Raw genomic sequence first — 60948 nt, forward strand, 5'->3', positions numbered from 1 at the left:
AGGCTTTGCTCCTGCTCTCCTCTGCCCGCCCGAAGGTGCTCAGCACCACTGGGCAGCTCCGGGGACAAAGCCAGGCAGGCACGGGCTCTTCGCAGCAGCAGCTCCCTGGCATTTAGGTGAATATTCACAAACATCTGTGAAAATCCTGATTAGGTCTTGCTCGGTTCACTGGGTGGAAAAAGGGGTGGAAATCGCTGTTTTATGTGATTCCCAGCCAAGCTGGCTGGCACTCCCCGACACCAGGGGGCTGGGGGTGCCGCCGCCTCCCCATCGCCCACCCCCGCTTTGTGACCCTGCAGGGATGCCCGTGCTGGGCCTTCAGGGTGCCCTGCAGGCATGAAGGGATGCCCTGCAGCCCTTCAAAGCCGATGTAAATCCCTGCTACTCCCCAGTTTGTTCCTCCCCTTCTCCAAAAGCTGGAGATTAAAGGCCAGGAGCAAAGCTTGTGCGTGGGCAGCAGCGCTCCGGCTGCATCGCCGCCCTCAGGTGTGCCCCGAAGCAGGGCAGTGGCTCAGCAGGGCCTTAAATCAGTGTGGTGGTGATGGGGACGGGCAGGGAGCTGGGCTGGGAGAGCTCTGCAATGGCTCTGGATCGCAGGGGGTGAGATCTTACAGCTTTCTGTCCCTCTCTGCAGAGCCGATCCCGTGCGCCGCAGCCCGGCCCAGGCACGCTTCCGAAAGCGTCCTCGCTACAGCATTTGGATGGCCGAGACTTCAGAGATCTTCTTCTGATGGTGATTTTTTTTCTCCTTAATTACTCCTTCCTCTCGCCTGTGCCTGGCTGCCTCGCAGGATGAGTCACAGGCTGAGAAACCTCCCGGCCGTGCACCTCTTGTCGCAGCTCTCTGTCCCCATCCCCGCGCACCCGCACCGTGCCACGGCCAGCACTTCGGGGACAGCCTGTGCCTGGGTCACCAGCCTGGGGCAGCGAGGGGAAAACACGCTGAGAAACGAGCCTGGAGCCGGCCAGGCTCCCGTGCTTCCCTCCTGCCAGCCTGGAAGAGGTGGGAACGGCAGCAAGGAGGGACGCAGACCTGCACCAGCCATCCCCCTGCATGCACTTGGCTGCAGCACGGTTGTTTCTTGGACTGGAGCAGCAGAGCTGCCGAAGCAGTGCCGCTGGGAGGGCAGGTTTTTGACCTGTTGGATGTGGCAGAGCATTTCTGAGCCGTCCCCAGGCTTCCTCCGCCAGGCAGGGAGGAGTTAAGGGGAGCGCAGGCCGCCTGGTGTTATTGCAGCGATGCGTGCGTCAGGTGCGCTGCGTCACCGGCTCCTCGCCTGCTTCCCCAGGCTGGGGCTGGAGCAGCCTCCCAGCCCTGCTGTGCTCCACGGATTTTGCTTGAACACTGGCCCCTGTGCCAGCTTTTTGCATGGCCAGGCTCCTGGAAACCCCACGGTGCCATCCCGCAGCCTCCCTTCTTGCACCAAAGGCTGGGGTGCTCATGGGGACCCCGCACCCTTCCCATAAAATCCATCTTTTTGTGCTCAGGTAGCAAGCCGCCAGCCACACGCAGGTTTTCCTGCAGGCACAGCACTTCCCCAGGCTGGGATGAGCCTTCAGAGCCACAATAGGTGTTTTTTTTTCCCCCCTTTTTCCTCTGAATCGCTCTTAAGAGCGTCCCGACCACAGGTGACTCACGCAGGGAGCCGCAGGGAAGCAGGGCTGTGCCAGCCCCCCACGGCCACGTTTCATTCTGGAAAATGAAAATGCTGCCCCCAGCAGCACCCACCCTGCACCCAAGGGTGCAGCTTCCCTGCTGCCAGCACCGCTGCAGGACACCCACACCCCTCCCGTGACAAGGGACTCAAAAAAAAAAAAAAACCAACATGGAAAAAGCAAAGGCATCCAGGTTTTTGCAATAATGATTTTTAATTCAGAAGTTGACAAATACAAAGTGCATCCTAAGCTGTTTCCAACAGGGTTTAGGGACACAGATTAGACCTGGACTCTCTTGCCAGGATTTGCTGTGCAAAGAAAACGGGGAGGAAACTGCTCCTGCCCCCAGCCCTGGGTGGCCAGGTGGCAGCAGAGCAGCTTCCAGCTGCTGTCCCGGGGCTGAGACCCTCACCACGGTGCGGAGAGCCCCCAAACCTCCATCCTCCGACCAGCAGCAGGACACACCACCACCCTCCACGCAGAGCATCCCCTCGGAGAGCACCAGAGGCACCCCGCCAGCCCCACTCCACAGCCACGCACCCATGGGTGCCCCTCCCGGCTGGTCCCCACGGATCCCATTTTTGGGGGGAGATTCCCCCCTGGGGAAGGGGGTGAGCGGCTGCCTCCGTGCCCACGAGTTGAGGGCGCCAGGTCCCAAACCAGGCGGATGAGACGCCGGCCCCGTCACGGGCTGCCCGCAGTCAGGTCCGTGGGCCAGTACTGGTCGTCCAGGTACTGGTCGCTGTCCGTACTGGGGTCTGTGGGGGGGCTGGGGGGCCGGGCGGGCTGGCTGCGGGCCAGCTCCGTCTCCCACTGCACCTCCACCAGGCGGTAGAGCTCCATGGCCGTCTGGGCGTCCTCCACCGACGAGTGGCCTCTGGAGCCCACCTGAGCCAAGGGGAGAAGTTGGTTAGAAGAAAGGGAGGGCGGAAATCCCACTGTTTGCGTGCTTGTAGGACCAGCGCTGGGGTTTTTTGGGGGTGGAAGAGGCTCGATGTCGAGGAGAGGTCTCTCTTCTCCTTCTGGAGGGCACGCGGGATGAGCACAGGGGGTCTCCATCTCCCAGACCCCACAAAGATGTGGGAAAAGAAACTCAGGAGCCCGAATGGGGACCCAAATGGGAGCCCCACCCCGCAGCGAGGTGTCCGCAGCTCACCTGGATCTTCTTGTGCAGCAGGTGCTTGGCCAGGCTCTTGAGCGAGGCGCTGGCCCTGAGGGGCAGCCCTGCCTTCTGGTTCAGCAGCGGGATCCGGCTGGTGTCTCGGGTCCTGTCTTTGGGGTGGACGTACTTCAGGGCCTGGAAGTCATTGTGGATGGCGTGTCCCACCACGATCTTGTCTTTCAAGATCTTCAGGATCTGGAAGCGTCACGGGGGGGTTAAACACACAAAACCTCAGTCAGGTATAAAATACAGGTATAAAATATAATTGGGATCGGTTCAGTTCCTTCACTTGGAGTGTTTTGGGATCCCAGAGCCGAGCAGTGCTGGGCCTGGTGAATCTTTCCTATAAATTAGACTGGTTTTGCTGTGCAAGTCCACATCACCCTTCCCCTCCCCTCTTAGCATGCACCACGACCACGCACCCTCCCCAAACTCATTTTTTGGCCACCGTAGGACCCCCCTATGGCTCACCTCGGCCTGGGCGGCCCTGAAGGGGATGGCGTTCCTCAGGTGCCCCTTGGTGACGCCGCTCCAGCGCGTGCGGTAGTCGACGACGGGCAGCTGGGGCCGCACGTACTTGTCGTAGATGACGTCCCCGTGGTAGCCCACCACGCTGCAGCGCGCCAGCTCGCTCTGCCGCCCCCGCGGGCCCGTGCCCACCATCTCGCAGTCGATGGCCACGTATTTGGTGGGGCGCAGGGGGGGCACCCCCGTGGGGGTGTCGGTGCCGGTGGCGTCCTCGGCGGTGCCATTTGGGGACGTGGCGGTGCCATTTAGGGACCTGGTGGTACCATTTAGGGTCTTGGCGGTGCCATTTGGGGATTTGGTGGGGCCATTTGGGGTCTTGGTGCTGCCATTTAGGGTCTTGGGCACCTTCCCGCAGCTCGGGGGGGTCTCGGGGAGCCCCCGGGGGGGTCTCAGCAGCCCCCTGTGCTCCAGCAGCGCCCGGCGCTCCAGGTAGCGCTGGTGCCTGCGGCTCCGCTTCTTGCTGCCGGGGGGGCCCTGGGCACCCTTGGGTGCGGGTGGGGGGGCTCTGGGGGGAGGCAGCGGCACCATCTGCCCCTTACCCGGAGGCATGCCTGTAGGGGGGGGGAAAAAGGGGGTGTCAGTGAGAGCCCAGCAGCCCCCCCACACCCCAAATCCCCCCTCCAATCCCCTACAGGCCGTGTGGGCAGGGGGTGGCGACCCTTGTGCCACCGCCCGAAGCCCCCAGCCCCATTACCGACCCCAATGTGCCCCCCCCAAAAAAAAAATGCCCCCCAAAAAAACAATTTGCCCCCCCCATAACAACCTGCCCCCCCCCCCCCAGGACCCTGCCTGCCCACTGCCCGGCCCCATACCCCATACCCCTGCCCCCCCCCCCATACCCGGCCCCATACCCGGCCCCATAGCCCCCCCCAGCCCCCCCCTCACCCACCGCCTCCCCACGTGTCCGGCCCGGAAGCCGCCGCGCTCACATGCCCGGGCAAGTCCTGCGCTGGCCACGCCCCGCTGCTCTCCCATTGGCTGAGAGGGAGGGGTGATTTGCATGCGGGGGGCGGGACCGGTGACGTCAGGCGCGCCGGGGCGGTGCTGCGGGCGCCCTGGGTGTAGGGTGACCTGGGTATAGGGGGACCCTGTTATAGGGCGACCCGGGTATAGGGCGACCCTGTTATAGGGTGACCCGGGTATGGGGTGTCCTGGGTGTAGGGTGACCTGGGTATGGGGCACCCCAGGTATGGGGCGGCCCGGATATAGGATGGCCCAGATATAGGGTGAGTTGGGTATAAGGGCACCCCAGGTATAGGGTGTCCCAGGTGTAAGGCTTCCTGCCTATAGGGTGATCCAGATAGGGGGTGTTCCAGTTATAGGGTGAACCAGGTATAGGGTATTCTGGCTATAGGGTATTCTGGCTATAGAATGCCTTGGCTATAGGGTGTCCTGGCTATAGGGCGTTCTGGCTATAGGGCACCCTGGCTATCAGTCATCCTGGCTATAGAATGCCTTGGGTATAGGGTGTCCTGGCTGTCAGGCATTCTGGCTATAGGGTGCCCTAGCTATAGGGCATCCTGGTTATCAGGCATCCTGGCTATAGAATGCCTTGGGTATAAGGTGCCCTAGCTATAGGGTGCCCCAGCTATAGGGTGGCCCAGGGATGAGGGGTCCCTGGCTGTAGGGTGTCCCAGCTATAGGATGCCCTAGCTATGGGGTGCTGCAGGTATAGAGCACCTTGGCTACTGGGCGTCCCATATATAAGGTGCTCCAGCTGCAGGATGTCTTGGCTATAGGATATCCCAGCTGTAGGATGTCCTGGCTGTAGGATATCCCGGCTGTAGGATGTCCTGGCTGTAGGATATCCCAGCTATAGGATGTCCCAGCTGTAGGATGTCCTGGTTATAGGATATCCTGGCTGTAGGATGTCCTGGTTATAGGATGTCCTGGCTGTAGGATGTCCATCTCTGGCCGGGGCACGGTGGCACAGGGGGTTTCAGACCGTCCCCTCGTCGCTCCGCTCCGGAGGCTGACGGAAGCAACGCCCGAGGTGATCAGAAGCGAGGAGCGTTGGGCAGGGCCCCGGCCGCGTCCCCGTGCGCCTCCTCGCCGCAGCGGCCGTGCGCCCTAGGGCAGACTGTGACTTGTTGTGGGATGAGCCATACAACAACAAAATCACTAGTCTTCCACAGGGCGCCTGGCCTGATCCCATTGGGACCCACGCCGGCTTCTCCGTGATATAGGGACTCAGGATGTGTGTCCCCCATCCTTGCCCTCAGGAGCTTGCTGTGCCTGGTCAGGAGGAGATTCGAGTCACCCTACAAATTATGTTTTTCCTCCCCAAACCCTCGGGGCTGGGTGATGGAGGTGGCTGCTGGCACCTCCCCTGGATCCCTCTCTGCTCCAGCAGCTTCATTCCCAAACCCCACATTTCTCCTCCATGCCAGGCGCGAGGATGGAAGTGGGAAAAAAGTCAAAATGGCTTTAAAGGGGTCGACGCGAGGGCTGTGAGCTCCTCTCATCCCGCTAAGCTCCGAGCTCGGGGTCACCGGCAGGCACTCGGCACATCTCACGGCACAGAAGGGGGCTGCTTCTGCAGGGGGGGGAGAAACGAAAGGGCACCGAGGGGGTTGTGCTGGGAAAGAGGTGCAAAAAAAGACCGGCAAATACGGGGGCAAATATGGGGCACTGCAGGAATCGGGGTCAGGGCCTGCAAACAGCGTGCGGGTGCGAGGGAGGTGTTGGGTGGGAGCTTTGTGGGAGAAAGGCGAAGCAAAGCGAGGTGCCGCTATATGCAGTCGTCCTCAGCCCCATCCCCGTCCCCGTCCCCGTCCCCTGCCCCCTGTGGTGCTGCTCAGAGCGGGGACCCTGGGGAAGGGCGAGGAGCCCAGTCCCCGCGCTGGGAGGCGGCGGTGGCCAATTAGCGCGATCATGGTGACGAATGCGGATCAGTAATTCCAGGTAACGTCCCCTGAGCGCCGCGTTGAGGCAAACAAAGCCGCCCGGCCTGGCCAGGACCCCCGCCAGCAGCAGCAGCCCGTCCCTGCTGTGCCTCCGAAATGCCTCATTTCCTGCTGCCAGCCGCTCCGTCCCCATTAACCGCCCCGCGCAGCGCTGGCTGTACCCGTCCCTGCGCGGGGGGACGTCACCCCCTGCCCGTGGGGACGGCAGGTGGGGAAGAGGAGCTCGGGGTCAGGTGTCTCGGGGGAGGATGGGGTGATTGGGGTGGAAAAGGGGATAAGTTGGTACCCAGGAGGACCTCGTTGGGGGTCTCCGGAGGGTCTCGGGCAGCTGGGTGCCAAGGAAAGCTTTCCTCATCCCTGCTTTATGCCCTCGGTGCTGTGCATTTCCCGCACTGACTCGTGCAAATCCCCCAGGAGACCACGTCCCTCCTGGGAAGTCCCTCTCAGAAGGCACAAACCCACTGCCCTCCTCCTCCTCCTCCACCACCCCTCAGGCACCTCCTGTCCCCCGTGCCCGCACCCCAACCCCTCCATCCCATGCAGATTTCCTCCTCCGCCACATCCCAACGGGTGCCACTGCTTTGGGGACACCTCTGGGGACAAAGGAGCCCGGCTGGCCATACACAGGGACGGGCTGCCCGGGATGGGGACGCGAGGCAGACCCTCCTCATCCCAGGGCAGGAGGCAGAGGGATGCTCCCCCCCCTAACCCTGCTCCCGGCTTCCTGGCTCGCCCCCAGGAGAGCAGCGAGCAATTACGGCCACGCCGAGGCTTCAATTATCGCTCTGTCGCGGCCTGGCTTGACGAGACGTTTTATTGCCAAACTTATTAAAAGTGAAACGTGCCGTTCCTGCGCGGCAATTTCCTGCCGGCGGCGATAAGCCGGGCTGTGCCCGCCGCGCGGGGAGCGGCTGGGTGCACGCACGGCCCCGGCGGGGGCGGCGAGACGGAGAGAGGGCCCAGCTCGTGTTAATTGCCATGGTTAATGAGATCTATTTGGGGACTCGGTGCCGCCCCTGCACTCCTGGGGGGGCCTCTGGTGGCTTCCTGCTCCCAGTGCCAGCAGCGAGGACGGGGTCGGGTCCCCCCTTTTCCACCCTCCCAACTCTTCCTCCTCCTCCTTCCTCCCCCAAAACACCGAGTCCCACCCTGCTGGCTGTGCTCCCGGCTGGAAAAGCACCTGCCTGCTGTGAAACCTCCCATTTTCCTCTTGCTTTGCTCAAGGAGCTCCTCCTGGAGGGGGTACACAACACCAAAAATCACCCCCGTGTCACCCAGGGCAGCCTCAGCACCCCTGCTGTGTGCCCCCCAGCCCCTCTCCCTGCGGGCTGCCCTCCCTAAAAAAACCCTGGCAAACATCCTCTCCTTCTGCCAGAAACAAAATGTCCTCTCTAGGTGTGCTTTTTGCTTTAATTCCACCTTTCCAATACGCTCTGGACGGCAACTTCTCTTCAAAACGGAGCAGATCAAAACGGATTTACAAAAATCCCAATTTTTTTTTTTTTATTTTTATTTTTTATCACCCGGATGAAATCATTCATTGAATCCGACCTGGGTCCGCCTCACTTTTTTCCAATAACCACCTTGCCAGAAAGGCTCCTCCTGGCTCGGGGAGCAAAGCAAAGCGCAATCCAGGCTCCCCCATCCCCGGCTGCCACCGCTATGGCTTTGGGGATGTTTCACCCCAATTTTCTCCCCGTGCCGCCGTCCCCAGCCGGGGAGACCCCCCCGGATCCCCCGTCCTCGTCCCTGTCCCCATCCCCTTCCCTGCCACCCAGCTCAGCCTCTCGCTGGGTGAGCTCCCTCCGTCGCCAGCCCGGGCCCTCGTTAATTTGTCCTGCGGCGTGTGTCGTGGGCTGACGTGTAATTAGAGCTCCTGAAGCCTGTCTCATGCTGTAATTGCCGTGACAGGGGCCACAGCATATCCGCTTGTTAATTAGTAAACCACAATATCCCGGGGGCTCGTTGAGAGCTGCCTTAATTGTATTTCAGCTGGAACAGAGGGATAATTACCCTGCGCTAGCACTGCCACTTTTTAATTCTTCAATAAATAAATAAATAAACAAATGAAAGCCCCCAAATGGAGCTCCTCTTCCTCTCCCCTCGGAGCACGCCGACCTACTTTGGCTCCATCCTCCGAGGCGATGGTGTCCGAGCTTCCCCACGAGGGGCTGGCTGTGTGTGGGCCAGAGGTCTCCAACCCACATTATTTTCCGTGCCAAAATTTGGAGGGATTCGGTCAATGGGATTCCTCAAAAAATAAAAAATAAAAATAAATAAAATAAATGCATCCCTTCTGTCTGGGCAGGCACTGAGCTGAGGCTGCTGCTCGGGGTGTTGCTGTGTCCCCGGGCATCTGGTGCAGCCCCGTGTGCTTGTTGGGAAGGCTGTTTGCTGGGAAGCTTCTCCTGCCTGGTGTTTTTTATCCCCAACACGCTTGGAGCACCTCGAGCAGGACCTCAGCACGCTCAGCGGATCATCTTCTAACCTCCCAGAAGAGGAGACCTGCCTAAAAGCTTTTCCATCCTTCGACCTCCAGGATTTTGGGAAAGGTTAGCTTGGGAAGCGATGCTAGCCCACGCCATCCATCCTTTTTCTTCTGCTTCTCCCCCAGCCGGCACAAAGAGCTCAGCCGCCATCAGCCCTGCGGATTCCTGCTGTTCAAAAAAATCCCATAATGGGCAACTGGCCTTCGGGAGACGGTCTGTGAATTGGTTTAAATAACAGGCCTGGCTCTCTCCTGGGAAGCCGTGTGGAGGTCAGCCTTGAAGAAAAGCTCGGTGCGGCAAGCTCCAAGCATTAGCAAGGAGAAATCGCCGAAGCAAAGAGCCTTGAACGTAATTACAGCCTAAGAGCTACGGTGGGAGCTCAGCGACCTGAGCCCATCTCCCAGACTTGGGCGCAATCAACAGATTGACACCGCCGGGTCCTGGAGGCCAATTTTGGGGAGCCTGAAGGCCGGAGCAGGAGGAGCAGCAGCGCAGGTGCTTGCTCCAAAGGCTGGAGCTGGAAGAGAGTCTCAGATGCCATGAAGAAGCAGGTGGAGGCAAGCACCGGGACGCTTTGTGCGGAATTGAGGGCACCTCCGAGGCTGAGCAGGAGGTGGTGGCCCACGGCCGGGCCACTCGGTGCCACCGCCAGGCCAGTGCCTGCCCTGAGAGCTGGGGTGGCGTTCGGAGCCGGGTAACCGCAGCAGCTTCGCGACGTGCTGTGGGTTAATTAGATTTCTCGCTGCTGCCTCAATTAACGTAGGCCTGTCGGCTGCTGTCAGGAGGGGACGGAACCCCTTTGAAATTTGTAGGGTTTATCGCTCGGGGATGGGGATGGGTAAACCTCTCCTTGGGGCGATCATTGTGCTGTGTGTGTGCGTGTGCTTGAGTGTGTGCTTGCACGTGGGTGGGCGATGCCATCTCCTCTGCTTGGAAACCCCTTCGTGTGGCAGGGAATGACAGGAGATGCGCTTGTCCTCAGCACGGGGGCCGGGGGTTTTCCCCTGCTGGCATCTCAAGCCCGCACTGTCATAAAACATGCTTCGAAAAATCCGTATTTGGGGGAAGAGTGACTTTTTCATCGTTCCACGCGGCGCTGTGTGACTGCAAATAAATAGGAGGGCCCCCTTTGAAAACCTCCGAGAATGCCGGTTTGTATTTTTAAACCAATTTCCTTCGACTGTGTCAGGGCCTGTTTTGTGTTTGCTCGACAATTACGTGGCTAATGAGGACAGCCACAGCTACATTAGGCAGGATTAGGAGGAATAAGGCTACAAATGCTTCAGTGCTTAAGACAACCACTAACTAATGGGGGGTAGGAGGGCATGCCCCAGGAGCAGGCGGCTCCCGGCGGGGTTTCGGTGCCGTTTGGAAGGAGCCGGAGCGGGCACGGGGCAGGCTGCCACGGGGCGAGGGCCACGAGCAGCGTGGTGGCCGTGCTCATGGGGCACGAGGGAGCTCGCTGTGCTCTTGCGGTGCGGAGAGGCCGTCACGACCCAGAAATATCAAGATCGAGAGCTCAGCTGCCATCAGAGCACACTTCTCTGCCAGTTCTTGCAGGGCTGGGATGCTGTTGCGCCGGGGTGCAGAGCAACGAGTCTCATTCTCAATTCCCTCTGCACTCAGAGAGTTTGTTGGTGGTGTAGCTGTCGGAGGGACAGCGCTGACCACTCATCAACCAGCCCAAAAAAATGATTTCTGGGATCTTTCCTTCCCTGCCAGCACCATCGGGGATCACAGGCTCTGCAGAAGGGGCTGGGGATCAGCCTGGCCCTTTCTCTTCCTCCACTCTTTCTCTTCCCATCGTGCTGCCCGTGGCTCATTCTCCAGCTGCTCCTTTTGGTCCCCGTCTCAGCGTCGTGGCCCCGCAGTCTGTAGGGCTGTGCACAGCCAAGGAGAGGTGCCCGCAGCCCATGGGGACCCCTCAGAGACCCCAACCCATGGAGATTTTGGTTCCTGGGGTCCCAGCTTGTCCCTACCCTGTCCCCAACGAGGCCACCGTGCCCGCACCTGCAACCCGTGTCCCTGGAAGAGGACGGCACGCGTGCTGAGGAGCCTCCCCCGAGCACAGGGACTGAATTGCACTCCGGATGACTAATTTGTGCCCTAATTGGTGTGGAAACGAACGCCAGAAAGCGCTGGAATACCGAGAATTGAAGCTCTCCATCTTGGCTTCCTTCAGGGAAACGGTCTTAATTAAGAGTCTGCCTTGCAAAGAGAGATAATTCCCAGCTCCGTGTGGCAATGGGAGCCAGCACGGAGCCTGCAGCTGGGACCAGCACCTCAGTGGGCCTGCGGGCTGGGGCGAAGCCTGGCCAGCACGGGCCCCTCCGTGCCCAGCACCCCACAGGACACCCCTGTGGCCCTGACGGCTCTTTTAGGGTCCTTCAGCCCCCAAAACCCCGCTTGTGCTCCCTCCCAGCTGGCCCCAGCAGCAGGAGAGGCCGCACCACTTGCGGGAGGCCCTTTTGGGGCCGGTGCTGACTCCACCAACACCGTGGTCATACAAACTGTGCCACCAGGGCCTTTCCCTAGTACATTTTTGTGGGATAAGCATCAATTTCCCTGCTCCCCATGGCCAGCAGCCCCAGAAACCCCCTTCCCCTTCCTGCCCCACGGCTCACAGAGCCGCCAGCCCCATCTCCGAGCTCGGCTGGCACCGTGCGCCCTGGCCCCTTCCCCACGGCCGCAGCTGCTCCCATAGAAGTGGCTGTTGCCATGGTTTTCCCCAAGAAAACACGGCCCCCCCCCCACTCCCCACCGCCTTAACCTTGTGACAGCAGCGACGAGGATGACGCGGAGAAAGGCCACTCGGCGTAGCCATGGCAACAATTAGCTTTTTCTTGTGGGTTTTTATTTTTTTTATTATTTTTTTTTATTATTTTCGGGGGCGAGGGGAGCCAGGCAGACCCACGGCTTCCCCCCCTTGGTGTGGGGGCTGCCCCCAGCACACACCTGCCCCATGCCCAAGCATCCCATATAGATGCCTGGCTCGGCCACAGGGATATCTGTGGGGTTTGTCTGTCTCATTTGGCCGGGGCACATCTCAGGACACCAAGCAAACCCTAAATATCTCAATAGGGTTCTGCCAGCCAGAGCAGGAGGTGAAGGCAGGGAGCTGGGGAAAGGCACCCCTGAGACCAGGAGGGGTGGGAGCCCCCCCAGCAGGGAGGAGGATGGAAAGGGGCTCACGGGGAGCTTGGGATCCGGGTGGGATTTTGGCCATCTGTATTCTGGCTGTGGGGTAAACCCTCTGCGAGGCTGCTCCCTGGGTGTACCGGAGTCACAGCTGCCGAGACTGCAGCGCCTAAAATAAGCGTTTGCCTGCTTTTTATTCCTCTGAGCCCGGCAGAGCCCACTCAGCTCCGGGAGCGGAGCCGGAGGCTATTCTTAGCCCTGCAGAGCCTCCCGGGAGGAGCGGGAGTCCCTGCGCTGAGCAGGGGCTGCCAGGTCCCATTCCCACCACCCCCAGAGCTGGTCCCATCCCGAGGGTGCCCCTGGGACCCTCACTGCTGGCTGAGGAGGGTTTGGGAAAGGAGCAGCAGCGGGGATGCCCCGGCACCGCTCAGAGCATCGCTGCAGGATTTGGCAGCCCCGGGGAGCGGCTGCAATGCAGGAGGATTTTGGAGAGGTCGACGTCCCGGCGGAGCTGGGCATCCCGCTGCTCCAGCCAGCATCCCAAGGGGACGAGGGCAGGGATGGGGACAGGCAGGGATGCGGAGGGTGTTTGGGGCCGGGCGGGCGAGGGGGAGAAGCCCCGGCTCCATAGCAACAGGTACTCGCCACGTAATGGAGTCCTTTCCGCCAGCCTGCTTCGCGTGGCCATAAATAATTCAATTTTCTCATTCACGCACATGAATGCTGCGGGCCGGGGCTCTGGGCGCGCTCAGCCTCCATCTGTCTGGGGGGGGGGGAAGGGGAAGGCAGGGCTGGATAATAGGCTCCAGCGTTTGTTTAAGGTGGATGAGTGTGGCCAGATGGCCCGGGGATGGTGAGGTGGGGACGGGGAGGAGGAGAGGGATGCTCGGGGCTCTGTCCTGTCCCCAGAGCCCCCAGGGTTTGGCCCCGTCCCCTGTGCTGAGCCCCTGGGGAGGAGAGCAGGGGAGCTGTGCGGGGACAAGCTGTGCACCCTGCCTTTGGGGCTTCCCACCGGGGAGCTGCTTTAAGACCCCAAACTGGCAAGACACCGGGACGCTGCGGGAGCCGCTCCCAAAATGAGACCCTTTGGCTGGAGACCCCCGAGGCCGTGCCACGGGCGCTGCTCCCCACACCCCATGCTGCCAGGCTGGGGTGCGCAGCCCTGAACCCTGCTGCAGGCACACCGCAACAGCCCCGTGGAGGGAGAGCCAGCCAGCACCTCGCTCCTGCAACCCTCTGGCAGGGGCAGAGACACCGACAGGATTTGTGGGGTGCAACTTCTGGGGTTTGTCATCCCGCTGCCACGTTGCTTGGCTATGCTGAGCTCCTGGGGAAGCGAGCAGAGCCCGGGGAGGAAACGCATCAAGCCTCAGCTCTGCCTCTCTCGTGCCCAGCCGAGTGGCAGCAAGGTCCCCACCTCGCCTGCTGCGCTTGGCCCCATATGGAGGCACCATCTTGGGCTGCAGCCTACGGAGCAGGATTTAGGATGCTGCAAAAACAGGAGGCAAAGAAGAGCCCGAGCCACGGCGTCGCTGTCTGCCACCAGCACCGAGTGGTTCCCCGTGGGAGTGGAGAGTGGCGTTTGCAGGCTGTGTTTGTAGGGCCGGGGAGCGCACCCAGCTTACACGGCGGTGCTGCTGAGCGCTGCCACGTATTTGGGTATGGCACGTGTGCATGGGTGCGTGTTTGGGTGCTCTCACGCACGCACACGCTCCCCTGGTCGCACCGGGAACGGGCTCTCGCAGGATTTTGGGGGGGCGAAAGCTCAGCGAGGCATCGGCATCCCTGGAGCAGCCGTCGTGGCCAGCCACCACCCCACAACTTCTCCTGCCCGTGGTATTTCCCTGCCCGCTCCGTGCCTGTCCAGACAGACTGCGGGTCTTTTCAGCTCGACTCCAGCCCCTCGCACATGCACTATGTCCTAATTAACCCCTAAAATTACCCCCTGCCCACGCACGGGGGGGCAAGCAGAGGGTGCCTGGCGCATTTGCTCATGACCGCTCGGCCGCTGCAGGACCTGTGAGCTCCCAGGTGAGATTCCCACCCATCCGACAATTTTTTTTTGCCTCTTCCACTCCAAACCCAGGCCCAGCCCAAGCCCTCCTCATCCTCTGCCAGGCTCCGTGCAGAAAGGCCCCACGGCTCCTTCCTTCGCACCCCAGCGCCGCCGCAGCAGCACGCGGAGAGCCCCGCGGCCGCCTCCTCTCCGCGCGGCCCCCTTGGCCGGGCAGTGGTTTTTACCCCGTTTCTCAAAGCTGGGCAACGCATCCACCACGCTCCTCATCCCCGTCTGCCTCGATACCTGCCCCCTGAAGGCTGCAGGGGCAGCCCAGGGTAGGACTAGCCGCAGGGTTTGCCCAGTTGCCACCCCTCCGAGGCCACCAACATGGGATCCAACACAGCCCCTGTGGAGCTCTACCCCCCTGGCACCCAGGGGAGAGGCAGGGTGGGGGCACGGGGACCCCCGAGGTGCCCAGGTGAGGAGTTTGCCGACTTGCACGGTCCCTGCTGGGGTGGGACGTGCCCTTAGCCTCACCAGGAGGGAAGGTGCCCGTCCCCATGCGCGCATCCCCACCCCGCTGTGCTCTCAGCCGCTCCCGGACCCTTTTTCCACCCCGCACATCCAAGCGGCGCCGACATCCGCAGCCGGAACGAGGGCACTTACCTGCTGGAAGGACAGCGGGACACAATGCCACCACCCTGGGGACCGGGCAGAGCCCGGGGGAGGACGCAGCCCCTCTGCCCCTGCTCCTTCACCGTGCCCGTGGCTCCCGCAGCACCCACCGGCACCCAGCAAAGCCCTCGGGGCTCGGAGCCCCGGGTGCGTGGCACAGTGCCGGGGACAAGGAGATGCCCCCAGGGGTGCCACGCGAGGAAGGTGGGTGCCTGGCCGAGGGGGTGAGAGCTGGGTGCCCGCAGGGGTGCTCGGGGAAAGCCAGTGTGGAGGCGAAGGGAGCCCGGTGCTGCCCAAAACACGGCATCATGGCCCTCGGGGGCAGCGGGGCTCTGCCACCCCGGGGTGCCCGCTGTCCCAGGGGTCGCCCTGTCTTCTGGAATAATCCCCGTGCCCTGCAGGGAGGCGAGGGGAGGGCAGGGAGGCGGTGGGAGCATCCTTAAGGCTGGATCCCAGCGGGTTCCCGGGGGGCTGCGGGCTGGGGGTCCCGGCACAGCACCCTGCCACCTCCCCTCGGTGGCACGGAGCGACCCCTTTGTCAGAGCTGGGCCCAGCGGGTGGGGGGCTGCAGCAGGGTCTGGGGGGGCTGCGGGGGCCACGGAGCGCAGCCTTACCTTGGAGGGAGCTCTGTAGGGGCAGCAGCCCAGCCTCGGTGGCCCTAAAACCGAGCGGGAAGCGGCTCGGAGAGCAATGGCACCGGGGGAGCTGCGGTGGCGGCGGTGGTGTGGGGATGGGTGGGATGGAATGGGATGGGTTGTATGGGGTGGGATGGGATGGGATGGATGGGGTGGGGTGGGATGGATGGGGTGGATGGATGGATGGGGGGGGTATGTGTGTGTGTGGGGTCTGGGGGCTGCGCGTCCCCCCGCTGCCAGGGGCGCAGACAATAGCCGGGGCTCCCGTCGCCGCCGCAGCCTGGCTCTTTAAACCCCTCAGCAGCCCACAGGTGGCCCTGTCACCACCGTGGTCATCCATGACGTCATCGGGAGGGAGGGATGAAGAGGAGGAGGAGGAGGAGGAGGAGGAGGAAGGGGGGGGAAGAGAGGCGCCATCCCCCTCCACAGCAAAAGTCCCCGGGCACCCATGGCAACTGCCTGCAAATGGCAGCGCGCCGCAAATGGGCACCCACGGGGGGGTGACGGGGGTGGCACCCCACGGGGGACCCTGCTTGGGGTCTGTCTGACCCCAAAAAGTCCCCCCTGGCAGCAGGCGGGCCCCGTGTCCCATCAGATGTGTGCCCAGATGCCCCTGGAAGGGGCTGCGAGGGTCTGCAGCCGTTCACGAAGTCTCCCCTCCAGGCCTGGGACAGAGCTAAATATCAAATTAAATTTTATTTTTTAGCTTGGAAAAAGAAAAAAAAAGAAAAAATGGAGACCTCTGCTGCCTGCCTGCCCGCCCTGGGCTCCCCCTGTGCCCCCGCAGCACCCACCCCAAGCGGGGTGCCCCGGGCGAAGCGTGCCGCTGCCCATCACTGGGGTGCAGGGAAAAAACCCCACAGAGGCGGCTCGTTTCCCAAGGAAAAGCAACCGCCAGCGGGGATTGCTCCTGGAGGAGCCCCCCCAGCTCCCTCCCACGGAGAAAACACCCCCGGGAGAGGTTTCCCTGGGATTAACACCAAGCCCCTGAGCGCCCTTCCTAGCTCTCGGGTGCTAACCCACAGCTGTGCGCATTTGGGATCTGGAGCAGGGCCGTTTGCACAAACTTTTGGGGTTTTCCCAGCCACCCCCATGCCCCAGGGCCCTCCCCCTAAATGCCACCCCAGCCAGCCAAGCGGGGGGCCCTGGGTTTGCTGTCCCCAGGGCTCCCCGAGGTGAGGACAGTGACGGCCGCGTGTCCCCGTCCCCACCACGGCAGGAGCCCCGGTGCTGTGCCGAGCTGGGAGCGAGCACCGTTTTGGGGAAAAACGTGCCATGAAACGGCATCGGGGAGGAGAGCAGCCCCAGCACAGCCCCCAAACCCCAGCTCAGCCCTTCTCCCTGCACCACCAGCCCTCTTCTCGTGGCATTTTCCACTAAACCCCCCCCAAAACCCACCTGGGAGCCACCTGCAGCTGGAGGCTGGATAACCCCCCCCCCCAAAAAAGCAGAGCAGCCGCCCCAATCCCACCTCCTCCCAACCCTACCCGTGCCCGAGCCCTTCTCCCAGCTCGGGGTGCCTGCAGGGGCCCACCCTACAGCCCCAGGAGTGGGGTTTGCCCCCAGCCTCGGCCAGGTGAGGCCTCATAAAACCCATCCTTGCTAATTAACGAGCCCGTCCCCGCCAGGGGAGCGTGCTGGCCGCGGGGAGGTTGCGGTGATGAAGTTATTAGCCGGGGAGCGCTAATTGCTGCCCTATTAATGGCCCTTTTGTCCGTCCAGCCGCCTCTCTCTCTCTCTGTGTGCGGGTTGGGTTGTTTTCCTGCCAGCTGCTGTGCGGTTGGATGCTCCTCGGTATTTAGTTTGATCCTATTAAGGTGGAGCCCAATTAATTACATGGGGGGGGGGGGGGAGAGAGACAAAGGGAGGCACTGAGGCCGCTCGGTGTAGGATTTTATCAGGCCCCATAAAGGGCCTGGAGAGGGACCCTATGTGCCCCCAGCCCTTTTTCCCCTGCTGGTTATGGGGTGCAGGGGTTACAGATCCCCTACAACCTGTCACAAGGGATAACGCTGCTTGGGGTGACGTCCCCAGGGTTTTGTGGGGTTGCCACTGAGTGCTTTTTGGGGTGAGACGCCCCATTTCTGGCTGCGCTCGGGTGCCAGGTGAGGCCGGGTGTCCCCAGCTCTGTGGCACTAATGCCACCGCCTGGCCGCTGCTGTCCCCGTCCCCGAGCTTCTGCAGGGACCCCATTTGCTTGGGGACAAGCCCAGTTTATGGGATTGGGGGGGCACAACCCCAAAAAACACTGAGGAGAAGCGGGGAATTGCGTTGGCACACGGTAGGACATGTCGGTGCCACGTTGCATAGGGGGGGACACAGCCCCAGCACCCCCTGGAGCACCCCGCTCCCGGTGGAGCTCACAGTGAGGGGACACCAAAAGGATCTTGGGGTCCCCTGAGCCCCCTGGTGAAGGATGAGGGGTGTGGGGTGGGCACAGGGGGCTGCAGCTTTTGGGGGTGCGACGTTATAGGGGTGCAGGGCTAGAGGGGTACGTGGCTAGAGGGGTGCAGGGCTGCAGGGGTACGTGGCTATTGGGGTTCGGGGATATGGGGGTGACAGGTTATTGGGGTACCGAGTTATTGGGGTGCAGAGATATTGGGGTGCGGGGTTGTGGGGGTGCTTGGTTACTGGGGTGCAGGGCTTTCGGGATGCCCAGTTATGGGGCTGCCAGGTTATCAGGGTGCTGGGTTATGGGGGTGCAGAGTTATGGGGGTGCCCCGTTATGGGGGTGCCCGGTTATGGGGTGCAGAGCTTTGGGGTTGCCCAGCCATGGGGGTCTCTCCTCCCGCCGCCAGGGGGCGCTGTGCCTCCCCCTGAGGACGCTCTACCCCGCCCGGGCCTTTCTCACTGCTCCACCGACCGGAAGCGGAAGCGGGCAGCGGGGCCGTCGCCCTCCGGCCGCCGCCGTGGCGGAAAGATGGCGGCGGCCATAGAGTGAGCGGCGGCGGCGGGCCCGGCGGTGAGCGCGGCCTGAGGCGGGCCCGGGACCCCCGGGACCCCCCCGGGACCCTCTGGGAACCCCCCGGGACCCCCCCGGTTCCCCTCGGTTCCCCTCAGACCCGCGGCCGGGCCCCGCTGCCCCCCCCGGGCCCTCCCCGTGGCCGCCTCCCCCACAGCGCCCCCCCCCCCCCGGTGCCCCTCTCAGCCCCGGTCCCTCCTCAGCCCCCCCCCGGCCCTGTCCCTGTCCCTGTCCCCCCCCAGACCCCCTCCCGGTGCTCCCCCTCCCCAGCCCCGTTGTGCCCCGGTTGGCGGCGGGGCGAGGATGCGGTAGGGCGCTGGCCATGGACCATGAGGCCCCCACCATCCGGCCCCGCCGCATCCAGAACCAGAACGTCATCCACCGGCTGGAGCGGCGCCGCATCAGCTCGGGCAAAGCCGGCAGCCACTGGCACCAGGTGCGCGTCTTCCACCAGAACGTCTTCCCCAACTTCACCGTGGTCAACGTGGAGAAGCCGCCCTGCTTCCTGCGCAAGTTCTCCCCCGACGGCCGCTACTTCATCGCCTTCTCCTCCGACCAGACCTCCCTGGAGATCTACGAGTACCAGGGCTGCCAGGCGGCCGAGGACCTGCTGCAAGGCTACGAGGGGGAGATCCTGGCCAACGGCAACGACCAGCGGGCCGTCAACATCCGCGGGCGGCTCTTCGAGCGCTTCTTCGTCCTGCTGCACATCACCAACGTGGCCTCCAACGGGGAGCACCTCAACCGCGAGTGCAGCTTGTTCACCGACGACTGCCGCTACGTGATCGTGGGCTCGGCCGCCTACCTGCCCGAGGAGCCCCACCCGCCCTTCTTCGAGGTCTACCGCAACAGCGAGTCGGTCACCCCCAACCCCCGCTCCCCGCTGGAGGATTACTCCCTGCACATCATCGACCTCCACACGGGCAGGCTGTGCGACACGCGGACCTTCAAGTGCGACAAGGTCATCCTGTCGCACAACCAGGGGCTCTACCTCTACAAGAACATCCTGGCCATCCTCTCCGTGCAGCAGCAGACCATCCACGTCTTCCAGGTCACCCCCGAGGGGACTTTCATCGACGTGCGGACCATCGGGCGCTTCTGCTACGAGGACGACCTGCTCACCCTCTCCGCCGTGTACCCCGAGGTGCAGCGGGACACGCAGACGGGGATGGCGAACCCCTACAAGGAGCCCTTCATCAACTCCCTGAAGCACCGGCTGCTGGTGTACCTGTGGCGGAGGGCCGAGCAGGACGGCAGCGCCATCGCCAAGAGGAGGTTCTTCCAGTACTTCGACCAGCTGAGGCAGCTCCGCATGTGGAAGATGCAGCTGCTGGACGAGAACCACCTCTTCATCAAGTACACGAGCGAAGACGTGGTCACGCTGCGGGTGACGGATCCTTCGCAGGTACTGCCTGCCCCCTGCGGGCGCTGTGAGCTGCGTGCCTTACCTGAGCCTCCGAACGCTCCATGCAGGAGCTGTTAGGAGCCCGTTGCTTCGCTCTTTTGTGAACGTTTGACGCCTCTGGTATCAAATAACGTCACTGTCTTTTGCTCTCGTGATTTCACTGCACCCTTCTCGACTCAAAGTGAGAGGGAGAAGATCTGAGGTGCTTTCTGAGTCCCCTTTCTCCAGGGATTGTTCCCCGTGCTTGTGGATGCTCTTTCCCTCCCAAATCCCCAGCTGATTTTTTAGCTGTTATTTCATGTAATGGGCTTGTATTGCAGACTCTCCCCCTTTTCTCCTGTATTTCCCGGCATGGTTTTCAAACATAATGGTCTCCATTTTCCCCCAGTAGCATTACCTTCTCTGCTCTGCCTACTTACTTACTCTTTCGAGCTTCTACCAGAGACAGCATTTATGATCTCTCCCAGTTGGGTTAGCAGCTCTTAAATCGAGCTCATGTCCCAGTTGCTTCTCCTTTCCTCTGAGTTCTGAAGAAGTCAGAGGAGGGCAAATGCAGCCCCGGCAGTGCCGAGGCCCTCCAGACGTTTTGCAGTCCTGTGGGTTGAACGTCCTTTCCCCACTGCTAGCTCAAAAACCCAGTAAAAACCCAGTAACACTGAAACCGAGCCAGGTCTTTTACATCTTAACCTAGCCTGCTCCTTTAATTTGTGCTTTTTTTAATGTTTGATGGTATTTAGTGAGAAATCTTAAATCTCCAGTGCCGATCTGTTCTCTAGGTCCTTTTTTTTTTTTTTTTTATTTCCACACCTGTCCCTCCCTTCCCATCTCTGCCAGTTCCAGCAGAGAGACACCAGCAGAAACGGGCGGTCGTTCTCTGCGAGGTCCCTCGGCCTCATTCACCCCGGAGAATGACTAAGAAGTCCTTCCTCTTTTTCCTCTCGAATTGTCCTCCACATTTTCCTCTTAAATTGTGTTTTTGTTTGGAGGGAGTTATTCTGGGAGAGAATGGGCGAGGCTAAACCTCACCTCAGTGCTGGTTTGAGGCTCTCTGCCGTGCTCACTGAGGCTTCTGTGCCCGATTTGCTGCAGCGTGTCCTCCACTCGCTTCACCTGAAGGTCCCTTTTAGATGGGAATTTGGGCTTGTTTGTGCCATTTGTGTGTTTTCTGCTGAGGACAAAGCATTTTGTTTGTTGTTGCTTTCAGAAGCTAATTCCAGATGCGGAGCTGACCTGCCTGCATTTCGGCTCTTTATTAGGGCTTCCTGAGGAAAGCTCTCGTCACGGAATGCCTAAAGCTCCCGTTTGTCTTTCTTCTATCAGACAAGAACACAAATTTAATCTGATTTCAGGCTGCTCCTGTTCTAGGCTTCTCTGCCAGGGAGGCTGAGGAAGCTGCTGTTGGAGCTTGTTTCTATTGCCAAGGTCTGCGCCGAGCCTCCCAAGATCTTTAATCGCGTGCCGTGGATCCGTAGCCTGGGGGCTGTTGTTCTAGGCTCGTGGTTTAGCCTTGCTGGGTGCTTCTTGCAGCGCTCAGCTCCTGCCCTGCGTGCTGTGAGGGTGCTTTGCCTGTCCCAGGTACTGCTGAAACGCAGCGAGGGTGATTCCTGCCGTTAAGGGCAGCCTGTTGGCGCCTCTGTGTTAAACTGGCACCTTTTTACTGCAGGACACCCCTTGCGATTTCCAAAGCTGTAACCAGTTTCTCCTCCTGCTGTCTCCTTGCGTTGTCTCTCTGTATTTCAGGAGGGCTTCCCTCTCCTCGGGCAGCAGTTCAGTGAGTAACCTCCTCCTGCAGCGCGTGGGGGCCGGATTGTGTGAGCAGGGCTCATTTTGGGCCCCTAAAACAAACAAACCTGGTGATATTTACGGACGGGTGGGGCGGGCACAGCGCCTGCTGTCATCGCTGGGCGTTGCTCGGGAGCAGGAGGCGAAGCCTTCACAAACTGCCTTTGTGAGCAGGAGACTTACCAGATACGTGCGTGTAGCAGGGGAATTAGTTATCTGAGAAGCAGGGGCAGGCTCTGACTTTGGGGTGCCGGGATCTGAGCCCTCTTCTATCCAAGAAATTAGCACTGCTGATGCCCAGGGGATGGGGATGTCTTCCCCTGGGTGCAGCCGTGCTGGTACAAATGTCACGTTTTCTCCCCGCCTCTGGCTCATTCCTCCTGCAAAACGCTGCCCGTCTGCAGCACAGTGCCTGGGGCTTCTTGCACGGGAGCGCCGATGTTAAAAAGCTGTCATTAATGCCTCTCAGATTTTCATTTCTGTGCCAGCAGGGTACCTGGAGGGCACAACTCTGTCGGCAGTGCTGCGGTGCGCTGAAAAGGCTCATCTCTGTGTGGCGGCAGCGTTAAGAAGGGAGAAGCAAATCGTTTCTCTGCATAAAGGAAAAAAAATAATTTGTTGCCGGCTAGTATGGGTTTGAGATCAGTTTGTCAGCAGGAATGGAAATTAAATTTGGCACTTCAGAAAGAATTTTGGAGTTGGTAGAGGGCAGAGAGAGAGGGAAATACCGACATCCAGTTCGAGGGGGAAGAACTGGAAGTCCATCCAGGTTTTTTTCCATGTGTAATCACATCACAGTTAGCAGGCGGGTAATTTGGGACCTGCTGAGGCATTTGGGTAGCAGAAGGGATTACCGTGGGGCTGTGGGATTCTCCTGCACTGCAGAGAAATTTGGAGAGGGTCCGGGATGTCACCCGGGGAGCAGGAAGGGACAGCTCTCCCCTGGGGTAACCGCTGCCTCTGCCTCTCTCCCCAGCCCTCGTTCTTCGTCGTGTACAACATGGTGAGCACCGAGGTCATCGCCGTGTTTGAGAACACGTCTGACGAGCTGCTGGAGCTGTTCGAGAACTTCTGCGACCTCTTCAGGAACGCCACCTTGCACAGCGAGGCGGTCCAGTTCCCCTGCTCGGCGTCCAGCAACAACTTTGCCAGGCAGATCCAGCGCCGGTGAGCCCCTGGGAGCATGCTTTATACCGTGTAGGCACGCGCTGCCCCCCGCCAGCTGAAGGCTAGTATCAAATAACACCAAGGACCCCGAGAAAAGCAGCTCCTTCAGGCCCTGAGGGGTGCAAAAGCCCGGCTGGGAGGCGGTTCAGCTTGCAGCTTCGTGCAGCTGCTCTTGTATTTTGCAATATCTGTGCAGGAAGGAAAAGGCAGTGGCAATTCGGTGCTTAGAAGGGAAAGGAATTTTAAGGGCAAGATGTGGCTGGCACTCCTTGAGCAGTAACTCCTCTGGAGGTTATTGAAGCGGTAGCTTCGAGCCCTGCAGATAAGGTTTTATCAAGATGCTACATCATTTATTTGGATGTATTTTGCCAAGTGCCCTTCTCTAAATTTAGTGTGCAGCAAACTGCGTTCTGTAACATCAGTAAACAGCTCGTGGTTCTCGTCAGACGCTGCTCGGGGGAAGGAAGCTGATCTGCCTAAAGCTGTAGTGAAAAGCGAGCAAAATACCAAAATAACCAAGGTTTCTAGAATGTGCTTTAACAGTCTGATGTGGTTTTAATGAGGCAGAGTGTTATTTCTTGTGGAATATGTTTTTATGTGACTCAGGGTGTTTTGTTCTTCTAGTGACTTGTTTGACATCATCCAAAGCACTTGGCAGTCACTAAGGGGAATGAAGCTTCGGCTGATTTTAGGTTCATGTCCCATAAGTTAAAGGCAGTTGGCTGCCTGTAACTTTTTAGAGCTCCCTGTCGTGAATTCCGTATTGCCTGGGGGGAAGAGAGAATGAGAGAGCTTACTGCAGGTACCTGCAGAACAATTCCTGCCTTGTGCTGAAATAAAGAGGAGAATCTGCTCATCCACCTGGCTCTAAGAGCCTGTAACAGGAGTGTTTAGCTTAAGCAGCAACGTGTAACAGTGCTGTAGGCACAGCAAGCTGGCTTCTGGCTGTGTTTCTGGCCTAGGGGGAAGGTTTTCACTGTCCCTGGTGTCTGCCATTCGTGCAGCTGATCTGACTCTCCTTTGCTTGTGGAAAGTTCAAATTATATTTGGAAAGAGAAATCCAGCCTGCGTTAGTCTCTCCACCAGGAAGAACTTCCAGCACACTGTTGTTTCTGAAGAGCTTTATGCTTCTCTCCAAGGTTCTGCCTCATCTCAGGTTTCTCCCTTTACGTGTTTCAAACGCTGTGGCTAGAGAGAGGGGGATTCTCGAGTCAACCTTAAGGGCTCAACTGTTACTGTGCAACCCTCCGGCTTCTGCTGCTGCTGTTTACAGGCTTCACGGTAAAACTTGGATTGACTGATAAGCTGCTAATCCACCTCTCCCTGGTTCTGATCCCGTTCATTTCCTGTGCTGTGGAGCAGCTGGGGCCAGGCCTCGTGGATAGGCACAGCCTCGTCCTTCTCAGTTTGGACTTTGAGAGCAGAAACAGTAACGGTGAGGGAGGAGGAAAAGGTCACCAGAACTGGCTGGTGGTTGAATCACCGTGATGCACCATTCGAAGGGAACTGTCGTGGTTCTTACACTGCTGCCGTTCCTCTTTCTCTCTCGGTTTTCCTCCTTAGTTTGTTTAAGCTGTGCCTCTCACCCGGGGCCTTTGTGAGTAAACCCTTCTTGTTCTGCTGCAGGTTCAAAGACACTATTGTGAACGCCAAGTACGGAGGGCACACGGAGGCTGTGCGGAGGCTGCTGGGCCAGCTCCCCATCAGCGCCCAGTCCTACAGCGGCAGCCCCTACCTCGACCTCTCCCTTTTCAGCTATGACGACAAGTGGGTGTCAGTCATGGAGCGTCCCAAGACCTGCGGCGATCACCCGATAAGGTACGGAACGGGCCAGGGAGATGTGTGCGAGGAGAGCAGTGTGGGAGTAACGAAATCACCTCTGCTAAATCACCATGTGGTGACAAATTTGCAGGAAGACCAAGTAGATGAGTTGCTTTTCTCTTTTGACATCCCTTAAGCAGAGCGTTTATTTCAGTAGTCCCACAAAGTTTGGCATCTCTCCTTGTGATCTCTTACCTTGCCTGAGCCTTTTCCATACGAATGTTCTTGTTCCTCCTTTTATTGCAGCCCAACGTGGTTCTGGATGCCTGCCTTCCTGTGCTGGAGGGATTCCTTTTGAGCACGTAGGGTTAGCTGGTGAGGATCGGCTGGTTTGTCCTATGAATAAAATATCAGCCGGGTTAGGTGTTATTCATAATGCTTCTCATATTGATTTTGCTATTTTCAGACTTGCCTTGTTTACGTTTCTCACCCTGAAAGCTGCACTCCTCTTCATGCTCCCCTTCTTTCTATGATCTATAGGAAATTAGTTTCTGTGGTGGGAGTTTAGCCAGGTGTAAGAGCTGTTCTGTGCCTCTTACGTCTGCGTCTTCGATGCTGGCAGCAGGAATAACTCCAGGCTGGAGAATGAGGAGGTTTGCAGTGCTTCTTGCAGAAACACCACGGCTGTTTCTTTTTGTTGGCTGCAGCCATGGCTGCAAGTAGTAGCGCTTAAAAATCCAGCATCTCTCCAGCCTGAAAGGCTCAAATCAAAGGGACTGAGTTCTCCAGGCAGAATAGTCCTTCCACTCAGAGTCCCACAAAAGGGAAATGAACCTATGCTCTAAAAACAAAGAGAGCCTTCAATCTCCAAGTGCTTTGTTTAGCGATTGCCCACATGTTGGGGGCTCCGGCAGCCTAGGGAGACCGTTCTGGCCGCTTTCCCAACTTTATTTTCATCAAAACCGGGCTTCATGTCTCCCTGGCCCTGACTCAGGTGGCGGGGAACCTCTGATTATTCCTGCGCTCTCAATTCCCAAATTATGTATATTTAATTAATAATTTTTTTCCCCCTGCCTGTATAATTTGGTTTTACTCTCCGGCTCCGTGCTATCTGCGGAGAGCCTGCCCTTTCCCCCTTGTCTGAGTTGGGAAAACTTGCGAGGCAGTGGTTGTCTGGCAGCGCCAACCTGCTTCCATCTCCTGCAGACAAAAGGGAGCGGAGCCGCAGTCATTTGCTGCAGTTACCGGCTTTGTAGTAAACAAAGCCAAGTGCCACCTTTCCTCCCTCCCCTGAGCAGAGCGGCGTTTCAGCGCCAGCCCTTTCAAAGCTTGGAGCTGTGCAGAGTCAATTAGGGCCTGAATAGGGTCTGAAAGCGGCGGGGCTGCTGGTTTTGGGGAAGTAAGGAGAAGGCGAGGTGCTAACCTTAACCATTCAGCGGCTGAAATCGCGCTGCTGCGTTTCTCACCTGCAAAACAAAGGGATTAATAAAGTCATGCAGCCGCCCGTTGAGGTTAGAGAGCTTGGAAATGAGGGGCGGCGGGATTTGTAACCTAAGCCCTGCGACTGGCTGAAGTATAAAACCCTCCAGCAGCCGAGGGTGTTAGGATCAGTTGTGATCCATAGGTCGTTTCCTAGCAGGATGGCCATGATGTGAAAGCCTCCACCCCTTTTACACACCGGTTTCAGCACCTCCGTGCGTGGTCTCCCCTTAATCCTTACTTTAATCCTTGCTGCCTCTCCGTGTCCTGGTAGGTTCAACCCTCATCTCCGGCTGCTTGAGAGACCAGTGGTGGTTTGCTCTCGGGAGAGCTTTAGGTTCCCCATCTCTGCCATCTTCCAGCGTCTTTTCAGGAGGCTTGAAGAGACATTCAGTGGGTGAAATGGTGGGCCTTGGGAGGAAGAGGCTCTAATACAGCTTTACCTCTAGCGGGGGGTCTCTAAAATCCATCTAGATGGCTAGGAAGGAGCCATTTAACCAAAAAAATTGGTCTGCAGATAAATCTTCCATTTTCATACAGTTTGAAAAGGCTGGTCTTGCTGTTTCTGTTGACATACAATTTTATATTGCAGTGCCTAATTTATCCCCAGAGTGAGAGCCCATGGAAATGGCCTCTGATTGCAGAGCACTTTTAAAAATAGATTTAAAAATACCAAACTGAACACATCTTTGAGATTACAGGGAGCTTCATCTTGAGTAGTAAATTATTGTGAATTGGGGAGAGAGAGGAGCAGACCAGGGACTGTGCTTTATTTAAAGAATGACCCTCCACATACCCAGCCTTGTGTAGGAGGGAAAGGGCTTTTTGAAAAGCCAAATACCAAGATTGTGACTCTCTTGCTGGGTTCTTGTGTGCAATTTTCAGGCAGGGCTGGCTAGCACTTCGATTCAGAGGAAGGGAGAGGAGAGTGGCCCTCCAGGAAGAACATGAGGATCTCAATAGGCTGTGCTGTTAAAACGTGGAGTGTGTCTGCTCCTGAAACAGCATCGCCTCTATCTGCCATCACCTGTTCTTTCCAGGCTGAAAGCAGAGTGCTTCGTATTGCTTGCTGGCATGGGGAGGAGGGGGGGGAGAGAAATGTGCTCTAATATTAAAAGCATTCTCCGAGTTGAAACCAGAGGAAAAATGCAAAATACCCACATCCACAAAGCGCTGGTGGAAAAGGAAATGGCTGGGAGGCAAAATGGCAATTCTGTTCCTGTAACTGAAAGAGCAGAGGAAAAAAAATGGTCTAAAGAACTGAGGCAGCTGCAGGGAGGATTTGAGCCCTGTCAGTTGGAGCTCGGCTGCCTGGTGAAGGTACCAAATCCCTGAAACCTCCACCGGAGTACTGGGGAGAGTGGGGTCAGCACAGTCTCCTGATCCCCCAGCAATGCAGAGTGATGGTGTAATGTCTGCTACACAGCGAGCCTGTGCTCGTGTGCAGAGAAGGTTCGAGAAAGGAAGAGCTTTTTAGATGAGTCTGTCTCATCCGTGCTTTGCCTCGTGCCCTTGGCACTGCTCGCTTCTTGCTGAAGCTGTGCTCCTGAGCTCACCTGTTTGGGGGCACAAAAGAGCTTCCTCGGACCCGCAGGCAGGTTTCTGGTGGCAGCAGCAGGACACGTCTCCTGTTTGCCTTTACCACGAGGCCTGGTGGATGCTGCCCACCTGGCACTTCCCACCCAGGCTATCCTGGTAAAGATTTGTTGTTGTTGTTGGAGATCTAAAAGGACCTGCAGAGTTGTTTGAGGTGTAAGGTGGAACCTCTCACCCCTGAGCAGGATTGGATCCTGCTAACTCCAGCTAACTGGTCAGCTAACCCCACCAAAACGAGGGCAGAGTTTTCTCGCTGATGGCACTAAAAGAAATCTTTGCAGACAGTGGGAGGCCAGCTGCCCCAGGAGGGGCTTTCCTCTGTAGCCAAGAGCCAGACCCCCAGCTGAGGACCTCTGCCTCTGAAGGATACCAGAGCCCGAACGAGGCTCTTGTCTCTGTGAAGAGTCCAGATGGCGAAGTCAATAGCCGGGAACAGCCCTAATGGACTTTTCCTTCCTTTCAGATTTTACGCTCGTGATTCTGGCCTCCTGAAGTTCGAGATCCAGGCGGGACTCCTGGGGCGACCCATCAACCACACGGTGCGGCGCCTGGTTGCGTTCACCTTCCACCCCTTCGAGCCCTTCGCCATCTCGGTGCAGCGCACCAACGCGGAGTACGTGGTGAACTTCCACATGAGGCACAGCTGCACGTAGCGGGGCGCGTGGCCAGGGCAGCGTTCTCCTCGGGTCTGGGCCTCTGCCACAGACACACCAAAGCCGGGCTCTGGCGCCTTCTAGGAAACCAAACCATCGCTCGTCTCAAGAAACCTGACCCGGGAGCTCCTACCAGCCTGCATCCCTCAGCCTCAGCTGGGGGGAGGCGAGCAGCTGAAGGCCTGGGGATGTTTCTTCTGACTCTGCTCGCGCTGCGGCGTCCCCACCGTGCTGAGTGCTGCTGCTGCTCCCTGCTCCTGTTGGTGAACAAAGTGTAGCTGAGATTCCTCGCGTGATTTCCCAGCGGCGTGTCTGTTTGCTCTCCCGTTGTGTGTCTGAGGATGGCGAGTCCGGAGCTTTGCAACGTGTTTGTGGAGCGCTCCCTTCCTACCTTGTCAAGACAAACAGCCTGTCCTGGAGGGAATGGATGGGAGCCACAGGGAGGGTTGAAAATCCAGCTGCCCGTGTTTGGATCTTCAGTGGTAATAGGGAAATGAAACCCTGTTCTCATCCACACAATCTACTCACATGAGTTTAATATGCAAGAGGTTAGGAAACAAAAAAGGTGTGAGAAATCACCGGGATCGAGAGAGATGAGGCGTGCTCCTGACTCTTATGCAAGTCACTTAATTTTTGTGCCTTAGTAGCCGTAAAGCCCCTCAGTGGAAGGTGGTGTGTGAGCACCAGGAGGCCAGTGCAGCTGACTGTCTGTAGCCTATGAAAAGGTGGGCACAGGAGGAAGGTGGGTGGCTGGGAGAGGCGTGGGGAGCAATGACAGCTCCTTGCTCACGTTGGAGGACTTCTTTCTGCAGAGCACGGACAAATCCTGCTGGGCATCTGCAGGTTCTGCTGCTGAGGAGAGAGACCTGGCTGCTGGCACCTCCTGTGTGCTGGAGAACGGACCTGGAGGATTAGTAGCATTTGGGTTCCCCCAGAAAGGAAGGAGGAGACCTGAATTACTGCGCGTTGCTGCAGGTTTGCAGTTGAGAGCTGCGTTTGTTGACTGAGGTTGCTCACCTCCCCCCGTGGGGTACGCTGTTCTCTGTGAGAACCCCTTTGGACATTGGCAGGCTTCAAAGCACAACCGGCTGGTGCGTGATGTTCAGCGTGCTGCTGACCGGACCGCTGCAGTGTCTGCTGCCTCTAGAACAAGCTCCTGGGTGTAATATTTCCTGTCCCGTGAGCTGGAGGGGGTGCTGGGCTGCCCTCCTCTGTTAAATAGGGAGTTTTTGTGGTTGTAGATGAACATCTGGGTTTATGACTGTGTGCTGGAAGGCGCTGCAGCCATCCCATGGGAGGTATAGAGGGGGTTTTAGAAATCTGGTGCTTGTACGTGGGAGACCCCTGCTTTAGAGGGCCCTGTTGGTGTCATCTTTGGACCAAAACGGGCTGTGGGTGCTGTGGCCTGGCCCTTGGAATCAGCCGTCACTCTCGGTCTCATGGTATTTCTCTCCTCTCCTCGCCCCCCTAAACTTAGTTCTAGGGCAAGGCACTGTATTTCACTGCTCTTCTCCTGCTGTTTGCACTGTTGGTTTCTCAGGTCTGTCAGGAGCGACTTCAGGTCGGAAGACGGCTGGCAGAGGAGGCGCCAGGCCACGCGTGCTTTGGGTCTGGGCTCCTCTCCACCTAATAACACTATTTGTCAAGGTCTTAGGTTTTTATCCTGCGATCTGTTCCTCAAACATTCAATTAAAGCTCCACATGGAGAATCATTTGCACACTGTAGACCATGGAATTACCTCCTTCCTGCACCCCTTCCACGTTTGTTCACGCTTTCAGTATGAGGCTGTTCTTTCCCAAAGCTTTCAGCAGCTCCGTCCAAGACTGGGCTTACTCCTTGGTGTCACGGCCTGGGACGTCAGTGCTTGTTAAAATGGCTGTCAGATCTCCATTTAGATCTTTTTTTAGGTGGCAAAAATGTAAAGCACTTCAGCATTTCTGCAGCTGGGGCTTTTGCCAGGGTCAGGCTATCCCGAGTGAAGCAGAGAGCGTGGCACAGCAGACGATGGATTATTGGACCTGGGGCTGAGAGACCAGAGGTCTGTTCTGAGCTCTGCTATTAAATTGTTCTGTCACTGGGGGCAAATCTATTCCTGTTCCAGCTGGTGTTTTCTTCTCTGTAAATGAGGCCAAAACCATATTTTAAGCTTTTGTAAAAAAAACCACTTTGAGATTCATGGATAAAAAGTGCTGGGTAAGTGCTAAGTATTTTCTTATTATGTTTGCAGACAAACCGATTGATTCATTCTGGGTACTAATTGCCTTGGAGTAGCGTTGCAGATCCTCTGGTTGTGGCTGCTGCATTTTATATCTACAACAGAGTTAATTTTATTACAGAAATGTGTTGGAAGAAAAGTCTCTCATGCTTGAAATTTTGATTCTTTATTTAAAAAAAAAAAAAAGCGTGCGGTGGGGAGGGTGGGAGGAAAGGGGAGATGTTTTCTACCTGATATTTTTCCTAGGCTAGGATGAAGATTTGTTAGCAACACAAGAAAAAATTGGAATAAACAGAATTTGCTTTAAGAGCCTGACTTACTGGTTTTGTTTTCCTAAAATCTCAGGGGTGTAGCCAAGAATTCCATGGCTGAGAAGGGCTGGGAGGGCCGTGCCTTGCACTGTGCAGGCACACACAGTGCTGGTTTGCTGCCTCTTCTTGGCATCTGGAGTACTGGTGTGCTCAGGGTGTTCTGCCACGGGTATTTCTGTGGCTGCTGCAGATTTCTCAAATTCTTCTCTATAGAAGCTAATGCTGGGGGAGGAATACTTGGCTTGCAGTTGTTTTTCCCCTTTTTTTTATTGTATTACTAGCCCAAGTTGTACTCAGACTCTTCCTTTAGTCCATTTGCCTGGCCTTGTGGCCATTTGCTGCTGCTGCTGCTCCACCATCAGGAGGTGAAAGCTGACCAACACAGCTCGCTTGGCAGAAGTCATCACCTACCCCTTGCTTTTAATTGGGTAAGGCACTCGCATTTCCATCTGCGTGTTGCACCCAGCCATGAGGATCGGGGCTGGGAGCGTCTGAACGGTTCTCCCCAAAGCCTGGGAGCCCCCTGCAACCCACTGCTGCTCTGTAGTGACCCAGCATCGTGCCTGTGGGTTCCTGTATCCGTCCGCATCGTGGTCCTGAGAGCTGCTTTCCTTTGAACCCGTCCTCCATTTCGTGTCTGCACTCCTCCGATGCTTTCCTTTGGAGACCTTGAGCATGTCAGAAAGCTCTTGAGCCTGTGCCTTTTCAGAGCGGCACTAAGTGACAAGGAGATGCTTTGCTTGGAAACCACGTTTGGCAGGCACTGGAATCCCATCTTTTGTTACTTCTCGTGCTGCCTGCTTTCAAAAAAAAACAATATAAAAGCAGGACACTTGTGATATTTGTTATATAAACTGCATTAGGCAGCGAGCCGCAGAGATCCCGATGGAATCAAGCCGGTGTGTCCATTAGCGGCACGTCTCTGCTCAAGACTCCTCTCGGTTCACCTTCCAGCCCCGAGCGGCTGCCCCCTGATTTAGCTCCCTGATGTTCTCTATTTATTTACCGACCCCTCCTTTTGCTCAGGTGCTGGCGTGCCTGTTACGCTTCCTTCCCTTGGTGTCTCTTGACCCAGCTGGAAGAATCACGCTTCGGATGCTTTAGTTCATACATTTCTCTTTATTTGCCTGTCCTGTTTCTGTCCCCTGTTCCTCTTCTGCCGTTTCTTCCTGCAGGATCTCTCAGGACTTGGAGAAGAGAGATGGCGATGGCTGGGAGGCAGCGGGACGGGTGGCACGACAGCTTCCCTCTGTCTCTGAACCTTTATTAGAGAGCTGGGTCCTGTGGGCACGCAGTGGGACAGGATTTTGTGGGCCTGCTTTTGCACTGCTCATAGCTGTTGGCATGCCGGCACACCTGTACCTTCCTGCCTTGTTAGTGTGGCTGGAAAAACTCTTCTGGCCAAACGCTCCTCACGAGAAGGGAACGGTGAAAGGGCTTTTATTATTTTTGCTGGCCCTTGCCTGCTGAGCAGGGGGTGGAGGGCATCGTGTGTACCTGTAGGCTTTGTGCAGGAGGAATTTTTTACCTTGTCTCTTTGTTTCCTCCCTCCCAGGAGCCAAATCCTTTCCTCGGGCACCTTCTTGCCGTCTGTCCGGGGTTTTGCCATTTGGCCACCGAGGCAAAAAATCATACGGGAACAAGGCGATGGGAATTTGGGGATAATGCTGCAAAGCCTCCGGTAGTTTCTTGATGCTGAATTCAGCCTCTCTAGAGCCAGGAGCACGTTGCTGGGCGCTGCTTGGAGGCGCAGCGAGGAGCGGTGCCGGATTAGGTGTTCCTGCTGCCCTTGGCCAGCACCGGGAGCTTTCGGCGCTCGCCCTCCCGCCTCCGGCCCAGCGTCGCTACGGCAACGGGGAGAAACAGCCATCCGCATGGAAACGGCCTTGCTGCGCCCAGAATCAAGGGGAAAACGGGTCAAAAGGCGAGTTCGGAGGGGCGAGGGGCGCTGGCAAGCAACCCTGGCCCTGCCGCGGCTGGGTTGATTCCTGCCACGAGCCGCAGTGGCGCTGGGGACCCCTCCTGAAACAGCAGCATCGCCCCCGAGCAGCCCTGGCACGCTCCCAGCTCTCCAGCCTTGAAGGATGGCTTTCATTACCGGTATTTTCAGCCCGTCCCGAGGTCAGGGTAAGGCCCAGATCGGCTGCGCTGATAGCGGCGGCAGCGCACAGCTGGGTCACCGTGGCAGCCCTGCCTTCAGCGCTGCCCAAATCCCCCCTTGGAAGGGAGAAGGGGCAGCTGGTGGCCAACCGAGGTCTCCTGTAACACGGGGCAAACACGTGGCACGGCGATGCTTGCCCTCTTGTAGGGATTTCTCTGCAAGGAGCTGGTTTTGGAGCATCTCCCGGTGCTGAGGCTTCCCTGCCGCACGGAGGAGCCCGGGGGCTGCCCCGTCTCTGTCCCTGTGCCGGTGCCGTTGGGTAGTGCTCGGCCCTGACAGCTCAGGAAATTGGACATTTACCTCTGCCGTGGATGCAGCAGGAGCACAATGAAAGGCAGCGCCCAGCCCCTCGCGAGGGGCAACATGGGGACCATTCCTGGCAATTAGGAGAGCGAGCTGCCTGCCTGCGGGCTGCTGTGTGGAGAGATTGGAGCCATATTTTACCACCTCAGCCTGGGAGCTGCTGAAAAGGCTGCTGCTGAGAGGCCGGGGGGGGGGGAATGTGCATCTTTCTCCTGCCCGGCTGTGTTTTATTTGTTAGCTGAAGTCCTGTGTGCGGTGGGAAAGCTGGTCTGCTCCTGCACAGAGGAGCAAGCGAAGGAAAAGGGGCTGAAAGCCGGAGTGTTTGGTGGTGTGGCTGCGAGTTTGGCTTTGCCAAGTGAACCGTGAAGTGGTGAAGCACCGAGGATGGTGCTTCAGGAGGGGAAGGAAGGTTTTGAGGGCTGTCGTTGCTGCTTGGGGAGGCTTAGGAGCAGTTTGTAAATATGGTGCTGGGACGATTTTGGTGCTGTCTTTAAAGCAACTGAGTGCAGGCCCCGAGGAGCGCATCGTGCTGCAAGGAGGGCTCTGGGGGTGGCTGCTGGGGCTCCCCGGCTGCGGAGAGGTTTTGGTCCAGGTCCCAGCGCTGTGTGCAGCCTCAGGCAATCAGATGTGGGGTGTAGGAGGTGAGCTGTGAACTCCAAAGGAACAAAAAGACCCCGAGAAGTGACAAGAGCAGAAGGGGAGCCAGGAGGGCACGGCGGAGGAGGTGTGAGTGGTTTCAAAAAAAAAAATAAAAAAAATAAGGAAATAGGAGCAAGGTTTGGCTCCCCTCTGCAGCTCCCTGAGAGGACCCTTCACCGTCAGCCTGGGGACTTGGATGCTATTAGGCAGTTCATTAATAAAACCCCTGAGCGGTTCCCACCGCTGTTGAGCATCCGTTAATGCCTCTTGAGGTGAAAGGAGGACGGTGGAAAAGCACAAAAACAACCTGAGGGTCCTTGATCTCTGCTTGGTCTGAGAGGTCAGGGGCTGAGGCTGGAGGGGCGGCTGCATGGGGACGCGGGGCGTGATTATCTGCCCCAAGTCTGAGTGCCAAACACAGCCTGGCTTGAACCCTGAGCTCTCAGAGGCTCCCGAGGGGCGTTTTGGGGTTATAAACACCCAGCCAGGGACCTGCCTCGTGCGGATCTGCAGCCAGGTATTTGTGCACAGAGGGAAAGCGTCAGAACCTGTGCAGGTGGCCCTGGCAGCTGGGCTGCGGTGAGCCACCCCTGCGGCCACAGGTTCGTAGCGCTGCAGGGTCTGTCCCCTTCTCCTCACCCGCTTGTGTACAGCCAGCCGTTAGAGGACACTGACATCGCTTAATTAATGGCTTAATTGAATCTCACAAAGGGATTGGAATTGGCTGCCTGACTCCTTGCCACTGAGGCTCATGGAGGAAATAGTAAATCACCAGTTCAGCGGATAAAGCTGTGCTCTAGCTAGCAAGCCCTTGCTGTGGGGGTTAGGGGAAGAGCTGTTCTTTCCCAAATAATACATGTATGCTCTTAGGGATAAGTCTGGGGGCTGTTTCTTCCAAGCCACCAGGTGTCATCCGCGTCCAAGGGACAGGTAACCGAGTTAGACTCAGTCTCCAAGGTGCTTGTTAAAGGGCAGACAGCTCAGAGCATCTTATCTGCTGGCCAGAATACTGTTTTGTGTGTCATCCCCTATGTGATGGGGAAAGGGCTGTGGGTGTGTTAAAATAGAGGGCAAACACCCAGAAAGGCCATGGTTGAACCTGGTTGAAGCTTTGCAGTCAGTAGCAGTTTCTGAGCTTGTTTTCAGGGTGGGATTAAAACAAAACAACAGCAACAACAAAATTTTCTGAGAGTTAAGGAATCAAAGGTTAGGAGGAAGAGGAAGGAATGGTGAGGAAAATGTCCCAAAGCAATGGGGAAGCCCAAAGGGAGAGGATGTGACCCTAATGAGGGTGCTAACGCTGTGGCCACGCTACTCAGGTAATTGCTGCTCAGGAGGAATGAGCCAGTGGAACACGGTATTCCACCCAGGCGCCAAGAAAGCAATTAAAACTGGTAAATGCCAGTGGCTGACTAAAACCAGGCCTTTAATTAATAGTTTCATCTGAAGAGTAAGGAAATCATTAAGTGCTATTGGTGTCTATTAATTCCCTGGTAGAGGAACAACAATAGAGGGTTTAAAGACTTCTTTCACCGTGCAGCGTGTGCAGGGAGGAGCAGCTGAGCCCTAGCACAAGGAAGGGAAGCTGGCTTTGTGTAGCCGTGCGCTCCCACAGCACCAACAACTGCCCCAGAAACCTGGGGTTTGCTGCAGAATTAACAGCTCAGAGCGAGCCTCGAGCTGGGATGTGGTTTTGGGCTGCTCCACCAGGGCAGGAGAAAAAGGGGGTGGAAAATCCAACCAGTGAAAAGCTGTAAAAATGAGGCACTGTGCTGGAGAGCTCAGGGAGGGTACGTGGAACTAGGGGGTTGGAAGGCAAGCGTGGCTTGGTATTGTACAGATCTGGCCGCTGAAAAGAGTGAAAAGAGTGTTAAATCTTCTGGAAAGTGCAAAATAGATGTGACTTGGAGGAAGAAAATAGGGATAGGTACCAGCAGCAAGTGGAGCAGACAGGCAGGTGAAACGTCCCGCTGTGTAAGCAGAGGTGGTGCATTGGTGGAGTTCATCAAACGCTCACAAAGGCTCAGAAGCCAGGGGTGTTCAGAAGCAGCCTTTATAAAGGGCACAGCCTTGATTCTAAGTCTGGATGAGCCAAAGATTTATTGTAGCTGCTATTTGACTCTTGAGTCATCCACCTACTCTTCCCTGAATTTCAACAGGACCACGGATCTCTTCCCAATCTTGTTTTTCAAACCCTTCCCTCATATTGATCCAACACGGGCGCTTCCGCTGCGTTGCTGCCACAAGCAGCTGGTGGCAGAGCACGCTCGTGTTTGGATTTCTGCGTGTGCCCTGTGCCACGCCGCACTGCCAAGCCTGCCAGCAGCTGGTGCTTCTTTGTCAGGACTCAGCAGGAAGCAGGACGGCCTTGCTCTAAGGCACATCTGTGTTCATGGCTGCCTCCCCCACCTGGCTGCCCAAAACACTCAGATTAAATGTGGTTTGTCGCAGACGTGGCCTATTCTCCTTAAAAAGAGTAGCATGAAGTCACCAGAAGCTCGGCCATGTTTTGGAGCAAGGGGGAAGCTCGTCTAGTCTGTCACACAGGTATGGAAGAACCTCTCTGCCTTGCTGTCAAAGCTGTGACAGCTCGGGGAACTTCCCTGCAAGATAACCCCTCTGTTCAAATTCAGCCAGTCGGAGTAAGGGAGGGGATTCATCCAAGTCTTATTTTATTCTCTTCTGTCAAATGCAACTCACCAGGCTCTTCTAAGCAGACTGATTTCTTTCAAAACCTGCTGCATGTCACTCAGCCCCACGAAGGAGGTTCACTGCCTCGTTGCCATGGTACCCTTTCTCTAAAGAGGAAGAGAATAGTTAATTATGCAATTTAAGAAACTAAGGAGGAGCGACAGAAAGAAAAATAATCGAAAGGAAGATTCTGGGTTTGTGATGAAACTGCTGGCTGCACCAAAACACCCCGTGTTTACAAGTGAAACGTGTGCCCAGTTGCGTGCTGTGTATAGCCCAGGATCCTCTGGCAGGGTGGGTTTCCCGTCACTGCCCTGTGCTGGGCAGTGGGTTTCTGCCACCCAGGAAATCAAAGCTGTTGTCAGTCAGCGCTGTTACCTTCCCTGCTTAATCCTCTGGAGAGCCTCAGACATGTTTGCTTGGCAGAAATTCTCTCTGGATGGAGCTGGGACGGCAATAACACATCACAGCCCTGTGACAAGCCCATGCTGCCTGTGGATATACAGAGGCACGGTTCAAGCCGTAAGTGTTTTAAATCTCCTTGGCAGCATTTCATCATTTCTCAAGCCTGCTCACTCCCTGCTTGCTTTCCCCAGGAGCTCCAGCAAATCCAGTTTGTGGGGCAGAACCAAAGGGGCTGCGAGCAGCAAAACTGGCACAACCTCAGCCCCTTGGAAGGGCTGGCGTTTTCCCTTTGCCAGCTGCAGCTTATCTGAAACACAGCAGCACACCTTGGCCAGTAAGGGAGTCAGGCTGCGGTGCTCCACGCGGTGTGGACGGGGAGCAGCGCCAACCGCATGCCACAGGGAGCTCTGCAAGCCAGGCGGAAAGGAAAGAGTTACTGCCTCTGTTGCCAAATGTGTGTGGTGAGAGAAAGAGGGAAGGAAGATGGAGTGACCCCACGCAGTTGTTTACTACAGCTGACTGCGAGGAGGGCTGATTCTGCTCGTGCTCCCCTTCCACATAAGCAGAGCAGTAGTAGCACTGAGGGCTAGACGAGAGCCACACACTGTGGAGAGAGGAAGAGAGCAGCTGAGAGGCAATAATAATCCAAAATACTTCTGGGAACACAGCGGGAACGACTGTCGGAAGATCAACATTTTAATCAACAAACTTTGTACACAAGAGGCTTCCCACGAGGAGGTAGCTGCACTCCTGCTTTTACCACCAGCTCCTACCGCCTGACCTTCCACGGCCCAGGGCTGTCTTCTCTGAGCTCCCCTCAGCAAACAATTCCCGGGAGGGGGCCTTTCTGGAGTCTGACACAAGCAACATTCAACCCAGTCCCTGTTGTGTGAGCTAGCATTGAATGCAGCGTGGCTCTTCCACTCCCTCTCACATTCGCCGGGCTTTCCGTGGGCGGCAGCCGTTGTGTGGAACCGGGGTGTTGTCGGTGATGGAGATGATCTCCAGGCCTCCCATGGTCAAACCCTTGATGGCAGCCTGCGGGGTGAGACAGCAGACGACACGCTGTTAGCAACACGCTGCAGAGCAAAAGGGGATAAAAAAGCTAAAGGAAAAATAGCTTGGGCCCCTGCCCAAAAAATCAGCTTCTTCCAATAGTTCTATTTTGTAATTATCCTGTGGATAAGTAATTAGTATCAGAATATACAGTTTAAAACTATCTGCTTCCATTCTTTCGTCAGATTTCCCATCAATTTTGCTACTTTACTTGGAAGAAGATCCCAATACAGCTTTTATTCTGTCTCCAGAAGGGAATTATTCTAAAATTCTTATTATTCTCAGTTTTCTTTGCTAGGCATTTGAGTGATGAATCCTTCATATCACTTTCTGAAAATAAATCCCACAAATAGGTGTTGTCATAAGACTAGCCTAAATTAAAAAACAAAACAAACAAAAAGAAAAACACAAAAGGATGATGTCTGGGAAAGAAAAATATATGCGAAGAATCTGACACCTACTTTGCGTCCTGGTCCCAGTCCTTTCACCATGACTCGTACGTGCAATACACCCTTCCCACGTGCTTTCTGAGGGGAGAAGAATTGGTTAGTATTCTCTTTGATGTATCTACTGCTGCTCTGGCTCCCCTGGAGCCTTTCATTTGCTTTTGACCCACTATCACAGTATTCTCTAACTAAAAATAAAAAGTAGATAGTAATGGATACAGAAGAGAATGATGGTGGTTATTGCACAAAGCCAGACAGTAGAAGAAAAGGAAGCATGGATACAACTGTGGCAGTTTCAAGAAAACTTGTGTTAAGCTGTCAACTCCGTATACAGAGAAAGTGTTAAGATCAAACGATCTGTGACCCGAAGTCAGGACAGAAAATGACATATCCATGGATACCTGGCTAACAAAGAGTAACTCAAAGCTGTTTTCCCCTTCTCTAATGCAGTGACTTCTATCCTGTGATCAGTGGATTCCTTCTAGAGGGTAAATGAGAAAAGTGGGCAGGCTTTATACCTGCTGTGCAGGAGTCCACACTTTCAGTGCAAAAATTTTAGGGACTTGCAAATTGAAAATGAAAAACACCTGCTGTAAAGCAGAGCAGTGCTGCCACCAAGTGGAGCTCTCCTAAGTCTCTCGGTTTGCACATTCAAGTGCAATTAATCTCCTACAAACTTTAACAGGGATGGGAATACATCTGGCCAACCACAGCTATTGAGCTATTACGAGGCTCTGGTGAACAAAGATTAATAGTGAAAGTGTTCTGATATTCCTCTGAATCAACCATAATAAGCTGTTGGCCAGCAGCAGCACAGAACACCTCTGACATGAAAGGTTCCATCTAACTGAGGATGAGGATTTTCAGTTTAACCTTGCCTCGTGTTGCTGTAACAGGGGCCATAACATTGCCAGCTTCATCTTTTCCTGCTAACTGGACGCCCACGTGGTTTTTTTAGGAATTACTACAGTAAACCGTATGCATCTGGCAACTACGTGCCCAGGGACATTGCTTTTTCTGACTAGAACTGCTGGTAGCAGCTCAGCTCTCCTGTGGCAGAGAGCAAATATAAAACATTCAGCCAGTAATTACAGCCACTTCTCAATCCCCTGCTGTGCAAATTAAACTGCTGCTGTTTCAGGGGCTTTTATTTCCAAAATGGCTGAGGTATGTTCACTTTGAATAAAAGAGCTACGAAACTGGAGCTAAGAAAGGCTACAAACTACATTTCTCAGTCACAGCGTGCACAGCTAAGATCACCCTCTGGGCATTTCTCACTGCTGTTTCAAACACATTTTGTCAGTGTGAAGATGCTCACTGTGTCAGATGAAGCTAGGGAAACTGTCAGCAAACAGCGTGCTGCTCGAGTGCTAAGGAGCAGAGGTCTGGAGTGCTGCTCATGAGCAAGGGATAAGCAATGTGAACAAGAAGCCCTACTTTCCCCCGAAAATAGCTGAAGTTACTGTACTTGTCCTCCACTCCCCTGTACCCAGGTAGCAGCAGGATGCAGTCAGGGACCCCCTCTGGGAGGGTGACAATACTCAGCGCAGACTCACCGTTGCTGCCGCTATGCCGGCTGTCTGTGCCGCGATGGCAGTTCCCTTCTTGGCGTTCTGGAAGCCTTCGGTGCCGCAGGACGTACGGGCAAACGGCCTGTTGTCAAAGCCGACCACTTGGATGTGGGTGCTACAGAAAGAGAGGGGCAAAAGAAAGGAGTAAGCTAGCAGATGATTTAATTCTCCAGTTTCTCCTCGTTCTGCAAAGCTTCTCAAAACGCGTGGCTCACCGCAGAGCTCATCTCCCCTCTCAAAGCCATCTGAACTCACCCCTCTCTTTCAAAGTATCTCAGTTATGCTCACCAGCTGCAGAAACCTGCCAGCAGTGATGTTCAAGGTCATGACTGGAGAATCGGAGATGGTAAAATCTTTCTGGGTGACCTGCTCTGCTAGCTATCCCTTGGGTACAGCTAACCCTGTCAGACCCACCTCTTACTGTGAGCATTTTACCTTTTCTACGTATTAAAAAAAACACAAAACAACACTTCTCAAACTCAACAGACGTTTAAGAGGCGACACAATGTCACACTAGGGTTCACTAATGAAACACAATCATCTCTCATGGATAATACAATGACTTTTTCAACAGCCGCACAGCGCTAGAACTGAGGGCAGGAAGTACACTGCCATTAAAGCCATCAGCATCTAATTATTCCTATCAGAACGCAGCCAAGAAGTAATAATAATCTTATTAATGTTAAAGACATTATGAGGACAGTTATAGGTTTGCAGTTAGTAGTATTGTCCCCCCAGCCAGGAACTTCCCTGACATTTTTCATTTAAATTGACCGGCCCAGGCACGTTATAAGCTTTCATTTCACAGGCACAGGGGAAGCCGCTTTGCTCACTTGTTGTACGTGGCCTTGACGTGCGCTATCGGGATCTCCTCGTAGGTCTTCCCATCCCACCTCATGGAGCTCCTCTGCAGGAGCAGAGCGCTGGGGAGATAAAATCAGATTGTCAGACACTCGCTCTTTGCATCCGGCCAAGTTTTACGCTGTATCTTCAAGCAATTTGGGCAGAAAGACGGGCCGGGGGCTGCCCCTGCCCCAGCACTCACCTCAGGTCTCCGACGCTCTGCCCCTCCGCCTCCTGCGCGGGCTCCTTCGCGGCCAGCTCCCGCTGCCTCCACACGCCGGCATGCAAACAGCGGGCACTGAGGGAGAAAAAAATAAAGCAAAACGTGAAGAAAGGAAATAAAACAACCCGGGGGGGCCCATCCCGGCCGCCCCTCACCCGCGGGCCGCCCCGAGCAGCCGTTGCCAGGCGACGGCGAGCGCCGCGCTCATGGCGGCCCGCGCGGCTCCCCTAAGATGGCGGCCGCCGCCTTGGCGCGAGGCAGGGCGGGAGGAAAGATGGCGGCGGGCAGGCGCGGGGCACTGTGGGGAAGGGGAGGGGGGATGATGGCGGCGGCCGGCGGGGCTTTAGCGGGATGGGGGCGCTGGGTGAGTTCTGCTTCTGGCGCTGTAACGCCCCGGCCGTGGAGGCTGTTCGGGGCGCTGTGTTTGCTGAGGCTGCCCCGCATCACGCAGCCGCTCCGGAGGGAGGAGGAGGAGATGGCGGCGCTCATGGAGCAGGTAAAGCTGGAGGGGAGAAGGAGGGGAGTCCCCCGGTGCTGCTCGGTGTGAGGGGTTTTGCCCCAAAACCCGGTTCCTGGTGCTGGTGGGAGCCCTGAGCGGTCACACCTTGTGCTGTTCCTCCAGATAGAGCTGGAGAGGAGCCGCTACTCCGACCACGAGGTCCGCAAGCTGGAGGAAGAGGAGCGGCTGAGGAGGAGGAAGGAGAGCTCGTACGACGACGATGAGGCGCCTGGAAAAACTGTCATCATGGCCCAGGACCTGGAGGACAAGTGGGAGCAGAAGTTGCTGCAGTTCAGCCCGGCCCCAAGGGTGACAGGTACCGGCTAAAATTGTGTCTCGGCAGGGGGGAGCACCCTACATAAAACCACACTCAGGTGTGTCTAACAGAGAAGGTACTTGCTAAGCTTCTTGTTTCTCTAAAAACTTGATGCTTTGGCAGCATGGCTAGTATGTGTGTGAGGAGTTAACTGGGTTATAAAGGAATCAGGGCTGCAGTGCTGTGAAGGTAGGCATGTTCACACAGCCTTGTGAGACCGGAGTGGGGAAAACTTGTGTTGTTCCCAGGAAACTTCCAAGAAAAACCTGAGAAAGTTTGGTTCCTGTACTTGCCTGTCATTCTTACTGGGTCTCCAGCTTGACAGAAATTAAGCTGCTCACTGCAAATTCCCTTTGAAAACAGAACAGGTAAGCATATGTTTTAGCAGTGCCTTAGAGTGCCTGTACTCAGGTAGAGTACATCTTAGCACTACGCTTTTGCATTTTAGCAGTCCTGAATCCTGCTTTGGCTCCCAGAGTGACTGAGAATATTTCTGTATAGAGTTTTGCCTTGTTCCATATATCTGCATTCTGTCTGCATGGTTTCTAGAAGGGTGTAAGTTGCAGAGAGAATCCTGCTGATCAGACCAGTGTGGCTGGGAGACTGTTTCGAACACATGTTGTGTTTTTTTGGCAGATGCTGATAAAAAAGATGATCGGAAGTCTCTGAACAGGAAGCTGGACAGTAACCTGATGCTGCTGGTGAAGCAGAAGATTGGTAACCAGGAGCTGTGGCTCCTGCCTCAAGTGGAATGGCAGCCTGGGGAGACTATGCGAAACACAGCTGAGCGAGCTATGGCTATGTTTTTGGGTATGTAGCTTGCTGTGTGCCTGCCTCTTGTTCCTCTTTGTCCCAGTCTTTTTTTTTGTTTTTCCCCTTGTTCTACCTGAGGGATATTTGCCATCTGTGGTGAAATTGCCTCCCATCTGCTGGGAAGAGATATTTCATAGCAGTGGGACTGTGCTCGAGTAATGGGGTTTCTGGCAAGATCCTGGGTGATCTGTGCCTTAACTGCACTCAGCTGTGCTGCAGTGTGAGGGGCTGCCAGCCAGCCGGCTGGGAGCTGGGCTCTCTGGCGGCCAGCTGCTGTGGTGCCAGGCCTGGCCCTTGCAGTCTGATGTTTGAGCAGCACCAGATGCCCCCTGGATGGTCTAAGCTTGCTCCAGGTGTGCAGCTTCCCCCCTTCCCTTTTGTCACCCTGTAGCAGCTTCTGTGGCAGATGGGTGATAGCAAACACGTGTGTCCTTGCTTTTCTGCGTGAGTTGGCAGAGCTTGATATTCTCTCTATCTCTCAGAGGGCTTGATGAACTTGGGACAAGTCACTTTTTCATGAGAAAAGACTTTAAACGGGCAGTATTTCTGCCAAGAAGAGGGAACAGTCAGTCTGAACCAGATATAAGGACCATCCTATACTGTCTGTCTGTTATTACAGGAGAACAATTACAGTTGGTCTGTGTTCTTACATCTTGTTTTCTTTCTCCAGGAGATCACATTCAAGCCAAAATCCTGGGGAATGCACCACATGGGATTTACAAGTATAAATTCCCCAGGGCCATCAGGACTGAGGATAACGTGGGAGCCAAAGTGTTCTTCTACAAAGCCTTCCTCCAGAGCAGCGATTTGTCACAGGCAGAGCTGAAGAAAGATTATCTGTGGGTCACAAAGGATGAGCTGGGAGCTTACCTGAAGCCGGAATACCTGAAAAAAGTCAATCGATTCCTTCTGGACTTATAAGTGATAAGCTGTCCTCCAGAACATGGGGAAGACATGGGATGTGACTCTGAGGAGGAGAAGAGCTGCTGCTTTGTGTGGCCTCTGTATATAGGATATTAAATAGGGCTCTGGAGGATAAATTGCCTTTGCGTTACTTCCCACTTCTCTTCACCAGGCCTGTTCTAAATAAATATTAAAATTTATACTCTGAAGTGAAGCTCTCCTCAGGGAGTTCTTCTGGAAGTGCATGTTGTGATCTGTTCCTCTCCCAGGTGTGCAACTCCCGGGGGCTTTGGTACCCAGGAGGCTCGCTCTCCTCACCAGACCCATGTCACAGTCTAGAGCTCAAATGGCTTCTTCTAAACTTCTTCTAAACAATGGCTAATGCTTGTCTCTGACACTTGCTCTTCAGTAAGAGCAGCACTGCGGAGTGATCTTGTGTCCAGGTGGGAATAGCTGCCCTTAAGTGTAAGAGGGGAGTAGCCAGCTAGATATAATGGGAGACCTGGCAAGGGAGTGATTTTCTTTGGCGCCATCCCAGCCCCCTGAGGCTGTAGTTTTCTGGAGGATTGTTACGATGCCCAGGGGAGGATATGCACACTGCAGCGTGCAGCAGGGCAGCAATCAGTTGCTTACCCAAGGATTAGCTTTTGCAGGCCTGGAGCAGCTCCACCAGCATTTCCAGCAATGCCTTCATCTGTCTGGACGTGGTGGCCAAGCTCCCTCTGTGATCCCCTGGAACCCCTTTAGCTTCTCCAGAGGTGATCAGCTCATTGGCACAGCTGGGCAGGAGGGCAGCAGTCCTTAACCTGTCCCCCGTGGGTGGAAGTTCCTCCAGCCAGGAACAAGCCTGGTACTGCAGAGAGGGCAGCTCATTGTGGATCACGGGCAGCAGGTGAGGGCTCACAAGGCTGGGCAGTTTCTGGGGAGTTTGAAGCTGGGTTGTTCACATCTTAGTCGTGTTTAATCAGTATTGAAGCTGCCTCTGGTCTTTGAGTCCACAATACACAGTGACCATGAAGGGGACAGATACAGTGGGAACTGGCGGTAGCTCCTCAGATGAGTGCTGCTTTCCCACATACACTGAATCAGTCCTTTGGGGCCTGAAGCTGCAGTAACAGTGAAGGTGAGTAACACTCGAGCAACTGCTCTTTGGGGCTGAAATGCTAATTTTCGCTTGCAAGGGGAGTGCTGCTCTAATGTTCCTGCTTCCTGAGAGCAGCCTTCAAGGTGGCTTTGAGTTCTGTCCCAGCGTGCAAGGCCAGCCCTGCTGCTAACCCAGCCCAGCCAGGTCTACCTCAGGTAGCCCAACGTGCTGCGATTTCTTTACTAAAAGAGCTATCCTGTGATTATATGGTGCTGGCTTGCCTCTCTGGGTCTGTTTTTATTTCTTGGGGTGCTTTTTCTGGTTGTAAATGTTGCTGTTTGGTAGTCAGATCGTGGGCCCGGCGCTGGCTGGACTTTGCACGGAATCAGCCTTCAGTGGCAGGGAGAGAGAGAAGGAGGAAATAGGTGTCGTTAATCATCTGGAGAGGGTTCGGCCTCCAGAGGTGGAACTGAGATTGCTATATATATTATATCAGTCCTTTGGGAGCTGCAGGCCTCAAATTAAAGCTGTCCTTAATCACTCCACAAGTCATTGGGGCGTGGGGAGGGGTAGCACAGCAGCCTTCCATTTTCTAATGCTGGGCAGATGGAAGCTGCAGGCTTGCCATAAACTATAAACAAAACAAAACTTGGGTTCACCCTTGCAGGCCTGGCAAAGGAGGCTGCCTGCAGCAGAGAGCATTTGCAAAGAGGAAGTAAATGTGAAGCAAAATGTGTGCCTGCAAGCTGCAGGCTGTTGGCTGCTGTCTGTGCTCAGCCCTGTGCAAGGGGAGACTTGTCTTCTCTGAGACTGAAAGCGCCTGTGGAGGGGAGAGGTGAGTCTTTCCCCTCAGGCTGTGCCCCTCGTAGCCTGGGGCTTTGGTGCAGATGGCCAAAGACTGGGCTTTTTCTCTGCCCCCTGATTTTAGGCTGTTGCTGGCGCAGTAGCACCCAGCTTCTGGGCAGAGCTTTGTGTGCAGGGGCTCAGGGCATGCCCCTTGCCGAGGTCTCTGCGCCATTTCCCGTGCTAAAAGCAGGTTTTGTGCTGCTCGATGAGGCTTTCAAAGCATATGAGCTGGTGTTTAATCAGTGCTTTTTTGTTCTCAAAACAAGGAGCACAAAAGAAAGAAAAAGCTGTATGGAAAGCTTGGTGATGTTGAAACTCAGACAGTTCTTCTCTGGCTTGCTGGAGCAACAAGTCTGTGGGCACTGTGTGTGCTGAGAGGTGTAGCACCCTCCAGCAACGGAGAGGCCAGAATCTTCGGCCTCTTTTATGTTTTATCTTTTTCCTCAGGCTCAGGCCTTTGTTCTTACAGGCTTCAGGTGTGTAACAAACTGGGTCTTCTCTGGAAGCTGACATTGTTGCTTTCTCAGCACCTAAACCAGGAATCTCTGCTCCCAACCTGCATGGGAACTGTGCTCTTTTTTTCCTTCTAGTGTTTGTTCTATTTAAGGACCCTCAGCCAGGTGCTGAGAACAATCCCAGATCCTCTCACTTGGGTGCCTTTGCTCACTTTTTGTTCTGTGTGACCTGCTCCCCTTCCCTGTGGCCTCTGTGAGTAGAGCATCCTGCAGGCTGCGCCGCCTGGGGAAGGAGCTGGAGGGTGCCAACAGTCAGCCTGCGGAGACTTTCTGCTGCTCAAAGCCATGCTCAGCACAGAACACTTCACTTCGTGAAGGTGGTGCACAAAAGCCAGCTCGTTCCCCACTCAACGAGCAAGGATGCGTGCCATTTAGATGCCTTTTCCCTCATGCAGTGGTGCCCAGCAGCCATTGCTAAAAGCCTCTTGAAGCAGAAACAAATGTAAGGATCAATTGCAGCCTAAAACCCCTGCATCTGAGTTATTGCTTCAGCCACCATGTTAGAAGAGAGAGATTAAAGCTTTCTGCGTGACAAATGGGATGCTAGCGCTCCCCTCCAGCCATGGAGAGATAACAAGTCCTAATAAAACCACTTCTCAGCTTTGCAGGTACAGGTTTCCGCTGTTTCCCCTACAAAATGCCTTCCTTAGCTGATACCCTGCCCTGTCTGGGGTTTGGTGGTCTCTACGCAGAGCCCTGTGTGCCTGTGTAGTGCTGTGGTAACACCGAACTGCTCACAACCCCATGCTGCCCATGTAACAGGCAGCTGGTAGCATTTGTTCCTCCTCCTGGCTGTCTCCAGGCGACCAAAAACTTCAATATTTGGAAGATAAATGCATGTGGAACCAGGAGGGGCTGATGCCCATGGTCTGCACTGCTTCAGGGAAGCTGTCCCAGTGCAGAGTCCTGTCCAGCTGGGATGAGGGTGGGTGGGTGGGAATTGGGCTGTTCCTGTGGGGTCACCCCTGTCCTGTCCCTGAGGATGGGGGGCCTTGTGGCTGGCTCCCCAGCAGCATCGGTCACCTGCTTTTGTTCTGTCCAAGCTCCATTTTTGAGTTGAAAGGGATCTGAAAGGGATCTGTCTATGTGGGGGGAGTTTTTTGGCAGTCCCTGGGGTTTCTGTGAGCGCCGTGTGCTTACAGAAGCAGCACAGAGCGTTCTGCTCAGGGCAGCCCAGGTGCCCTGCAGAAAATGCTGTGGGAAATCAGGTTGAGGCAGGTCACCAGCGACAGTAGCGGATCAGCTCTCACCCTTCTGTTTCGAGGATGCCTCTTCCCTCCCGTGTCTGGAAGCACGCCGAGCGGGGGCAGGCAGAGGTAAGGACGGGCGTAAAAGGAGGAGAGCTGCTGGGAAACTGGGGCTCGGGCAAAACAGCCCCAGAAGCTTTGCTGTTAATACCCAATCCTCAGCACCAAGCTCTCCAAAAGCAAAGCCAGGAATTGGTGAGGTAAGCACAAAATGCTGACAGCAGGAAGCTCCTTCAGGTTGTTCTAGATACAGCTTTGCTGTCAAGGCTGCTTTTCCCGAACAGATCGCGGGGGTTATAAAGTCCTTTGGCAGGACTTCATAGGCAGGGCTTGGAGACCCAAGGGCATTTCTCAGTTGAAATATGACGGGGTGTTCAGCAACATTAAAACGAGGCTTCTTCAAAAGCCAGGCGAGGCAATAAAGCCTTTAAACGGGGTGTGCAAGGCTTTGGGGCTCGGCAGAGCCTGCTCCAGAAGCAAGAAGGGTGCTAGCAGGAGCTGGCCACTTGCACAGCTACAGCAAACACCCCATCTCGTAATTACACCCCATCTCATAATTAACTGAGGCAAAAATTAAGGAGAAAATGTCCCAGGTAACAGTTTGCAACTGAAGGCTGATTCCTGCTGGCTGGGCTGCTGCCTGCCCGTGCTGCCCGTCCTCTTCCTGCTCACCCTCATCTATCACAGCAGTTATGCACATCACCCTTCTCCTTGCAGGTTTTCCCCTCCCAGATGTTATTCCTCTGCGTTTGACCTGTGGGGGAAAGTGAATTATTGGGGAAAGGGACTAGGTGTAATCCAGGTTTAATGGGCGCACAGAAAAAGCACACTGGGCTGGGAGGGAGGCTTGGCCGGCGTCCTGCTCTGCAGGCAAAGAGAAATTTATCTGTGTGTGTGTGTGTGTATCTGGCTTCGTGATCTGTGAGCTCTTAATAATGGGTTTGGTGACCTGCCGGCAGCGTGCTCCCTCTGCAGAGCTTTCCCCAGTCCCCGGTTAATGTAACGGGTCACAAATCCCATTTGCTTTTGAATTCCGAGTAATCCTCTCGCTAATGTCCCCTAGCGCTTTGGGAAGCGTTGGAGGTGCTCAGAGCCTCGTGCTCACCAGCGAACCTCCTCCTGTGTGCCCGTGAGGCCCTGTCCTGCCCTGCCTGGCTCTTCCAGGTGAGCGGTGCAGCCCCTCAGTGTCGGACACCCCCGTGTGCCCCTGCCCAGCAGCAGTTGCCTCCCGAGCCGTGGTTTGCCCTTTGTACGTGGTGTCACCTCCCCATGCTCTGGGCTGTTTGTTCCTCTTTTCCCTGAGGGTTTCCATCAGGATCTGGGTGGATTCCCAAGCCCTCACCCTGACATCAAGTGAGGAGCACGGTGGGGACTCCCTGTGTGGGGCCCAAAACCCAGATATCCCTGCCTCCAATTTAAGAGCTTTAATCCACCGAGGATGCAGTCGGGTGTTGCTGCCTGTGAAACGGCTCGGTGCTGGGCACTAGATGGCAGGCAGCGACTGGGAAATCCCATCCGTGGAGCTTCCTTCCCTTCCCTTCCCCCTTAAAATCTTCTATTTCAGCTCCTGTTCTCCAGAGTGGGAGCCTGAAGGCTTCTGTGGGGACTGCCAGTTCCTAACCACCGTGCCCAGGCTTGGTGGCTTGCGCCTCGAAGGGTCCCGGGGACCAGCAGGGGCTTGTGTTTGTTCCACGGAGGCTTGACAAGTAACCAGGGGTTCAAAGGAGCCTTGAGAGCAGGGAAAAGAGGTAGGGAGCAGGCAGGCTGGGTTTGGTGATGGAGGATGCTTGGGGCTGCAGGTGAGTCGGGGGCATGGGGGGATGGACCTGTGTGGGGTAGAGAGAGGGGCAAAAAGTGGTGGTGGGTGTTGGGTGCGGGCAGGCAGAAGTCAGCAGCTCCTCTGGCCACTTCCCAGGGCTTGGTTGTGCAGGGGTTGCTTTAGAGAGTGTGTTGGACACGGCTTCACCTGGCTGAGCTTTCGGGGCTTTATCCCCACGGGTGGGGGTAGAAATGGAGTTGCCAAGAAGAGAGGGTGCAGCTGTGCCCCTACCCAAAGTGTTGCAGCACGTGCTCTGAGGGAGCAGGACTGGCCAATTCCCTCCTCCATCCTCCCTCATCTCCTGTGGGTCTGAGCTGGAGGTGTCCCTGTGCCCTGCTGGGTGCTGCCCCCAGCCCTACAAAGCCCCCGTGGTGCTGGGCACCTGCGTGTCCCCTCCAGGCACGGTGCCACAGCCCCGTGCTGGGTGTTGTAGGTCCCTGTAAGCACCTTCCAACAAAAAGGGGATTAGCTATAGCTTGTTAGAGGCCTCGCAGGGAGGGAGAATAAGGCTCTTTGCTCTGAAATGTTCTCTTCCCCGGGATTACAAGATAATGCATATGAAACGACATTAGCTCAGCCAGGTTTATGGATTATTTGAAAATCAAATTCTTTTAATCTCATCCACCATCTGGCAGCGCCGTGGCAGCCAGCTTGCTGCCGCTTCCACCCTGGCTGTGTCTCAGCGAGGGGACACCAGCGGCCCTGGCCACCTCTGAGCATCCTGGCACGGGGGCCAGCCCTTGTCCTGATCCCTTTCTGACGGCCTGGAGGTGACAAATCCCAGGAGCCACCTCTGAGGAGCTGCGGGCTCTCTGGATGTGCATAGGGGATGTGTGAGTGTGCAAGGGGCACGTGCTGGATGCTGGTGTTCCTCTGTGCCGTGGGCCCCTGGGGAGAGGGGACGAAGTTGGTGACAGCCCTGCCTTCACCCAGGGGGCAGCCAGCCCCTGCTGCCAGTTTTCGGAGGCGAAGGCAGCCAGGCTGCAGCGTGGCTCAGCTCTCGTGTTTTTGTCGTGAGTTGCTTTGCCCTCTTCGCTGAGCCTCAGCAGGATCCATCCATCTTCTCCCATCTCCTCCGGAACGCTTCTGCACCTACTACCAAGGAGCTTTCTAATCTCAGTACCCATTTAACACGAATAAAAAGCCTTCTGGGACAGTAGGTCACGGTTATGCAATTTAGCTCGAGTCGAGAAAGGGCCTTTATAGCTATGAATATATGAATACTTAAAGCACACATATATTTAACGTCGGTTAACGGCGGGACACGGAAGCATAACATATACATAGCGCCGGGCTGACGCTTTGCTCCTTGGCTCCCTCCAGCAGGCTGGGGCTGCTCTGCCTGCCAGCTCCAGCTCCTCGGGGCTGGGGTCGCGATTTTGTGGTGCTGTTGGCTCGGAGAATGGCTGTGGAGGGCACGGGGATTGTGCTGCAGCCACCCCAAGGTGGGCATGGGGTGTGAGAGGTGAGAATGTGAGCCCTCTGCCCGCAGGTAAGGGCTGGCAGCAGCGGTTTGCTGCCGGGGTTTGTGTGCCCTGAGGACAACCGACTGCAATAAAAAGGGAAAAGCAAAGAGTAATGAGAAAAGAAACAGGGTTTTGAAGAAAAGAAAGCATCTTTTCTGTAGGTAACTAATTACACAATCAAAGCATTGTCTGTGTCATTAGGATTCCTTGTTTTTTCGGTGTATTGTGGTTTTAATTAAACAAAGCCTTAGATTGTTTCTTTATTTATTTATTTTTTTTACCCTCCTTTGTAACAAAATCTTTTTTTTTTTTTTTTATTAGTGCCAAAGAATAAATTAATTGTGTAATTAGTGACTATTACTTTGTCATTCCTAGGAGGATTATTTCCAGCGTGTGTGTGTGTAGTGGCTGGGGAGTGGCGATGAGAAGATGTTTGGCACCAAGACTCCCTGGAAGCTAACAAGAGGAGCGTGGAAAGACTTTGCCAGGCTGGCTGGAGGAACCCCCCAAGCCCTGATAAACAAGGCATCCCCTTGCTTATCTGCACTCCTGTGAGTAATGGTGGTTTGGGTTGGTGCAGAAATGCCCTCCAGAAGGCATCCTCGGGCTCTCCAGAGAGGGAGCAGTGGCTCGTTCCAGGTGTCCCTGCTGGTGACGTTCAACCCGCACCATTGCTTTTGTCACTGTATGGGACAGGGGTTGGCACGGCTCCCCTGTCCCCAACACCTGTAGGGAACCCAGCAGGTTCCAGACAGGAAAAAAAGGAATTTAGTGTGCAGCAAGTGACGGGGCCTTAACAGATCTGCACTTATGATCTGGGGAAAAAAGAATGGGAATTAGAGGCTTACGAGGGATTAGCAAGCATGAGCGCCCATTTCTGTGTGTACAGCTCCCTTGTAAATCCCTTGTGCCACTACCCTGATGGAGAGTGACACCACTGCAGCAGTGATATCAGCGTGTTGCTGCTGATCAGGAGACCCAGCAGTCCTGTGGGGCTCTCCCGGTGGCCTCCTGCCCCTGTTTGCAGCTCGGGGTTCAGCTGTGAAACCACCCTAATTTCAGGCAGCCCCGACCCCCGGTGGGACAGACACCCCGGGAGCTCTGCCCCCCTCCTGGAGGGTTTCCATCACCTCCTGAAGTGTTCGAATTGAGGCTTGAAGCATTCCAGCTGCCCTCTCCTGGGGAGTTTAAAGCAGCAGAAGGGAAAGGGATGCTGGAGGATCCTCAGGTGGCCCTGCAGCGAGCTGTAGTGCTGGAGAGAGAGCTGGGACTGCTTGGATGGCTCCTGGATATATCTGCAGGTGTCCTTCAGCTGTGCCCAAAACCGTGTGCTTCTGGTCCCAGCTAGAGCAGGAAAAGCTCCTGGTACAGGTGGTGTCTGTTGGCTTCGAGTACCGCCTGCCCTCATGGCTGTTCCAGCCCTCGGAGCCCTGGAGGTGTGCGAGCCGCCTGGAAATGATTAAGAAATGGTTAAATGGGTTCCCCTAGAGAGGGATTTTGTAAGCAGGGGCGTGCTGAGCAGGGAACTGTGAGGGAGGAGCAGGGAGCTGCGCGTTTACGTGATGTCAGGGGCTCTGTGTGCAAGGGAAAGGTCTTGTTTTCACTAAATATATTTAAACCATTCCCCCCCAATGACAGCAGGTCTCTGGTCTCTGACCTGGCTCCTTTCCCTGCTGTCAGTCAGCTGTCACTGTACAAACGTATGAGACATGCTCCCAGCCCTGGGCACAGCCACCTCCTTCCATGGGGTCCCCTCGGTGCCCCTCTGTGCCACCTCATTTTCACTTGGGGGCTGATTTGGACCAGAAAACCTAGTTTCTGCCACCAGCCTGGTGCTCGGATCCCAGCGTGTGCTGGAGACCCTACAAAAACTACCCCATGAGCACAGCCCGGTGCTGATGAGCACCGACGTGGCCCTACAGGCCCTGCCTTCACTCGTGGGTAGGATTCCCCCTGGGAACAGTACCTGGGGAAGCTGGGTTTGCCATGGGTGTTGACCTGCTGATGCAAAAAACCCTCCTTAGGTGAAGGAGAGAAGCCGAGCAGAGAGCTCGACAGTCCTGAGGCTGGTGAGAGCAAGCTCCAGGTGCTGAGAGCCCAGCTGCGGTGATTAATGGCACTTCTCAGCAGAAGGTGCTTGAAACTGATGTTTTCTGGAGAAAAGGGAGTGAGATCTCTGCAATAAACTAGGGAGACGTTTTATTTTTTTTTAAATTTTTAAAGGTGTTTCAGCTGATGCAAGCAGTTACACCTTCCCGGGTGTCTCTCCCTGCTCGAAACCCTTAAAAGAAGAAAAACTGGTGAGAAAAATAGCTGTTTGGGTCAAGAGACAGCCAGACTGGGGCATCATGCAAGTGGCAGCACCACCCCTGCTCCCCGTGTGCCCTCCGAGCTTCCCCCAGCCTCTGGGATGAGAAATGCTCAGATATTCCCCCATCACTGCCCTGACCCGAGGGGGCAGCCTGGAAATCAGGCAGGACACGCGTCCCTGGGTGCTTTGAGATGACCCAAAAAGCAAACCTGGTATCGCAACAGAGAGCTCTCCCAGCAGGCAGTGTTTCAAGGGTTGAACCGGAGCTGGGCTGTAATGATGTAAAAAAAAAAAAAAAACATTCAATAAAAATATTAAGGCTGGCTTTTGATGCTCCAGCTAGATCTTAAAAGGGTTTCACGTTTCCTAGAGCAGAAACACCGGAGTGCTCTGCATCTGTTTACTATGCAGAAGGGTCAGGAATGGCTCTTCTCCCTCCAGGGTCCCCGCAGCTTCGCTAGCAGAATTAAAAGGCACACGCAGAGCTCCAGCAACGGGTGAAGAAGGGAGGAGAGGGGAGGAAGAGAAGAGAAGAGCCTTCTGTTTCATCCCACCTGCTCCGTGATGGGGACTTGCCCCGGAGAGTTGCAGGAAAATCCTGTGTAAATGGAACATAAATGTTTTATGAATTCAGCCCTGGTGGAGTAAATTAAAGGGTCATTAATGGCCTCATTAAAGAGCTTTGCACTTTGTTCTGAATTATGAAAGCTATCATGCAACGTTAAAACTAAATGGAGTTTTGGTCGGGGTTTTTAAACTCTTTAACTAGTTCTCTCTCCCCCTCTGCCTCTCTCTATTCTTCTCTCGCCTTCATTTTTTCCTTGTGATGAGAGATGTCTTTCGAGGGAGCCGCCTGTAGTGCTACAAACTCCATTTCAATTATAAATCTCCTTATGCTCCGTTAATTGCCCAGGATTTTTCTCGAGAGCTGCCTGAGGTTAACGCTGATGAAGAAAGAGCCCTCTTGTCTCGAGCTGGGGCCTCCCTCCTGCCTCTGGCGGGGCGTCAAGCTGGGAATCACCTCCAGTGGCACCCAAAGGGAACGTGGTGGGGGACAACAGCGGATTTTGCTCTGACTTTTCCTTGGTTTGCAGCAGGCTGGGGAGAAGCCCCAGGTAGCACCCACCCCAGGGCAGTGCTGGAGCCCAGCTCCTCCATCCTGCTCCTCTCCATCTAACAGCGCTCACCCCTGACACCCAGTAAGGACACATTTTGTGTAATTTTAGGTGTTGCTGTGGCTGGGTGTTAGCAGACAGAGGGTTTTGGATGGGGCAGAGGCACAGTGGCCTGGCCAGCCCAGCCAAGGGGACTGGGCGATGGGGGCCAGACCCTGCCTTTACACCAGGGTAAGGGAAGAGCACACGGGGCACTCTCACCAGGCCGATGAAATCCCCATCCCAGAGCTGCCATCAGCAGCTGGTGGTGGTGGGCGCAGCACCACGGCACAGCCAGCCCTCCCCTCCCCTCCCCAGGCTCCCCCCAAGGCTCGTTTCTTTGACTTATCGACTTCCCTCGCCCTCTGCGAATTCTTCACGCAGCTACACAACAAATTAAACCCCTTATTAACTAATTAAGCTATTTATCCAACCAGGCAGGAAAGAGAGGGGAGGTTGTTATTATTTCTATTTTTACATACCTGCCAGAGGCGCACGTGCCCGAGCCACGCGTGGCGGATGGGTCCAGCTGAGGGGCTCCCGCTGCTGCCCAGTGCCTTTACCAACAAAACCCTTTGGAGAGAAAACGTGATATATATATTTTTTTTCTGCTTAATTTTCACACCTGGGAGCTATTTTAGTGTTTTGAAGGGCCTCATTGACTTCTGGGGCTCCGGCAGTGGGTTTGCTGCGTGGAAATTTGTGGGGTGCTCTTGAGGAGCATCCCTGGTGGCTCTGGCATCCTTGCAGCCCCCCTGTCCCCAAAAGTGCCATCTGTCCCCTGCAGGGACCCCTCCGCAGGCCGGTGTCACCGTCCCCAGGGTGTAAGGGCTGGAGGGAGCTCGGGGAAGAGATTCCTGCAGGGTCGGGCCCCGGGAAGGTTTGGGGTGAGCACTGCGGTGGGAGCGCCTGCAGAGTGTGCTGTGGCTTCAGGGATGCTGCGAGAGCCGGGCACGGGATTTTAGGGGTTTGCTGTGAAAAATCCCTGCTGGTGGCACGGCAGAGGGATGCTGGGGAGCCGGAGCTGGTCTGCACGGGGGGAGGATGTGAAAGTGGAGGGGGCTTGAAGGGGGATGGCTGCAGGAGCAGCTGAAGAGCCCCAGAACTGCTTTGCTGTGCTGCTCGCAGGGAGGTGACCGATAGGGACCGAGGGAAGGGGTGGGTATGGGTGGGGAGGGAATTTAGGAAATGATTTCATCGTACGGTCGATTTCCTCGGGGAAAGGGGAGGCAGGACGCCACCAAAACAGTCCCCAGGCAGCGGCTGGTGAAGGGAAGGAGCTGGAGAGGCCTTTGGCCATGCAAAGCCCCACTGGGAACACGCGAGGCAGGGCACGGTGAGCCCACACCTGAAAAAGAAATCTTTCCCCTCGGATTCATGACCACACGCTTATTCCTCTAACAGCTAACTGAGTCAGCAGGAGCCAACCGAGCTCAATTGGTATCTCAATCCGAGCAAATAGGGAGAGGCTGCCAAACCTGACCATAAAACCCGCAGTGATCTCAGACATCTCCCTCCTATATGTTAAAAGGGAGCAGAGCAGCGTTCAGCCAAGGCGCTGGTGCGGGGGGATCAGAGCATCCCAGGGACAGCCCCGAGCTGTGCCCACGGGCAGTGAGCAAAGCTGGGTGAGCAAATCGTGCCAGCTGTGATGGGCACTGCCAGACGGGGGCATGGAGGTGGCTTCGGAGCTGCCCTGGGGACAGGCAGGGGGTGGCACTCCTGGCTCCATGCCGATATCGTCCAGGCAGTACCTGGAGGAAAAATGTGGGGTTGTCCCACATTTGGATGCTCCTCCTGTGTACCCGTGTGATTCCCGGAGCTGTAACTCCACCTGGGGTTCCCTGCCTGCTCCCACCTAGCTGCTGGTGTCCCCAAACCGAGCCTGGTGTCCCCATACCGAGCCTGGTGCCCATCCAGACCCAGGTGGTGCTGAGCCCCTGCTGGCTTCCAAGTGTCAGCAGCCAAGCAAGAGGGATTAAACGGAGGACAGGCAGCGTGCCTAACTATTTTCCTAGAAGAAGGCATTCAGCAAGCTCAGCTGAGCTATAAATACCCTGTAACCTCCACTACGTGCTGGGGAGCGGGCAGGGGGGGCTTTTCTCCCTGTAAACAGACGCGGAGCAAAGAGAGCCGCGGGGAACAAAAGCTACCCAAGGACTGGAGGCGAGCGCCGCGGCTCGCTTCGGCTCCAAGGCGTTGCAGCATTTCTCGGGCAGCCTGTGGCCACGGCCAGATGCTTCGGGAGCCTGTCTGGAACCCAGGCTTCGGACTTTGTGTTCCCAGATGCTGGGGGCTGAGGCTTTGCAGTTGATCCTCCTTGTTTTCTAAAGGCTTAACAAAGCAAGTTAAGCAACCTGAGAACAAAACAAAAGAGTTCGAGTTAAGCTGGAATGAAGTTTTTTTTTTTTTTTTTTTTTTTTTTTTTTTTTGGAGCTGCAAAGTTTTCAGCTTTGCATGGGGCTGAGGGCACTGTTCAGGTAGCAAGGACACAGGTCCCTCTCCTTTAGACATGTGCTTTGCTCAGGAAAAGCCAAAAAGTGTTCCCCATGCTCTTTTTTTTTTTTTTTTTTTCTTTTTCCATACAAACCCCAGAACAGCAAAAGGGAAGGGAAAGAAGCATTGTTCCCCGGCTGCGTTAGGAACAGTTTGGTCTCGTTACAGCCTGCTCTCACCTGCTACTAATTTTCCTCTGGTTGCGAGGGCCCGGGATTGTTTGTTTGTTTGTTTGGCTGAGCAGAGAGGGAAGAAGAGCTGCTGGATGTCACTCCGTGCGGGGAAATGACGGCGAGCTGGCGGGGGCACGCGGGGTAACGGGTGCTGGTGGGGACAGGGAGGGAGCTGCAGCACCGAGACCCTGCCTGGGGTTTTGTTGATGCACAAGAGGCTGGAGGGGCTGCAAGGGGGTGAGCTATGGGGGTCCAATAGGGCAGTGGGTGTCCCCAGTGCCTCTGGTTTTGTGCTGGGGGTGAGCTCTGAAACCAGCTCCTGAGCTGGCCCTGCCTGGTGGCTCAGGGCTGGGTGTCTGTCTGGCCAGGAGCTGCAGGACGGACAGACACCCGTGTGAGGCTTGCAGTCCTGGGGCAGCAGCAAGATGCCAAAATGCTGTTCCCATCCCATCACCGGGACGCAGGGGCTGCTGATTTATGGGGCTGTGATGGGGAAACGAGAAAGCACAGGTGCTCGGGGAAATCCTGTTGAGCGCTGGGGCTGGGAACGCCCGACACCAAATCTCCATCCTCTGAGCCCATTTGTTCCCCTCCATCACCCTCCTTCCTGCCCCTGCACCCCGTGGGGCCCTGTTGAGGTGTGCTGGAGCTGCAGGGTGCAGGGGCTGGGATGGAGGTGGCTATGGGGCTGTGCCCGAGGAGCTGCGGGGCTGTAGGACATCTCCGCACCTCTCCTGCTGGCCCTGCGAGCGCAGCACATGGGAGCTGTCTCGCATTATTGTGACAAGCAATTAGGGTGATGTGAGCTGCTAAAAAAAATGACTTTATTAGGCAAAAATGGCCTGTAAACATCCCGGAACAAGCAGGGCTGTTTAAACAGCTCCAGATTTTTGCGGGAAGGTGGCTGCTCTCCTCCTGCTCCTGCACCGTGCCCCGGCGGCGGTGTGGCACCGTGGTGGCACAGGGCACAGGGCTGGCACAGCCCTGCCCGAGCCTGCTCCTGGACGAGTGTTAATAAACCCACAGCGCCGGGGCTGCCTTAGCGCTGCCTCTAATTGGAGCCATAAAGTTAAACTCAGCCACTTAGGGTTCTGCTGGGAGCTGGGGCTTCCATTTGCAGGCTCCCCCGTGCAGAGGAAGGGCGCTGTGCTGGCTAATAGGTGTTAAATCGGAGCATCACTTTTTAATAAGCCTCTTAATGGCATGACGCGGCTCCTTGGCAGCTTTGGGATGCCTCCATTATGAAACCCCTGTGCCAGGGGGAGCCAGGGAAGGTGGAAGCGGTGCCAGGGCTGCCATCTCCACGGGGTAATGCAGGGGCGATGAGCAGAGCCCAGGGGCGCACCCGGGTCCTGTGTTTTCTTCTTTGGGGTCATCCTCTTCATCATCAGGACCATCCTCTTCGTCACGGTGCTGCTGAGGTGCCACGCCTAGGGTGAAGGTCCTCGCTGCCCCTCGTCCTGCGTGCATCACCACCACCAGTTTGGTGCTGTCAGAGCAATTCCAGATCTCACCTTCGTCACCCCCTGGGCTGCCCCCTAAAAGTGCTGGCTGACGGCATCCAGTGCCATACTCCTCCCTCACTTCAAAAGCTGCATAATTAATGGATAATAATAAAAAAAAAAAAAATCCAAACCCTTCCTTCTCCCAGTTCCAAAGGGGCTCCTCTTCCCCTGCTGCCCCGCGTGGCTGCTGACCCCGAGGGGACAGCACGGACGGGACCAGGAGCTGCCCTGCAGAACCCAGCTAACTGGAACCAGGAGGGGAGCCTCCGGGCGGCTTCCACGTGGGTACTGCTTACAGAAAGGGCTGGGCTCCCAAGAAACAGGCACTATTTTTATCTAATCCCTCTGCTTTAATAGCAGGGAGTTGGAGGGGGCTCGTTATTAGTAATTCAGAGGAGGGCGGATAAGAGTCCCCGATGATTTCTGCAGTCACGTGCTGCCCTGCTGCCGCTCCTGCCTTGGCTTCTCCCACCAGGAGGGGTGGGAGGGTGGTGCTGGACACATCCTGATGGTGCTGTGCTCGCCCAGAGCATGGGATGTGCTTCACACGTGTCTTCCGGGCACACTGAGGTTTTGCTACAAACACCCACTAGTAGGAAGCACTTGTTCAAAGTCAGGTCCCTACAATGCTGGGGATGGGATGGGATGGGATTGATAGGATGGAATGGGATAGGTTGGGATGGATGGGATGGGATGGATGGGATGGATGCGATGGGACAGGTTGGGATTGATAGGATGGAATGGGATAGGTTGGGATGGATGGGATGGGATAGGGTGGGATGGGATAGGGTGGGATGGGGTGGGATGGGATGAGGTGAGATAGGATCAGATTAGATGGAATCAGATGGGATGTGGTGGGACAGGACTTTCTGTATTCAGTACTGATGGGCGGGGGGGATTTGTCACTTCCAGACCAGGCAAATTTGAGGCCAAAGCTGTGGAAGGGAATGGATGCAATTTTTGTCAGTTCCATCCGCGCCGGCGAATGCAGATCATGAATTACACACCCGCCAGATGACAGGCTGACATTTTAGCTCCAAACATTCTCCTATAATTAGAGAATCTAATGCAATACAGGGAATGGCTCCATTTTACACACACATTATCGTAATGCCTTTAAATAAGATAATTGATTATGCCTCTGCATAAGAAAGTAAAATATTCGGTGTAATTAAAACCGACATTCAGATTTTGGCATGCTGACAGGTGAGGCCATGTGTCATTTTATAAATCCTTAAAGTGATATTCACACCCACATTTGAGTTCTTGAAGTTTGGGGAGAAGAAGAAAAGAAACCCTCGCTGCCGAGTTGTTTTTTCATCCTGAGTTCAAATGTGTTTTGAAGAGGGATTTCTTTCTTTTTCTTTTTCATTTTTTTTTCATTCCTTCTGCTCTCATTTGTCTTCATTTCAGCCTCATACCGCCAGCTGACACAAACCTGTGCTCACACCTCCAGGAGCAGGGCTGTTGGTGGATGCTCTCCAAGCAGGGGACCTGGCCAGCAGCAGAGCCCTGCGAGCAGTCCCTGCACAGCACCGCTGAGCTGCAGGCAGTGTCTGCTCCATCTTCGATGCCAAAACCACCGCCTGGTGCTGAGGGGCTCAGCCTGGAGCACAGACCTGCCTGTAGGAGCTGACAAAGGGCTTCATGGCTGCCAGGAGCCCTGAGACCCTTGGGGTGGTCAAGGAGCCTGCCCCAATGTGATGGATGGAGGCGTGGGGCAGCCCAGGATGGGGCATTCCTGGGAGTCCAATTTTTGTGTCTGGAGGTGCCAAAAATGCTCAGGACCCTCTGAGAAACCTGCTGCCTGGGGCTCCAGCAGCTGCTGATGGTTTATGGCACTGATCCCCACCACTGTGGGCTCACACCTCCTGTGGTCACCAGGCTGGTGATGGGGTGTGAGGTTTCGGGGGATTTTTTGGGTCTTGAGGAATTCTCCAAGTCAGCGCAGATGCTGACCTGCTGCTTCAATATTTGCCGACTGCTGCACCTGGGAACTTTGCAAACAGAGGCCTGGACACTTTCAGCATACCCAAACCATCCCAGGGCATCTCTGGTGAGAGCTGGGTAGGCTCTGGGCAATGAATGTCTGCGCCCTGTGCTCTGCATCCATCCCTGTCCCATCTGAGGGGGATAAAAAGGAGCTGACAAAAAGGAGCACCGAGGCTGTGAGCACTGAACCTGCCTCCTGTCAGTGACGGGGACTTGGTGCAACCTGCTGCGAGGTGGCACCAGGCAGCACCCCGCTTCCTTCCAGACAAGCAGACCTGCTAAAGGCTGTCCTCTGCAGCCAGCCTCACCTGCTAGGGACCTCAGGGACCTCCCAGCCTTCAGCCCTGAGGACGTGCTGGGCAGACGTGGCATTTCTGACCCTGTGCAGGGTCTGTGCAGGCACCTTGTGGCTGCTAGCACACCAGTTTGCAGAAGGAGAGGTGAGGAGGGTCTCCCTTGCTCCCTGACATTGCCACCCAGACACTCAGTGACAGCCTTTCCTATCGTACCCACCACCCCAGCTGCCTCTCCATCCCCTTCCATAACCCCATCCCCATCCCTAACCCCATCCCCATCCCCTTCCAGCCCCCCTGGTGCCCCGACATCCAGGCTGCTCATCTGGGCAGGGCTCAGGAGGAGGAGGAGGGGCAGGCAGCTCTGTCTGCTCCGCTCGCATTAGCAGACGGCTCTGGCTTTCTCCCCCTCTCTCTAGGCCATTACCGCGGGCTCGCGGGGCTGCGGTTGGCAGCGCGGGGCGCCGGAGCCCGCTGGGACGCCGGCCCTGCAGCCTTCCTCCGCTCTTAAGTGGGCTTGTAAAGAAAAACCACCCCCCTGTGCCTGGAAAACGGAGCCGTGTTAAACCCAGCTTGTTTAAACGCAGCGCACGGCCTCCCTCCCGCAGCCTCCCGGCCTCCCCTCGGCAGGGTGGCGAGGGCGAGGGCAAAGGGTCTC

General features: G+C 56.0%; 4 protein-coding genes across 5 annotated transcripts; 2 read left to right on the plus strand and 2 right to left on the minus strand.

The window, feature by feature from the left end:
• Positions 1–1868: 1868 nt before the first annotated feature.
• On the minus strand, positions 1869–5386 carry AEN (apoptosis enhancing nuclease). 2 transcript variants are annotated; one of them, XM_032194955.1, is made up of 4 exons: positions 5027–5386; positions 3290–3897; positions 2813–3013; positions 1869–2544 (listed from the first exon to the last, which is right to left on the minus strand). In XM_032194955.1, exons 2-4 carry the CDS (start codon positions 3893–3895, stop codon positions 2341–2343), a joined length of 1011 nt encoding a protein of 336 aa, XP_032050846.1. In that variant the 5' UTR covers positions 3896–3897; positions 5027–5386; the 3' UTR covers positions 1869–2340. The 2 variants fall into 2 exon arrangements, with proteins under 2 accessions (XP_032050846.1, XP_032050845.1); XM_032194954.1 differs by lacking the exon at positions 5027–5386 and adding an exon at positions 4236–4276.
• A 13009-nt stretch (positions 5387–18395) lies between these two features.
• On the plus strand, positions 18396–28210 carry DET1 (DET1 partner of COP1 E3 ubiquitin ligase). Its single transcript, XM_032195300.1, has 4 exons — positions 18396–19555; positions 22314–22504; positions 24131–24322; positions 27804–28210. The coding sequence occupies exons 1-4, from the start codon at positions 18473–18475 to the stop codon at positions 27991–27993; spliced, it is 1656 nt and encodes a 551-aa protein (XP_032051191.1). The 5' UTR covers positions 18396–18472; the 3' UTR covers positions 27994–28210.
• Positions 28211–37394: 9184 nt separating this feature from the next.
• MRPS11 (mitochondrial ribosomal protein S11) lies at positions 37395–41105 on the minus strand. Its single transcript, XM_032195254.1, has 6 exons — positions 41014–41105; positions 40838–40933; positions 40626–40715; positions 39778–39907; positions 38237–38302; positions 37395–37757 (listed from the first exon to the last, which is right to left on the minus strand). The coding sequence occupies exons 1-6, from the start codon at positions 41064–41066 to the stop codon at positions 37650–37652; spliced, it is 543 nt and encodes a 180-aa protein (XP_032051145.1). The 5' UTR covers positions 41067–41105; the 3' UTR covers positions 37395–37649.
• A 73-nt stretch (positions 41106–41178) lies between these two features.
• On the plus strand, positions 41179–43598 carry MRPL46 (mitochondrial ribosomal protein L46). The gene is made up of 4 exons (XM_032195253.1): positions 41179–41354; positions 41481–41673; positions 42310–42483; positions 43157–43598. The coding sequence occupies exons 1-4, from the start codon at positions 41181–41183 to the stop codon at positions 43405–43407; spliced, it is 792 nt and encodes a 263-aa protein (XP_032051144.1). The 5' UTR covers positions 41179–41180; the 3' UTR covers positions 43408–43598.
• Positions 43599–60948: the final 17350 nt, after the last annotated feature.

Source organism: Aythya fuligula, chromosome 11 (genome assembly GCF_009819795.1).
Source record: "Aythya fuligula isolate bAytFul2 chromosome 11, bAytFul2.pri, whole genome shotgun sequence".
Classification (NCBI taxonomy): domain Eukaryota; kingdom Metazoa; phylum Chordata; class Aves; order Anseriformes; family Anatidae; genus Aythya; species Aythya fuligula.

Bases quoted from the DNA above. Each gene is read 5' to 3' on its own strand.
- AEN (XM_032194955.1), bottom strand. From the start codon at position 3,895: ATGCCTCCGGGTAAGGGGCAGATGGTGCCGCTGCCTCCCCCCAGAGCC. The intron at 3,014-3,289 runs GTGAGCCATAGG...TGACGCTTCCAG, and splicing joins TCAGGGCCGCCCAGGCCGAG to ATCCTGAAGATCTTGAAAGA. The intron at 2,545-2,812 runs GTGAGCTGCGGA...CCCTTGGCTCAG, and splicing joins TGCTGCACAAGAAGATCCAG to GTGGGCTCCAGAGGCCACTC.
- MRPS11 (XM_032195254.1), bottom strand. From the start codon at position 41,066: ATGAGCGCGGCGCTCGCCGTCGCCTGGCAACGGCTGCTCGGGGCGGCC. The intron at 40,716-40,837 runs GTGAGTGCTGGG...TTATCTCCCCAG, and splicing joins CAGAGCGTCGGAGACCTGAG to CGCTCTGCTCCTGCAGAGGA. The intron at 38,303-39,777 runs GTGAGTCTGCGC...TTCTCCCCTCAG, and splicing joins CCGGCATAGCGGCAGCAACG to AAAGCACGTGGGAAGGGTGT.
- DET1 (XM_032195300.1), top strand. From the start codon at position 18,473: ATGGACCATGAGGCCCCCACCATCCGGCCCCGCCGCATCCAGAACCAG. The intron at 19,556-22,313 runs GTACTGCCTGCC...CTCTCTCCCCAG, and splicing joins GGGTGACGGATCCTTCGCAG to CCCTCGTTCTTCGTCGTGTA. The intron at 22,505-24,130 runs GTGAGCCCCTGG...GTTCTGCTGCAG, and splicing joins GCCAGGCAGATCCAGCGCCG to GTTCAAAGACACTATTGTGA.
- MRPL46 (XM_032195253.1), top strand. From the start codon at position 41,181: ATGGCGGCGGCCGGCGGGGCTTTAGCGGGATGGGGGCGCTGGGTGAGT. The intron at 41,674-42,309 runs GTACCGGCTAAA...TTTTTTTGGCAG, and splicing joins CCCGGCCCCAAGGGTGACAG to ATGCTGATAAAAAAGATGAT. The intron at 42,484-43,156 runs GTATGTAGCTTG...TTCTTTCTCCAG, and splicing joins AGCTATGGCTATGTTTTTGG to GAGATCACATTCAAGCCAAA.